The sequence below is a fragment of the Papio anubis genome, chromosome 9, assembly GCF_008728515.1.
Source record: "Papio anubis isolate 15944 chromosome 9, Panubis1.0, whole genome shotgun sequence".
NCBI classification, from domain to species: Eukaryota; Metazoa; Chordata; class Mammalia; order Primates; family Cercopithecidae; genus Papio; species Papio anubis.
In genome coordinates, this window is record NC_044984.1 from 44800483 (window position 1) to 44859072 (window position 58590).

A 58590-nucleotide genomic window follows, 5' to 3' on the forward strand; every position below is an offset into this window, starting at 1 on the left:
CAATGGGGACCACGGCAGGGTGGACAGTGGACCCTTGGGAGACAGACCCGCGGGGGTGGGCGAGGCACCCAGTCAGAGGGGGCTACCGGCCCTGAGCTTCCTGCAGGTTGCCTCGCCTGGCCCTCGAACAAGTGTCCAGCTAGGGGCTTGGGGCTGACAAGTGCCGTGGTTGGGGCGGTGTGGCCAGCAGGGGTCGCTGTGTCTGCGTGTCGGATCTTGCAGGCGCGACAGGTCTGCCGGCTCACAAACTCCCGTGCACACGCGCGCACGCACACACCCCACACAGACCGGGGCTCGCGGCCACACACTGACCTTCAGTCGTGCCTGAGGGCTGCATCTTCTGGGTGTGTGCATCTCCTTCCCTCTGCACGCTCACTCGAGTGTGCAAAGCCACATCAGCCCTCCTCCAGCATTCGCTCACAGGGCCACCGCAGGCCCACACCTATGAGCCTGGCTCCAAGGGTTCTCAGAGGCACACCTGCGCGCCGTCCAACACAAGCACACACAGGCCCTGTCACCTCTGCTGCACCTAAAGACGGAACCTGGGGAGAGTCTGGATTCTCCTGTGGGAGGCTCCTTTCCCTTTTCTCCTCCTATTCCTCTCCCCAGGGGCTACCAGTTCTCACCAGCTGGGAGGTGAACAAGGTGATATGGGGAGAGATGGAAGAGGACCCGGAGGAGAGGGGGAGAGCGGACAGAGGGGGCTGGTTGTTGAGATGGGTGGACAGGAGGAAGGACGGCTGGGAGGACCAGGTCTCTCCGCTCCTCTTGGCCTCAGCTTCCTCCTCCGTCACGTGTGGATGAGGACATCAGACCTCCTGACCTTTCCAGGTTTTGTGGGGATCGGTGAGATGAGGCACGGGAAGCCACCTTGAATTCCCTCCCCATCAGTTTGTGTTCTCCCTCCTCTTCTCTCCCGGTACCTTCCTCCTTCCCCTCCCCTTCACCCCCCTTACTTTCCCCAATCTCTGGTAGGACCTCAGTCAGAGCTGCATTGACAGGCAGCCCTAGGCAGCCAGATATGGAACCTCGGCAAAAGGTTTTTGAGCATGAGTGAGCTTAAAGCTTGGCACTAGAGCCCAGTGCTGGCTGGGTCTGGGCAGGTGCTGTCTAGGACAGGAAGCCAGGCCTGGAGCAAGCCCTGGTCAATGCCCACCTGGCCTCAGGAGGTAAAGGACCTTGTCCCAGGCCCGGCAGAGGTCAGGAGACTCAGCCCCGGGCTAGCTGGGGACAAGGGCTGCTGCTGCACTTAGCGCTTTCAGGCTCCAGGGCCCAGGGCAGGTGCTGAGGTGCCTGTCTTGGAGCGGCCTTGCAGCCCCGTCCCCACAGCTGTCTCACAGCAGGGGGCGGGGAAGTTACAATCCTAATCATTCACATTTTCTGACTCGGAGACCCTCTCCTAGGTATCAGCACATTTACTCCTAACTACACACAGGGAGGAGGGCATTATTAGCATCATCCCCATTGTATAAATGAGGATCTTGAGGTTAAGCAACTGCTTAGGGTGCAATAAACATGGCAGTGTTCGCAGTCCTTTCACTGGCCTCATCAGCAGCTCTCAGGTCAGCGTTACTGCCACTTGGCGCCCATTTAACAAGGGCAGAAACTGAGGCTAGGTCAGATGAAAGGACTGGTAAGTGCCTGTCCACCAAGCCCTCTACTGGCCCTGCTTGAGGTGAGGGAAGCAGACAAGTGCCCTTGAACTACCCTGGGACAGCCCCCAGCCAGGGAACCTTCTGTGCCAGGGAGGAACAGTGCCCACGCTGCCCCCACAGCCATGCCCTGTCATCCCCTGAACGTTTATTGAATGACTCCTCTATGCCAGCCAGGGATGGAAGTCTGCTGGAACAGTGGAGGCATTGAGGAGGCAGAGGCTACAACAGCCCCTGGCTTTGCTCAAGTCCTGCTTCTCTAAGAAGCTTGCCCTGATTCTGCTGGAGAGGGAAATCAGGGCAGGCTTCACAGAAGAACTGCACTTGAGCAAAGTCTTGAGAGACAAAAAGGAGAGGCATCCAAACTCCATAGCAAAGGGCTCGTTCTGGGGAACTATGTCTGGTCTGTTTGGAGTAAAGGGTGCAGGGTGGGCAGTGGGAGGGGAGGCTTCCTTGCATGTTAAACATGGGTATTCAGACCTGATTCTGAGGCAATGGGGAGCCATTGAAAGCTTTTGAGCAGAGGAGTAACGTGATGAGCTTTGCATTTTGGAAGGATCTCTCCAACAGTGAGTGGAAAGGAGAGTGGTGTGGAAGGGCACAGATATGTAGTGTAGTCTGAGAGCTCAGGAAGGAGGTTAATGCAGTCATCCTGGAGAGATGATAAGGGCTGCACTGGGCCAGTGGCAAGTGGGGATGGAAAGAGGTGTCAAATGTGAGAAAGAGCTACCAGGAACCTGGTACCAGGAACCTGTTTGCTGCGGGCTGGGGGAAGGGGAAGCATCAGATGATTCCTGTGTTCTGGCCTGGGCAACTGAGTGACAATGGGGTGAGGAGAAGCAGGCCGGAGGGTCCAGTGAAAGGTGAGTGGGTCTGGAGTTCAGGAGAAAGATCTGGGCCAGAGGCAGTGTTGAGAGTCGACAGTATCTGCAGGGTGTGGAAGTCACAGGTGGGAACAGGGCTGCCCAGGCACATTCATCAGGAGTGAGGGGCCATTGGCCAGGAGTAGACAAGGCCTGGGCTTAAGGATCAGCAGAAGAGGAGCCAGCCACGGAGGCAGAGATGCCCTCACACAGGTGGGAGGACAGCCAGGAGATGTGCCTCAAAGGCAGGGAAAAAGGCGTCAGGAAGGAGATGGCCGGCAGCCACAGTGGGCTGGAGAGGAAATCATGCTGGCCTTTGCCAGAGCGGTTTCAGTAGCCGGGGGCTGGGAGCTGTTGTGCAGTTGATATGTGACTGGAACCTTGACTCCAAACCATGACCTTCCACTGCTCCGCGACTACGCAGGCACATTTATAGGGAAGAAGTCAAGAGAAGGGGAAGCCTGAAAGCCACAGGTGAGACTGGGAATGGCCAAGAGAGGGTCCCAGTCACTCAAAGGGAGCCAGAAGTCCAAGGAGGGTCCCCCGACCCCAAATTGTACACCAGAGAAGGGCTGCCTCTACTTCAAGGCCACAGGGCAGCTGGCAAGGACACAGGGCGGCTGCAGGTGAGTTTGACTGGGAGGGAGGATGGGAAGAAGTCTGGCCTGGTAGCTTGGCTTTCTAGGTAGGGTGGGAGGCAAGGGTGGGTGCTCTGCTGAGAGAAAGCCAGAGTGAGCCGAGTACTTGAAGAGAGTGGGGGAGGTTTAAAGAATGGGGGGAGAGCTGTGGAAGGATTGCTGAGCAGAGCTGCGATCCCTACTGGGGCCAGAGACCATGAACTTGTCATGGCAGTAGTCCGCACGGCTGGGCGAGTTTCTCCAGCAGTGCTCAGTAGCGCGGATGGAGGGCAGAAAGGCATGGAAGAGGATGAGAACAGAGACACGCAGCAGGGACGGGGTGGAGAGGACAGGGAGCCAGGACCATGGGGTGCTGGCAAGAGCCTGCTCAGGGTGAGATGCCCAGGAGTTCCCTGGAGAGGACAGGGTGAAGTCGAGACAGCAGGGAGAACAGAAGGGAATGAGTGAGGGATGTTACTGGGACTCAGACAGGGATTGGGAGGAACAGAGCCTGTGGTCCAGAGTTGAGATGTTTCTCTGGACGATATCAGAGGGATCAGTCCCCGGTGGGGGAAGGTATGAGTATGAGGCTGAAATGGAGCAGACATAGTCATCTGCCCTGGGAAGTCAAGAAGTTTTGTTCATTCATTTATTCATTCATTCAACAAATATTTCTTGGGCATTTACTATGCCAATCTCTGTGCAAGACACTACATGCAGGGGTGAACAAAACTTGGTTCCTGCCCCGCAAAGGCCTTCCTGCCTTGCCTCACTGGGGAGACACATTCACACCATGACAGCACCCTGTGGTGACTGCAGTGTAGGAGAATGCTTAGGTGTGGTGGGAGCACGCAGAAGGGTCCCCACCCAGGAAAGGAGCAAGCGATGTCAAAGCTAAACCTTTGGGATGGGAGTTACCCGAGCAAAGGGAGTGCAAGGGATCTCCAAGAAGAGGAGAGAACTTTCTCCAAGCAGAGGCCAGCAAGGGTGTGCATTTGGTGAAACCAGAGGGTAACGGAATGGGGAGAGGTGAGGTAGAGCTGCAGGGTCCCTGAAGGCAGGCACAGAGCTTCCAAAGGGATGGGAGGCTTGGAAAGGATTTTAGCAGGGGAGCAGCATGATCAGATTTGCATTTTAGCACTTGGGCTGCAGTATGGAAAATTGATTGGAACGGAGCAAGGGAGCAGACAGAGAGACTGGTTAAAGGCTGCAGGGCAGCAGGAGTGGCAAAAAGAGGGCACAGTCAGGAGATATTTAGGATTCAAAATCAGCAGGACTTGATGCTTTTCCTGGATGGGGGAAGGAGGGAGAAAAGGGTCAAGGATGCTTCCCAGATGCCACCAGCTGAGCTGGAGAAAACAAGAGGAGAACATGGGGGTTGAGGGTGGGGGTACCAGGAGACAGGAGGATCACATCTGAAGACAGGCTGCATTTGAGGAGCCTGAGAACAACCAGGGTACATCTGTGGGCAGGTAGATATGCCAGGGATGAGGTCAGGACACCCAGCTGTGGTTAAGAGGGGAAGACTGTTATTTCAGTAGCTTGGCAGACTCTTCTTAGGGAAGAACACTTTTGTTTGAGAAAATACCTTGCTATCTGCTAGGGTTAAAAGGGGGAAGCCTAGGGCATGGGTGACCGTAGGGCCAGTGTAGCCACAAAAAAATGGTTAAGCTGCCTTGTGTGAGAAAGGAGTAAAATCTGTTTGGCTCCTGAGAGGAGGAGAGCAGAGAGGGAGGGGCTGAGAAGGGAGGGGAGCGCCGGGGAGGACAGGGAGGCAGGAGGAAGTGAGTGAAGGGCCAGTGGAAATTCCCACCGGTGGACAGCAGAGGTGCCCATGGCCTTGTGATCTGATGTGGTTTGAGTTGCTGTGGAATAAACCCCTTCTCCACCTGCCCCTCTGCAACCCCACAGGCCGCAGTGTCCACAGTGTCCTTGGTAAAGTGGACTCTATTCACATTTGCATTCTGTGAGTGCGGGTATAGGTGGGAGTGGAGGAGAGGATTTACTTTCTGGGTTTACAGGCATGGTGTGGTGTCAGCCCATTTGGAAGCAAAGCCTAGATATGGAGGGGGCCAGACGAACAGGACCTGGGAATGCACAGGACCCCCTGAAGCAGGCCGGGGATCTGAGTGATCTTGCTATATCTAAGCTGACGTTGGAACATAAACAGTCTGAAATCCCATGACCCCCGCTGCCCTGAACCTGCGACCCTCAGGCCAGACCTTGGACTGTCTACAACACGAGTCAGGCCCAACCTGCCCTGGAAATCGTCCTAGGAGGTTCCAGCTCAGTGCCCAGAGACAGCCCCCACATCCCACCCCATCAGGTAAGCGCAGGCTGGAGCAGGCATATGAGCAACACCCCTCATTCCACCCCTCTACACACGCATAACCCCATCTGCCTGCTCCCTGCCAGTCTGACCAGCCCATTCCTGGGGACAAGAGCGTGGTGGAGGAGCTGCAGGTGGGGGCCAGAGAAGCCTCCACAGAGAGCAAAAGCCAAGGTCAGCCAGAGACAGGAGACCAGAAGAGACAAAGGAGATCAGAGACCAGAGGAAGGACAAAAGGCCTCAGAGCAAAGCAAGGAACAGCCAAGGCACCAGGACATGGATGCAGTGGATCCAGGGGGATGTGGCTGGGCCAACGTGTTGGCATGCAGGCTTTGGAGAGCCATCAGCAGGGCGCTGTTTGCAGAGTTCCTGGCCACGGGGCTGTATGTGTTCTTTGGCGTGGGCTCTGTCATGCGCTGGCCCACAGCACTTCCCTCCGTGCTGCAGATTGCCATCACCTTCAACCTGGTCACCGCCATGGCTGTGCAGGTCACCTGGAAGGCCAGTGGGGCCCACGCCAACCCCGCCGTGACGCTGGCCTTCCTCGTAGGCTCCCACATCTCTCTGCCCCGTGCTGTGGCCTATGTGGCTGCCCAGCTGGTGGGGGCCACGGTGGGGGCTGCTCTGCTTTATGGAGTCATGCCGGGAGACATCCGAGAGACCCTTGGGATCAACGTGGTAGGTGCAGGGAGGGGCACCTGGAGGGCCAGGAGGTGGGAATGTGCACAGGTGGTGCAGGCGGAGGCAGGACAGAGGCGAGGGAGCAGAGGAGGAAACAAGTCAGCTGCAGGCTCCACATCCCCCCAGGCTGGGCCCCAGGACCCAGAGGACTGAGACTTTGACCTCAGTCTAGGCAGAATAGAAATGGGATAGCGGCACGAAGAACAGGTGGAGAAGGAAGAAGCCACATAAAGGAGAAGGAATAGAAGGACCAGGCATTTAAGGGTAGACACGGCCAAGGGAGTGTGGGGACTATGGGCAGAGAGAAAGCCTGAGAGAAAGCAAAATAAGCTTTCTGCATCTTCGCCTTGACTTTGGGGAGGACTTTCAAGGGGAGAGAGGACTTCATTTTTCTCCCAGACTCCACCCACGTCCTCTGCTCTCCAATTGCTCCCAAGTTCTTCCCTCCACCTCAAGGCCTGCCTCACTCCCCCCTTCCCCATTTCCTAACCATCTGTGTTCCACCTTCTTCCCTCAAATCTCCTTCCACACCTGCTGCCAGTCTGCTCTCAAGCAAGCCTCCTGAACCACTGGCCCCAACCAACCCACTGGTGGGGTGGGAGGACTGCCACTCACTTCTACAGGGAGCAAGGGTCCACAGCAGATATGGACTCCTCTGCACAGACCTCCTGAAGTCCTGAAGCTGGGCGGCAGTGAGGTGTCACCCACTTCCAGCTGAGGAGACCAGGCCCAGTGGCAGGGGTTTCTCTGCCTGTCCGTGGGCAGAGCCCACGTCTAGTCCAGAGTAACTCCCTCTGCCCAGGTCCGGAACAGTATTTCAACTGGCCAGGCGGTGGCAGTGGAGCTGCTTCTGACCCTGCAGCTGGTGCTCTGTGTCTTCGCTTCCACTGACAGCCGTCAGACATCGGGCTCCCCGGCCACCATGATTGGGATCTCTGTGGCACTGGGCCACCTCATTGGGGTAAGGAGCAGAGGGGACACTGTGCACATGCACATACCGGGTCCGTCCCTGGGGAAACTGTGGAGCCCTGAAGGCTAGACAGTGTCCCTCCCTGAGCCCCTCGTGCCTTGGAGCCAAAGTGGTACCCCCTGCACTCTAGGCCCAGGATGTGGCACTACAGAGGCTGTGGCTGCGGCTAAGGCTCTGAACCAGGACTGAGAAATGGTTCCCTCTCAGGCCTGCCTTAAACCTTCTCCCACCCTGACCCTGTACTTGCTCCCCAGATCCACTTCACTGGCTGCTCCATGAACCCGGCCCGCTCCTTCGGCCCTGCTGTCATCATTGGGAAGTTCACAGTCCACTGGGTGAGCGCCTCTGCCAGCAGCCCTGGGGAAGGGAGAGAGCCTGAGCTGGCGATAGATGGTGGGTTTCACTCGCAGCAGGTCCACACAGACGGGGTGATGGGGGCCCGAGACCTTTCTGAGCCTGAAGTGCAGCCTTCCCTAAGCTCAGAAGGCCAGGGTGAGTGTCCTGGCTGGGACTTCCATTCTTTTCAGCTTCAGTCGCCCGGGATACCCAGTAGACTGGCAAGAAATGGGCCAGGGCAGGAGCTGCAGCCTTGGCCCAGACTTTTAAGTCCTGGCTGTTTCCTTATTCATTTTCTCCAGCTGGACCAATTTTCAAACTTGGATAAAGATAAAGACAAACAGAAATAGACACACACCAGCAGAGACAGAAACAGCAATAGCCAGGACTCATGGCTAAAATGGGGGAAGCGAGAGGAAAGAGGCGGGGGTGGGTAAGGAGACTGGCCCCAGGCCCCAGCCATGGCTGCAGAGCCTGGGCTCAGCCCCAGGGAGGGCAGGGAGAGCAAGGGGCAAGGTCCCCTTACGTTGTGGGCTTGGGAAGCATGACTTGTGGTTCTCAAATTTAGCACCTTATAGACAGTTGAGGGAGACCTGGGAGATCAAGTTGGCACTAGGGAAGCAGGCAGCGGTCCCAGAGCCACCCTGTGGTCCTGATGGTTCCTGGGTGAGGTGACGACATCCTTCTCCTCAGGTCTTCTGGGTGGGGCCCCTGATGGGAGCCCTCCTGGCCTCACTAATCTACAACTTCATCCTGTTCCCCGACACCAAGACCCTGGCCCAGCGGCTGGCTATCCTCACAGGCACTGCAGAAGTGGGGACAGGGACAGGGACAGGGGCAGGGGCGGAACCCCCGAAGAAGGAATCCCAACCCAGTTCGGGAGCCGTGGAGATGGAGAGTGTGTGAAACAGCCGAGGCCTGGCTGCACCCTTGGGCTTCCTGCCTTGCAGGGCCTGCATGGAGGTTCTCCCTGGGGGTGGTGGGAGGGGGAGGCTTGACCTCTTGTCCTGACCAGGTGGGCCGGAGGGGACAAGCCCTGTCCCTGGCATTACATTTCTAGGTAGAATCTGGGAGTGAATTTGTCCCATTCCCTCTCCATAGGGCTTCCGTGCCTCTCAGTGGGACAGAACAGAGGAAGGCAGGGGACTTAGGACCGCCCTCCCCTCCTCTCACCCATTGGACCCTGTGGGAGTCCTGAACCCCCAGATGCTCGAGTCTTGGGGGAGAAAGGAATGGGAGCCCAGACAGCCACTCTGCTTAGACATTGGAGCTATAGGGACCTCAGGGAACCCCAACTTCGTACCCACCCAGGAAACCCTTGGTCCTGAGGGGACAGGCTCTTCTGGAGGAATCAGGCCCTGGGACAGCCTCTGAGCTTCTGGGGGGATTTCTCTGCCCTTGGGTGTGATTTTGGGGGCTATATTTCCTCCTTCAGACTGGGGGCTTCCTGAGGACAGAGACTGCTCTACCAATAGATCTTTATTTGTTTGTTTTGAGACAGAATCTTGATCTGTCGCCCAGGCTGGAGTACAGTGGTGTGATCTCGGCTCACTGCAACCTCTACCTCCCGGGTTCAAGGGATTCTCCTGCCTTAGCCTCCCAAGCAGCTGGGATTACAGGCGCCTGCCACCACGCCCAGCTAATTTTTTGTATTTTTAGTAGACATGGGGTTTCGCCATGTTGGCAGGCTGGTCTTGAACTCCTGACCTCAGGCAATCTGCCCACCTCGGCCTCCCGAAGTGCTGGGATTACAGGCGTGAGCCATCGCGCCTGTCTTCTCCCAATAGGTGTTTATTCCTTACTCCTTCAAATGCTCTGGAGAGGGCCCCACCCTTGAGAACAGCTGACACAGAGAACATTTTCTCAGGCTGGTAGAGGGGTGGGATAGAGGAAGGGAGGTTTGAGCCAGGCAGGCCTTTCCCAGGGAAGCCTCCTCCCAGGTGCTTGCCCCAGCTGCCACCCCACAGCCCACTCTCAGGCAGGAACAATCCTTAGAGGGAAGTGCCCATCTAGCCATTGACTCATGACCTGGGTCAAAGAAGCCATCTCCAGCCTCTCTGTCAGCATTACAGGATCCCCAAAAAGCTGTTGAATAAGCCCTAAGGGTGGTAGGAATCCAGGAGGGACCCAGGAAACTGAGATTTGAGATTCAGTGCCTCTGAAAGACTACCAAAGTCTCAATTGGTTTAATATTTAAAAGCTGCTATAGATTTATTCTGCCCACAACTTGGGGGTCCTATCTGGATCTCGGCTTCTCCAGCTGTAAAGTGGACACAATCCTCCTCCAGGCACTGCTGTGAAATCAAGAAATTGGAAAATACTTTTTGGAAGTTAAAATGCTAGAAAAACAACCCCAATAAATGATGATGATTGTTACTGTTACTGTAATTATTGGGTTTAAAGACAATTGCTGTTGGTAATGAGAGGGAGGAGAGAAAAAGACAGTAAGATGACTGAGAGGGAAGGAGGAGAGACTGGGTTTTCTCTCACATCATTGGATCTACTTAACCAAGGACCTGTCTCCTCTTCTCTGGGTCTGCTAACCTTGGGTCTTTGTGGGTGTGAGGGGCTGTGGGAGGGCCCTGGAATGAAGAGGCGAGCCAATAAAATCAGTTCTTATCTCTATGACGCCCATCACCACAGTACCCTAAGATGCAGCAGCCAAATTCATATAGAAGATGGGGGCCTGGCAGCCAGGCACGGTGGCTCACTCCTGTAATCCCAGCACTTTGGGAGGCTGGGGGGTGAGATCACGAGGTCAGGAGATCGAGACCATCCTGGCCAACATGGTGAAACCCTGTCCCTACTAAAATATAAAAAATTAGCCAGGCATGGTGGCACGTGACTGTAGTCCCAGCTACTTGGGAGGCTGAGGCAGGGGAATCACTTGAACCCGGAAGGCAGAGGTTTCAGTGAGCCGAGATCATGCCGCTGCACTCCAGCCTGGTGACAGAACAAGACTCTGTCTCACAAAAAAAAAAAAAAAAAAGATGGGTCCTGGCCTGGTGCAGTGGCTCCCACCTGTAATCCTAACACTTTGGGAGGCCAAAGTGGGAGGATTGCTTGAGGCCAGGGGTTCGAGACCAGCCTAGACAACATGGCAAAACCCTGCCTCTACAAAAAATTAAAAACAGCCAGGTGTGGCGGCTCACACCTGTAATCACCAACACGTTGGGTGGCCCAAGCAGGAGGATTGCTTAAAGCCAGGAGTTTGAGACCATCCTGGGCGGCATAGCGAAACTCCATCTCTATTATTTAAAATGAAAAATTAAACTATAATACAAACAAAAGATAGATCCTTTTTAATGATATCTCCTGAGGGACTGGGGATGGGGAAAAGGCTGCCTAAGTCTTCCAAGGGCAGCGTGACAGGCCCAGCCTGTGACCAGTGCAGTAGCTGAATCCCTGGTGCTCATGGCCCCCGTAGCTGTGCTCAGCATTCTGTAATATCAATGCAGATGCTACTCATATCTCTCCAAGCTGGGCCCCACTCATCCGTGTTCACAATCTCTCAGAGCCCAAGGCTGCCTATGTCCTTTTATGAGCAGGGAGAGCTGGGCGTCTGTATGTATGCATGTATGAGAGCGTATGTGTACACGGAGGACATGATTGACTTGCTCAAGGTCAGCCAGTTCAGGAGCACAAACACTTAAGGTCTCCCCACTCCCAGTTTAGAATCTTCCAAAACAGAGCTCCTGGGGGGCTCATACAAGCTGCAGCCCCAGGAAGGAAGGAAACAGGAACTGGAGGGTTGAAGGGGATGGGGGTGTGGAGCTCCTACTGTAGGCTCTTAAGCTCCTTGACAAATGATCACTGCTTTTTGTCCCCAGAGCCAAGCACACACTGGGTGCTCAATATAAGTTTGATAAATGAATAAGGCTGGGCAGCTGGGGAGGAGGGGAGGCAGTAATAGATCAAGAGGAGAAAATTTCAGGAGTTACAGTTCCAGATAAGCCAGTATGACAGCAGCTGAGAAGCCTATGCTTCCAGGTTTGGGCTGGGGAGAGGGTGCATCGCCAGACATTTGCTGTTCCACCCACAATTTCAGAGCAGGCTTCACAACATCTGTCCCAGAAACTTACAGGTCAAAATATGAGGGGTTGCCTGAAGAGAAAGTCGAGGGGCTATTTTCACCAACAGTTCTTCAAAGCAGTTCTCTGTCAGGACAGAGCAGGAGGAAACAAGGTTCCTGAGAAGTGGGGAATTAGGTTAGCCTCTGAAGAGCATCCAAGGTTAGATGTGGAAATAAGTAACCAAAGGTTCACTTCCCCTTCTCTGGAGCCCTTTAATAGGACAGCAGGCCATCTGTTTGAATGAGGGAAGGGCTGGCCTTTGGAGAGCTGAATCTCAGTGGCTCCAGCTGGGGGAAGCAGGCTTCATTGGCATAGCCCCTGGGCCTGGGTGGGGGCAGGGGACGTGGGGAGGACAGAGACCCAACCAGGCCAGCCCTTGGTGTGCATTCCCTTCCTCCTGTTTGTCACGGAAGTTTTTAATTAATGGTGTGTAATCTGATCTGACCCTTCTCCCTGCTGAGCACTGCCTTCAATCAGTGGAGCCATCTGCAATTGCAATTCATAATTCTCCCAAAAGGGAGGGGGACTCAGGCCGGGTGCCTTGGTGATTAATACAATTAGCCTTTTATGTTGATGATTGTCTTAGCAGGAGCAGATGATGCTGCGCTGGGAGTCTGGGCGGTCGCCTCCCGATTGGCTGGCGGGAAGCCCCTCTCCACTTCCCACCCCCACTGCTCATCTTCAACCTACTCCCTCCAGATATAAAGAGGACAGGCCTCATCTGGGGCCATACTGTGCAAGGGGGAAAAGGCCAGGAAGGGGTCAGGCTCTGAGCCACATTTGGTCTCCTAGGACTGAAGGAATAGCAGAGTCACACCATGATCTGGGCGCTTTTACATTCCAAAGAAAATAACTTTCACCTAAAGGATTGTGCAGACCAAAGTTAAAAAAAAAACAAAACTGCATAAACGTAGACTAGGGGTTAACAGAGTTTAAATATAGGCTCAGGCACTTAGCAGCTGTGTGAACTTGGGCAAGTTACTTAACGATCCTGAGCCTCACTTTCCTCATCTGGAGGATGGAGTACAGTCAAAAGGGAGCTGGAAGAACTACATGAGATATGTGTGTGTTTCGCACCATGCCTGACGTGCAGTCAGATCTCAATCAGTGGTAGCTATTTTTACCACCATCATCATCGTGGTAGATTGCATTCTGTCTTCCATAAGTTCAGCTACTTCCCCTGCAGTTTCTAATGAAGCCTGGGCTATTACTAAAGAAGGGATCACATCCTTCCCATAACCCAGGCTTAGCGTGAGCTGAGGGGGGACGAGAGGAGAGAGTGTATGTGTGTATTTGGAGGAAAGGGGGAATGACAGAAGAGGGGTCAAGAATTAAAACATCAGAATTAAACACAAGAAAGAGGCCGGGCTCTGTGGTTCACAACTGTAATCCCAGCACTTTGGGAGGCCAAGGTGGGTGGATCACTTGAGGTCAGGAGTTTGAGACCAGCCTGACCAACAAGGTGAAACCCCATCTCTACTAAAAATACAAAAATTAACCGGGCGTGGTGGCACACGCCTGTAATCCCAGCTACTTGGGAGGCTGAGGCAGGAGAATTGCCTGAACCTTGGAGGCAGAGGTTGCAGTAAGTTGAGATCATACCACTGCACTCCAGCCTGGGCGACAGAGCAAGACTCAGTCTCAAAAAAAAAAAAAAAAAAAAAAAAAAAAAAAAAAAAAAAAGAGGAGAGTGAGAAATAAGGGCCTATCATAACGGAGAAGTGGAGCACTGAAGTGATCACACTGGGAGAGTTGGGAGACTCCGGGAATGGGGGTAAGAAGTCTGGGTGGAGTGGAAAAGAGGTGAAAAGAAGCAGAGCTTTGAAGATTTGGAATTTCACATGAAAGCTAAGTAAACAAAAAGGGAGCTGACATCAGAGCTGAGAGTTAAATGGGTAACACAGACCAAAATCACTGTGATCGATAATGAGGTCAAGTGATCTGAAACAAGCAGATCTGGGTTTTGATGAGAGACTCTACCAGGTCAGGGAAGGGGATCAACTCAGTCCCTCTGGCCCCACAGTGCTGTTTTCTGTGACCCGGAGCAACACCTGGGAGTGCAGGAAACAGACCCAAGGAGAAGAGAGCTCAATGCTTATACTGAGAGGGATTTTAACCTACAGCTTAGTGCAGGCCCTCTCAATGTCAGAGAGGAAGATGGGGAGGGAAGAAGGGAGGGAAGAAGTTAAGGGCTAATCAAGATGAAGCATCCGGCCAAGCTGTGACCTCTCTGGGCAGCTGTGGCAGGGGGTCAGCTCAGCCAAGATCTGTAATCACTTCTCAGGGAGAGGCAGCTACACTACAGCGCAGTCACGTATTTAGCAAAAGCTGGGGAGGCAAAGCATGGTTAGTGAATGGGGTTTATGGGAGTGGGGAGTCCAATAGCACTAATTAATAGGCTGCAGTTAATTAGCGGAAAAGGGGGAAATGAAAAACAATGTTTCAGAGCTCTGATTAAAACCCATAAAGGGGCAGCTATTGCCAGAGCTGCAGGTGGAGGAGGCCAGAGACAGACGCAGGGACAAATAACTCCCGCTCCACCCCCATGGACAGATGAAACAAGCTCTAGCCAGGCCAGGGTGTGGCAGGCCAGGTCTCACTAACGCAGGCCTCCATAACAACTGTTTCGGTACTCACTGAGTGGTTAAATATTAAAAGCTAAGAGAGGCAGTGCCCTTATACAAAGGCTGGAATATAACAAAAGGCCGCCAAGAGTTTTGCCTAGGTTGCTGGGAGTGGTGGCTCACGCCTGTAATCCCAACACTTTGGGAGCCCGAGGCGGGCGGATCACGAGGTCAGGAGATCGAGACCATCCTGGCTAACATGGTGAAACCCCATCTCTACTAAAAATACAAAAAATTAGCCAGGCATGGTGGCAAGCGCCTGTAATCCCAGTTACTTGGGAGGCTGAGGCAGGAGACTCGTTTGAACCTGGGAGGCAGAGGTTTCGGTTAGCTGAGATCGCACCATTGCACTCCAGGCTGGGCAACAAGAGCGAAACCCCGTCTCAAAAAGAAAAAAAAAGAGTTTTGCCTAGGCCTTTCCTAGGCCTTAAAGCATGACAAAATAACGAAGGAATTCTTAACAGGACCTGTTTAGGATTAAACAAGTTCATTGGGGGTCTGAAGGAACTCCCCAAACCTCCATGATTTAGCAGGAGAGAAGGGTAATCACCCCATCACCTGAACCCATTTAGATTAAGTAAATTTACTGAGGTTCCGGAGGAAGGTCTTCAGGACTCAGATCCCAGTTGTAGATTAAAAGAAGTTATGTCTTTAGATGAATGCACACTTACAGACAGACATCTAGCTTAGAAGGTATATAAGTTGTGGAAAATTTTGTAATTTTGAGTCGGTATGGTGACAATTTCCAGGCCTTCTCCCCGTAACCGGTTACAGAAAACTCCCTTCTCTCCCAGTTCACCTGCGTCTCATTATTGGGCCACGAAAATAAGCATCCCAACCCTGGGTTTGATCCGGGAACAAGGGCCCAGCCTGTAGTGAGGGAAGAGGCCAGGATGGCAGTTAGGGGCGTTTGGTTCTGAAGCAGCAGGCTGGAGGGGCTTCTCTGTCTGGAAATACGCTCTGTCCCTCCCTAGCTGCCTGGCACAGCCCGAATCCTAGCTCTCATGTCAGGACCTTAAAGCTCTGTGAGCTCCCCCAGCACTCTGCACCACCTCTATCCTGGCACTGAACACTTGACTTCATAGTTATTCAAACATCTGCCTCTAACAGGAATATCTCCTTAAACAAAATGATATGTTTAGTCTACTTCTAATTTCAGGGCAATATATTCCTTATCTTTACTATCTGTCCTATGAGACAGGCTTCCTTTTTCCCCCAAATCATGGCCTTTCAGTTTCAAAAGAGGAAAGACCTTCCTCTGATATTCTAGACTTGATGAGTAAGATGGTCAAAGGATTGCAGCATACATTCCCAAAACCCAGCCAAAACAGAATGTCTAAAACCTCTCATCTCTCATGTGTTAAAGCAGCCTGGCATCCCCCAGGATGTACTGTCATTTTGGTCAGGTCATCACTGATTCACAGTGGCTTTCCCCTGATGGCTCTGGGGTCATGACTGGGTCCAATCTTGATGCTGCCCCACACATTGCTTGTCTGCTTCTTCATGCTATGTGTCTTGGACTGAGACTTGATTTCTCTGCTTTTCCTATACTGTAACTTCCTTTCAGACCAGGGGGAACTTCCTGTTTTAATCTCTCTTTGACCACAGCAAAGTCGCTGTTTTCTTGGCCTGCACAGCTAGTCCATCTGTCTATCTCACGTGAATAGCTAACACTTCCAACCCAAATAACATTGATTACAAGATACACTACTATATCATGAGCTACTGAGAAACACTGCATTATATTAGTAAGATGCCATTGATTGTAAGATGTCCCAATTCTCAGAGATATTAACAATATTTTCTAAACCGCATCTTTTCAATCAATGAAATGATCATTTCTTGGCTCTTTTTTTTGAGACAGCATTTCACTCTTGTTGCCGAGGCTGGAGTGCAATGGTGCAATCTTGGCTCACCGCAACCTCTGTTTCCCAGGTTCAAGTGATTCTCCTGCCTCAGCCTCCCAAGTAGCTGGGATTACAGGCACATGCCACCACGCCCGGCTGATTTTGTATTTTTGATAGAGACGGGGTTTCTCCATGTTGGTCAGGCTGGTCTTGAACTCCCGATCTCAGGTGATTCGCCTGCCTTGGCCTCCCAAAGTGCTGGGATTACAGGTGTGAGCCACTGTGCCCGGCCTAAATCTTGGCTCTTTACATCGGGTTTTAATGAAAAGAGGAATGGAAGGCTGAAGTGAGGACCATTTTAGGTGTCTTCCTCCTCCCAGGGGAATGGATACATTGCCCCCATACGCTCTCAACTCTGCACATCTGTTGCTGTACCAGCTTTTAAATACCCAGGCCACCCCTCACAGTGAATGTCTCCTCTCCCTCAGTGCCAGGGAGTCCACTGAAGAGAAGCCAGCCCCCTTTATTCACAGAGGCAAAACAAACACAAATCACACCAAGCTGGGACCACAGTTTTAAGGAGATAGAGCCTCGCACTCGAGCACCATTTATCCAACCACTTCCCACCCCACTGGGTTATTTTCCCCCGAGCCTCCAGAGCAGTGTCATGAGAAGATGCAGAGATTAGTCATTTCCTCCTAATCGGGCTAAGACAGCTCCACTAAGCTGCCGACTGCAGGCGATTCCCGTTAAAGCAAAGCAGCTGGAAAGGGCTTAGCCCTTTAATGCCAGCAGCTGTATCTTCACAGTGCGGCTGCTCAGCTGAGGGGCTGGACTCTGTCCAGAAGCACCAGGCGTTTAGCCCCATTCAATGTATATTAACCTAGGAGGAGAGAGCCAGCTCCCTGGGAGGAAGGGAGGTGGTTCCTTTAAGCACCTCCACCCCCGGGCTTTGCTTTCTAATGAGAAAGAAAAATCCCAGCCCCTTTGAATCTCTCTCTACCAAAATCTGGACAAACTATCATCTCACTGGCAAAAAGAGCTTTCTCTGTGGTGGGAGCAACTCAATTTTAAAAGCTAACCTAATAACAGATCCACTTGCTAGTTTTGACAACAAAAAGACTTTAGGTCACTAACCATGGAGACTCATTCTCCCTTGAGCGGGTTTTTTCCTTTGAGGTCTAAAGCAGTCTTCAGATCCCAGGTATGCATATGTGTGGACACAGCACACTGACCTCCCCTTCTTGGAGAGCACTGGGCCCTAGGGTTGATGAGGGAGAATGCTGCACAGCCCTCGGAAAGCCCTGGCGCAAAGCAGGCTGTGAAGAGAGATCACTCGAAGACTTCTTACTCAAAGCCAGATGGTGAGCATGAGACAGGGTGAGAGCTAATGCCACTCAGGGGGAAAGCTAGTAAGTTAATCCACTGACACGTTTCTAGAAGCAGGCTGATGGCTTTGGCTGAGACTTGCCTATCTTTGGCTTTGAGCATCAGAGCACACAGGATGCACAGGGGTGGCCTGGAAACAGACTGCCACCAGGAGCAACCTCAAGCACTCACACATCTAATCTTGCTCCTTCCACACAGAAAACAGCCCTACATCACCAAGCCCAGGTCTTCCACTCTCCCAGACAACCATTAGGAAATTCTGCCCCACATGCCTTCTCCAGCAGTCTGGGCCTCCCTGCTCTTTCTGGGTCATCTGCTGAGAATGCATAATGAGAATGCATACTACATCCACATACATACAGTCCTCAGTGCAATCTGTGGCTCTAGGTTGGGTGTGACTTAAAAAGTTCTTAGGATAATAGGGAGAACTCCTGCAATGTAAATGATCATCTCTTTCTACAGCCTGCTCATTTTATAGTTGCTCATTTTGCAGGACAAGATCCTTCCTTGCATGGAATGTGAATAACACTGGCTCCAAGCAAAGGCCATTTACTAGTACTTAAGAACCTAATAATACACTTACAGGCCCCACAATGCTCTCTGAAGTCTGAAATAGCAAGCACCAGGGCTAACCTTCAGACTAAGCTGTAACTCCTAGATTCTAACCCCAGGTAAGCTACACATTAGTTGGTAGGAGTTTGGGCCAAATCACCTCTCTGAATTTGTTAACTGGGATAGTATCACCTGTCCTGCCCCACCTCCCATTGAGTGAAGTGAGATCAAATAAGATGATAAATGAAAGCGCTCTATATATGGTAAATCACCATATTAAATTCCCTAAAGACTTTTTGGGGAATCAGTTCCTAATTCCATCTTCAGTGATGACCAGAGAAGATTTAACTGGTGCTTTATTATAAGTCTAAATATCCATTTACATGTGTTTGAGCCTAGCACACAGATGGTACCCAATTGTGTGAGATATGAGAGTAATGCTGCATAAAAAACAATGCAGCTAAATGAAGCCTGGCAAGAGTTATAGAGGGAGAAAGGTAGACAAAAGGAAAAATTCCTGCTTCCAACTAGGAGTCCCTGAAAAGTAGCCTCCTTCCCCATCCCACGCAATTGCAGAGGACAAAACTCCCACATGCTACAAGGTTATTCCTGGTGGCGTCAAGCTGTCTTCCACCTGACTTTGTGAACACAAACCATCAACAAATACAGCTCTGAGAACCAGTGTGTAATAAATTACTCAAGTTAGGGACCTCCTGGCCTGGCGCCTTCACTTATTTACAAAATATCCCCACTACAGGGGGCATATAAAAAAATTACCAAGTTCTTAGGTTAAGTGGCCATTCTCCAAACCCTGTTTACACTAAAAGCAGAATGGCTAACGTGCCCCAACTCTGCATGCTTGAAAGCTTTTTCCATCAGTGGCTGAAACCTGAGTCATCACCCAGACTATCATCAAAGCACATTGATCAAGAACCTACTGTGTGAGCTGTGCCACCCTCACTTCTCACATCTGGGTATCCACACCAGCTCTTGCCCTGCCCATGCTGAAAGCCTAAGAAAAGGTGATGCACGATTAAACCCCTTGGCCTGCCAGGCATAGCAGTGGGGCCTCTAAATGCTTTTCCAACAGGAAATCATGTGTAATGTACGTGTGTGTGTATGTATCTATGTATTATTCCATTCTCACACTGCTAATAAATACATACCCAAGACTGGGTAATTTATAAAGGAAAGAGGTTTAATTGACTCACAGTTCAGCAGGGCTGGGGAGGCCTCAGGAAACTTACAATCATGGCAGAAGGGGAAGCAAACATGTCCTTTTTCAGATGGCAGCAGCAAGAAGTGCAGAGCAAAAGGGGGGAAAGCTCCTTATAAAACCATCAGATCTTGTGAGAACTTGCTATCAAGAGAACACCACGAGGGTAACTGTCCCCATGATTCAATTACCTCCCACTGGGTCCCTGCCACGACATGTGGGGATTATGGGAACTACAATTCAAGATGAGATTTGGGTGGTGACACAAACCACATCAATCTATCTGAAGCTAAATAGGTGTGCAGGTAGACCCTACCATAACAAAACAAAAACAGCAAGCCTGATACCTTTGCTCCCTGTACTCACTCGGCTCTCTTTGTCATTTTGTGCTGCCTAATAATTTAAGCATGCAAGAACTGGCTGGGCACAGTGGCTCATGCCTGTAATCCCAGCACTTTGTTGGGAGGCTGCAGCACGAGGATCACTTAAGTCCAGGAATTTGAGACTAACCTGGGCAACATAGTGAGACCTCATCTCTATAAAAAAACTAAAAATTAGCTGGGCATGGTGGGGCATGCCTGTTGTCCCAGCTACTTGGGAGGCATAAAATAAATAATAAAATAAAAAGAACACAAGACCACTTTCAATGCCACCGGTTCAATTCATAACCAAAAATGACTACTTTTTTCCCCTAGTAAATCAATTGTGCACCCTAAACGTCCTCTGAACAAAACTCACATTTCTTCTTCTATCTCTGCAAGCAATGAATTCACCTTCTTAAGGAAGGCTAAGTTGTTAAACACCCAGTAATAAACTCAAATTGTTGCGGCTGAATCCAACCATGTAATGCTTGCCCAGTTAGATAAACATCAAATTCGGGAGTCTTGCATAGATCAGGGAGAATAGAGGTAATGTCACAATTTAAAGATGCTGTTTATTAGCAAGTGTGACAGTAAAATTAAACTGCATTAAAAGAGAGGTACATCAGAAAGGGTTAGGAGTAAGACATGGAGTGATGCCTACTCCAAAGCACTGGACCCCCTTCCACAGCCCTCACACTGAGGAGGTATAATTTAATTAAGAAGACCCTGGAAAGTCAGACTGTTCCGCAGGAAGTACTGTTAAAGAAGTTGAAGGTGGGTATATATTTCCCTTTGCTATCATCAGAATTATTTTCATGGCTAAGGTCTCTTGGCCTAGCCCAAAAACTGAGCAAATGGTTGCCAACATTTGACACACAGGACCATTTCCTTTTTCGTTAATGGACCATTGGTTCCTGCATAGGGTAGCCTTGCCTTCACTAATGTTACACAATCCATTTACTTCCTCTACATTAGTGACTTGAAATGCACCTTGGGGAGATACTACAGAACAGCAAATATGGAACCAGGCCAACGCTAGGATTGCAAAGACATAAGAAAAGAGGTAGCATCTAGGGCAGAGTTTTAAAAAATAAGGCCTAGCTGGCATGTGTGAAAGGGGGTATGGGACCCATCCTCTGTCAATTTGCTGAGGCAGATGGGCCCTGCCGTGAAGCTGCCCCCTCCTGGGAAAAAAGCCAGTAGGTTGCCTCCTCTCTCCACAGTTACATATTAAGCCTGCAACTGTTTACGTTCAATCTCAGATACATTCTGTTCACCAGCTTCAGAGTTCCAAGTGCAGGTGCCCTCAGTTAATCATTCCAGCTCACTCCAGAGTCACTTCCAGCAGTGAAGGATGTTCTAGGCAGTCAGCCAGCCAGAGGCAATTTTTTTTTTATCTGCACCATTCTGGTCCCTAAAGACTTGTTTAAAAAGTTGTTGTTATTTTTTAAGTACAGTCACACACTACATTACGTTTTGATTAACAATGCATCCCATATACAACAGTGGTCACATAAGATTATAATAACCATAGTTTTACTGTACCCTTTCTGTTTAGATACATAAATACTTACCATGTGTTACAACTGCCTACAGTGTTCAGAACAGTCACATGCTGTATAGGTTTGTAGCCTAGGAGCAATAGGCTCTACCATATAGCCTAGGTGTGTAGTAGGTCACACCATCCAGGTTTGTGTAAGGACACTCAGGTTCACACAACAATGAAATCACCTAATGAAGCACCTCTCAATGTATCCCCGTCATTATGCAACTCATGACTGTGGTTTCTTTAAACAACACAACAGGCACAGGACAACTCTACAACTCCAGTTTGGACAAAGAAAGACTGATGAGAAATGAAGAAACAAACTCCCGGTGGTGGTAAGACTGGGGTGGGTCCAGAGAGTGGGAAATGGGGATGAACAACAGAGTCAAGACACGTTGAAGGATGTAATTTTTTCTTTTTTTTTTGAGACAGGGTCTCACACTCTGTCACCCAGGCTGGAGTGCAGTGGCACGATCTCAGCTCACTGCAACCTCCGCCTCCCAGGCTCAATTTTCCCACATCAGCTTCCTGAGTAGCTGGGATCACGGGTGTGTGCCACCACGCCCGGCTAATTTTGTATTTTTTGTAGAGACAGGGTTTGGCCATATCTCAAACTCTTGACCTCAGGTGATCCACCCATCTTGGCCTCCCAAAGTGCTGGGATTATAGGCATGAGTCACCATGCCCAGCCCCAGAAATGATTTTCTAAAAGGCATTGAAAATTACCTTCCAAGACAAGAAAACCAGCCTCATGTTCATTTTGAAAAAGCTATTTACTTTTTTTCCAAATATTATCCGAAATAGGTGTTTTACAGGTAAAGGTCAATATGAAGTCAAACATTCTATAGAAAAAAATCATTTTTACAGACATTAAGAATAATTTTAACAGAAGAAAAAGCTCACATTTATCTAGATGTGGCTATGTTCCATGGGAAAATTTCAGCATCCAAAGTGCAAAGAAAAAAATGACTGTGGCTTTTCTTACCACATAAAATATTGACAATCTTCCCTTATAGCCTACTCTTTATTGTTAGTTGGGATGCCAAAGGACATATTGACCTTTAGAAGTTGGGCTCCACTGGACAAGGTTGGGGGTATGGGTGTCAAGCATCAGAATGAATTCAATTTTATAAGAAAAACTGGCTTTGACCCCAAATGAACTCAAAGTTCAGCCAGTGGCACATTAGAGATAAATACAAGTTGTACTTTCACATTTACAAGGTTGTGCCACTCAACAATATTAAAGATCTAATCATCCAAATTAAAGCTATGCATATTCCCATCACTCGTTCTGTCCTCAATGTATCCCATTTTTATGAAAGCTCCATATTATAGCTCCATTCATAATGGGGAATGAGAACTTCCGGTTCTTAGGAGGCATCCTAAATCCTCTGGTCTAATCCTTTATTTGCCCTGCCCTCCCACTTCCCACCCTGAGACAAGCCAATCTTATCAGATAAGTAAGGTTTCTGTCATTGTCTCATGGAAATCAGTTCTAAACGAAACTAGAGAAAGATCGTTCATTCTATGAGCAGCATTTGGCTTTAAGCCAAAGGAACAATAACCCCCTTCCCCAAAAAGAATCATAACCAATTCCATACTAACCCTTCTACCCCTGGAAAGATGTCTCATCTAAAAGCTCCCAACAACGACCAGCACAAAGTGCTGATATTATGTGACTTGAGGAGAAGGAAGGGAAGGTATACATAGTTTTAATAAAACGATCATGCACAATTAAACTTGAGTAAAAGCCTGGAGAATGCTAAAAGTAGTAATGAGTACAGGAGGCTGCAGAGCAGAGTACAGGTGTGTCCTTTCTTATAGTCAGTCAATGTTGGGAAGTAACAGGCAGATGTGACTTCACTTGAGCATTGGAGAAGCAAAAAAGTTGCCTTGTCGTCCTAGGTTAGTGGCAGACTTGCTTTTGCTCCCAAATCTACAAAAGAGAATGAACTGGACAAGTATTCTATAAAAAATGGTTGAATAAACAACTATAATATTACTTGATATGACCCACTATAAGTAGGAAACCCTAGACAACTATTTTGCAAGATACTCTTAGTCACCTACAATGAGGGCGGGGAAATAGTAAAGACTTTCAGAACCTTTTTAAAGAAGGAATCCTTATAGCTCCACGTTCCCTTTTATAAAGTCTAGTCGCTAGCTAAAATCTAATGCAATTTTTCTTTCAATAAGCTTCAATATAATAAGAAGTGTAAGAAAGCAAGTGTTTTTTATTTCCTAGGAAGGCCAATTCTGCATACCTGGGAGTGTTCTTGGTGAGGGTGGAACGGACTCTCTGTGACAGGGAACTAGATGAAGGAGTCTTGAGAAGCTGATGTTCAGGAGTGGTCACAGGTCCCAGTAAACTCACTTCAAAGTTCAGATATATTTTTAAGAAAGGTGGGAAAAAAGAAGGTATCTTTTTAGATGGCTAGTTTTAAGCTGATTACCCTCTGAAGCACTTAAGAGCTAAGGTTAGACATCTAGCAAAGTCCCAGAAATCATTTTTGTCATCATTCTGTAACACACTAGTGTATCTTTTGAACTCAATGAATAGCTGACACTTCCTGATTTAGGCCATTCTCTAACTCCACACTTCACAAATCTAACATCTAAACATCTGACTTTTAGCTATACTAGAAGAAACAATATGCTTCCTTAGAAGGAACTTGCAATAATGAAAGAATGGGTCTCCAATGACAGTGAGACTGGAGTGAAACCAGCCTATTCATATCAAATTGTTGGTTAGCAATAGAAATTGGAAAAGCCTATAAGAAATTTAAGAAATCAAGTTGGTAACACATATCAAGATTTGTAAAAATGTTTAAGCCATTTAATTCAGTGATTCCCACTCTTGGGAATTTATCATTAAGGGAAAAGAGGATACATACATATAATATTGACTATAGCATTACTTGTAATTATGAAAAATTATAAAATAATGTTAATACCTACTAGAACATTTAAGCAAATAAGATTATATATGAGAAAAAGTTCTCACAACATGCTAAGTGAAATAAGAATGGGTTATATTTAAACTATTATTATATCTTTTTTTTTTGGAGACAGAGTCTCACTGTTACCAGGCTGGAGTGCAGTGGCGCGATCTGAGCTCACTGCAAATTCCGCCTCCTGGGTTCCAGCGATTCTCGTGCCTCAGCAGCCCAGGTAGCTGGGATTACAGGCACGTGCCACCACACCCAGCTAATTTTTGTATTTTTAGTAGAGATGGGGTTTCACCATGTTGGCCAGGATGGTCTCAATCCCTTGACCTTGTGATCCGCCTGCCTCGGCTTCCCAAAGTGCTGGGACTACAGGTGTGAGTCAACATGCCCAGCCTATTATATCTATATTTAAAAAACATACATCCATATGGATAAAGAAAGGAGAACATGGAAAAGCAAAAAAAAATTACAATGGTAGAATTATACAAATTTTCCTTTAATGTTAGAATTTTCAAACAGCTCTAGCAAAGGCAGGAAGAGGGCACATGACTAAAACTAAAGAGGGAGCCAAGTCCCTGAAGAAGCACATCTTGGGCCTTACCTTTAATATCTGGTGTCTGTGGTGTTGAAAAGGCATTTGAGTTTTCAATGACATGTAGGGGGTCAATGTTCTCTTGCTCTACCATCATGAACTGACTCCAATACTCCAGGGGCAAGGAAAGCAGGCGCTCAACCACCTAAAAGCCAGCAGATCTGTTAGCAAACTTCCAAAGCCCAGGGCTTCTCGACTTTCTTTTATGTTATCACATTACACAAGTTCTCTCTCACACACACACACACACACACACACACACACACCCTGCACCTGCCTACCTTGGGTTGACGCTTGATGTCCTGTAACATTGTTACTGGGTCTGGATTGGGCACAGCATGGGCCACTATTGTAGGGCCAAAGACTTTAGCGAGATTGGCAACATCCATTTTAGTATGTGGACTCTGAGCCACTCTAAGCAAAAGAATATTAAATTAGAAGTCTTGCTCCTTGCTTAAATGCAGACCAAAATATAAATTCTATAAGAAAACAATTCATCCCTTATACTCCCAAACACTCAACTCACATTATCTTCCCCTTGGAAAAAAATTCCCTAACTCCCAGAACAAGTTTCTGCGGTACTCACCTCTGCAAGTGAATCATGAGGAAAGCTAATGTGTCCCTGTTGGCCTGGGGCAGTTCACCAACAGCCTGGTACATGGCAGCTATGCTGTTGTCTTCATCTGTGATTTCTGTAATTGAAAAGAAAGCACCAAGAGGCCTAGACTTCTTTTCCTTGACAGCGGGCTTCCAAGTTATCGACCACAAAGTCTCATCTATACAGTAAGCTTCTGAAACTCCTGATTAGTTCATGACTACATCAGACTCTGGTTTCATTAACAAGCAGGATACTGGCCAACAGCTCAATATTAGAAGTCAGAACTTTTAAAAAATCGGCCTTTGAAGTTAGGGAAAGCAGTTGGCAACAGATGTGCTAGGAAGACAGGCATACAATTGCAGTGACTACAATTACCAAGAAAGTATTCATTCATAAAACATATTTAAGGGCCTAGGATGTGCCAGGTACAAGTGCCAAGGATAAAGGAGAAGTAAATAAAGCCCTTACCTTATGTAACCTACATACTATTGGTGGAGTCAGTCAAAAAGCAAATACCTATCAGGTAGAGTCATACATAAATGAAGAAACAAGGCAGGCAAGAAGCTAGAAAGAAATGAGAGCCGTTAATCTAGATAAGGTTGTCAGAAAAGGTGTTTCTGGGGACAAGGTATATGAAGAGAAATATGAAAGAAATAAAGGAGCAAACCATACAGTATCTAATGTAAGAGCATTCAGGCTGAGACAACAAATGTGAAGGCTTTACAGTAGGGAGTAAGATTGGTATAGTCTAAGAACTGAAAAAGCTCCAGCCTAACTGGAGAGGAAGGAAAGAAAGGAAGAGCACTGTGCATAATAACGTAATGAGAAAGGAAGAGGACAGGCAAAGGTGACACGCATACAGTTACCCATCCATCAAACTACTTGAGCACCTACTATGTTTCAGGCACTGTACTAGGCAGGAGCTAATAAAAAGAGTAAGGTGGCCAGGAGTGGTGGCTCATGCCTGTAATCCCAGCACTTTGGGAGGCCGAGGTGGGTGGATCACCTGAGGTCAGGAGTTTGAAACCAGCCTGGCTAACATGGTGAAGTCCCGTTTCCACTAAAAATACAAAAAATTACCTGGGCGTGGTGGTGTGTGCCTGTAATCTCAGCTACTCAGGAGGTTGAGGCAGGAGAATCTCTTGAACCCAGGAGGCGGAGGTTACAGTGAACTGAGATAGTACCACTGCACTCCAGCCAGGGCAGCAGAGACACCGTCTTAAACAAACAAACAAACAAACAAACAAAAAAGAGGCCCGGCACGGTAGCTCACGCCTGTAATCGCAGCACTTTGGGAGGCTGAGGCGGGCGAATCACAGGGTCAGGAGATCGAGACCATCCTGGCTAACAGGGTGAAACCCCGTCTCTACTAAAAATACAAAAAATTAGCCGGGCGTGACGTCACACGCCTGTAATCCCAGCTACTCAGGAGGCTGAGGCAGGAGAATCGCTTGAACCTGGGAGACAGAGGTTGCAGTGAGCCTAGATCACACCACTGACTTCAGCCTGAGCGACAGAGTGAGACTCTGTCTAAAAAAATAAAAAACAAATAAAAAAATAAAAAGAGTAAGAAAACTACTGCCGTGGAGGAATTCATATTCAAATGTTACATCTGCCCTTACCTGCTGCTTCCATAAAGGCTTTGTTTAGGCGAAAGGTCAGAAGAGGTTCTTTGAGGTTTCGAAGAAAGTCTTTTAGAAGGCTACAGACAGCATGGATATCATCCACTTTGCTGAGGAGGGGTACAGTTTTCACTCTGAGGAATTTCTCTTTCAGCTCTTTTACTGTGCGGTCACAGCCGGAGATCCTATACAGGCCTGTCTATTATCAAAATGACATTTTTATTTAAAAACCTCCTAATTAACACAAATAACAAATTCACCATCTCCTACGGTTGACTCTTACCTCAGTCAGACCTCTTTGCTCAATCTCATTTACACAATGCACAACAATGGAGGGGATCATTGGAGAAGTCTGGGACACAAAGTCTGCCAGCATTCCCTGGAAAAAAAGAGTTTTAAATTATTATTTACACCATGTAGACCAACAGATGAAGACGACATGTGAAGAACCACCTCCAATCTTATTCTCAGACTGGGACATCATGTCTACTTTTAAATTCCTATTCCCAAAGCATATATTAAAACAGAGACTATCAATTATTTTTCCTACCTCCATGCCAGGACTGATTTATTATCATATATACCACACTTTTTTTTTTCTCTTTCATATATACCACACTCTTATGTGAACAAGGAATAAGACCACCAGCTATAACTACCTCCTTCTCATCCACTCAAGGACAGCAGAAAAAAGCAATAATGAAGTTACAGGTATAGCCTTTAATATAAAATAATTTATTACTCTAAACGGATTTTTTTTTCTAAGAGAAGAAATCTGGAATAAGAGAAAAATAATTTTTTATACTTTCATTATCCTCAGTAAAAAAAATTACTTAACACATCTTATCACAGTTGATCATGACACAAACCTACCTGTAGGGGAGAACTCCATGGTTCTATATTAGAGTACAGAACATGTGTAAAAAAAAATGTACAGGTGGCCAGATGCGGTAGCTCACACCTGTAATCCCAGCACTGTAGGAGGCCGAGGTGGGCAGATCACCTGAGGTCAGGAGTTCGAGACCAGCCTGACCAACATGGAGAAACCCTGTCTCTACTAAAAATACAAAATCAGCCAGGCGTGGTGGCACATGCCTGTAATCCCAGGGAGACTGAGGCAGGAGAATCGCTTGAACCCAGGAGGTGGAGGTTGCGGTGAGCTGAGATTGCGCCATTGCACTCCAGCCTGGGCAACAAGAGCAAAACATCCTCTCAAAAAAAAAAAAAAAAAAAAAAACAACAACAACCACCAAAAAAAGTACAGGCATGGATAAGAACTTGTAGGATTAGGGGAAAATAACATTTGATTTGCTGAAGAGTAGGTAGGAAGGTAGTCATTTTGATTCTTGCTAATGTTGCTTACATAATAAAATTTTTTTTTTTTCGAGATAGGGTCTTGCTCTATTCCCTAGGCTGGAGTGCAGTGGTGTAATCATGGCTCACTGCAGTTTCAACCTCCCCACCTTAAGCAATAGTCCAACCTATCTCCCTGAGGAGCTATAAACACAGGCATACACCACTAATCTGGCTAACTTATTTATTTATTCTTTGTAGAGATGGAATCTTGCTTTGTTGTCCAGGCTGGTCTCAAACTCTTAGGCTCAAGTGATTTTCCTGCCTCAGCCTCCCAAAGTGCTGAGATTACAGGCATGAGCTACCATGCTCAGCAATAAATAATTTCTTTTTTTTTTTTTTTTTTTTTGAGACGGAGTCTCGCTCTGTTGCCCGGGCTGGAGTGCAATGGCCGGATCTCAGCTCACTGCAAGCTCCGCCTCCCGGGTTCACGCCATTCTCCTGCCTCAGCCTCCCGAGTAGCTGGGACTACAGGCGCCCGCCACCTCGCCCGGCTAGTTTTTTGTATTTTTTAGTAGAGACGGGGTTTCACCATGTTAGCCAGGATGGTCTCGATCTCCTGACCTCGTGATCCGCCCGTCTCAGCCTCCCAAAGTGCTGGGATTACAGGCTTGAGCTACCGCGCCTGGCAATAAATAATTTCTTAATGGATTTAATCAGTTTGGATTAAACTGGTTAAATATTTGGAAATAAGCAACTTAATCTTGATACCCTATTATGAAGTATGTCTAACATAAAAGCAAGAATAAAAAGATAATTTTATCACAGATAAAATTATATGATAGCTGAGATTTGCTTCCAAGTAATTCATTGGACAGAGTTAGGAAGAGGCAACGACAGTATTGATAAATCAAGAACAGACATAAAGGCTGGGTGCCGTGGCTCACACTTAGAATCCCAACACTTTAAGAGGCCAAGGCAGGCAGATCACTTGAAGTCAGGAGTTCAAGACCAGCCTGGCCAACATGGCAAAACCCCATCTCTACTAAAAATACGAAAAAATTAGTTGAGCATGGTAGCACACGCCTGCAGTCCCAGCAACTTGGGAGGCTGAGGCATGAGAATCACTTGAGCCCAGGAGACAGAGGCTGCAGTGAGTCAAAGTTGCAATACCACACTCCAGCCTGGGCAACATGGAAACTCTGTCTCAAAAAAAAGAGACATTAAAAAAAGAATGGACATGGCCGGGCACGGTGGCTCATGCCTGTAGTCCCAGCACTTTGAGAGGCTGAGGTGGGCGGATCACTTGAAGTCAGGAGCTTGAGACCAGCCTGGCCAACATGGTGAAACCCCGTCTCTACTAAAAATACAACCAAAAAAAATTAGCCGGGCATGGTGGTGGTACATGTCTGTAATTCCAGCTACTTGGGAGGCTGAGGCAAGAGAATCACTTGAGCCCAAGGGGGCAGAGGTTGCAGTGAGCTGAGATCGTGCCAGTGCACTCCAGCCTAGGCAGCAGAGGAGAAAAAAAAAAAAGAGAGAATGGACACAAGTTAGTAGTCATGGAAGTTAAATGATAAGAACCAGGGGTTAGTTACACTAATCTCTTTAGTTTGATATATGTCTGAAATTTTCCAAAATGGGATGAAGGGGAGGAAGGAAGGGAGAAGAGGAGGAAAGGAGAAGCAGGGAAGAGGAAAAAGGGGAGGGCAAAGAAGTTTGGTTTAGAAAGGTATTAGACAGACAAACCCAAATAGGACTCTTCAAGTAAATATCTTACAATTCTATTCATTGTTTGTGGAAAGAAATATATTTGAGATCATTAATTTTAGAACAAAAACTGATACTAAGCCTTTGAAAGGCGAATAAAGAGGCCGTAAAACAATGACGGCTCATATAAGTCATACCTCTCCAATCTTGACAGGTGTTCCTATCAGGGTAGGAATGCAGGGAAGGGGACAGCGGTCCCGACATTCTGGATGAGAGACCACACGACAGTCTCGGCACTTCAGAGATAATTTGCCAAATTTTATTCGCTTTCCACATGGAACACAGGATTCAGGTTTAATAACCTGGGATAAAACAGAGCAGAAGAAACAGAGTGATATGAATTAGAAAATTATCATCATAATCAACTTTTTTTTTTTTTTTTTTTTTTTTTGAGACTGAGTCTCACTCTGTCAACCAGGCTGGAGTGCAGTTGTGCAATCTCAGCTCACTGCAACCTCCGCCTCCCGGGTTCAAGCGATTCTCCTGCCTCAGCCATTCAAGTAACTGGGATTACAGGTGCCCACCACTACGCCCAGCTAATCTTTTGTATTTTTAGTAGAGACGGGGTTTCACCATGTTGGCCAGGCTGGTCTTGAACTCCTGACCTTGTGATTCACCCACCTCGGCCTCCCAAAGTGCTAGGATTACAGGCGTGAGCCACTGGGCCTGGCCTTTTTCTGTCTTTTTTTGAGACAGAGTTTCACTCTTGTTGCCCAGGCTGGAGTGCAATGGTGTGATGGAGATTGGCTCACTGCAACCTCCACCTCCCGGGTTCAAGCGATTCTCCTGCCTTAGCCTCCCAAGCAGCTGGGATTACAGGCATGCACCACCACGCCCGGTTAATTTTTATATTGTTAGTAGAGACAGGGTTTCTCCACGTTGGTCAGGCTGGTCTCGAACTTCCGACCTCAGGTGATCCACCTGCCTCAGTCTCCCTAAGTGCTGGGATTACAGACATGAGCCACTGCTCCCAGCCATAATCAACTAACATTTATTGAGCACTTAGTATGTGCCAAAAAATTTTCTAAGCCCTTTACACATATTTACATATGTAATTCTCACAGTAATCCCATAAGATAGGTTTTGTTTTCTTCATTTTAAGATGAGGAAACAGAAGCAAAAAGAGTTTAAGTAACTCGTTTAAGGTCATCCAGCTGGAAGGCAGCAGTGTGAGGTAGTGGAAAGAACTTGTTTACAAAGAGCAGAAAACCTGGATGTTGGATGTTGGCAAGGCATGGTAGCTCATGCCTGTAATCCCAGCACTTTGGGAGGCTAAAGCGGGAGGATCACCTGAGGTCAGGAGTTCGAGACCAGCCTGGCCAACGTGGTGAAATCCCATCTCTACTAAAAGTACAAAAATTTGGCCAGGCATGGTGGCGGGCGCCTGTAATCCCAGCTACTTGGGAGGCTGAGGCAGGAGGATCATTTTAACCCAGGAGGCAGAGGTTGCAGTGAGCCGAAATCACGCCACTACACTCCAGCCTGGGCAACAGAGTGATACTCCGTCTCAAATGAAAAAAAAGAAAAAAAGAAAACCTGGATGTTAAATGTGTCACTTACTATCATGTGGCTCAAAAATGTCAACTCCTCTGAGCCTCAGTTAATTTGCTTGGATTTTCATAAGGAAATCAAATGGTACAAAAGCAAAACATTTTGAAAATCTTAGGTGATATATTCAAGAAAAAATGTAAACATGTGTCACTAAAAAGTACTAACAATCGGCCAGGCACGGTAGCTCATGCCTGTAATCCCAGCACTTGGGGAGCTGAGGCAGGGGGAGCACTTGAGCCCAGGAGTTCGAGACCAGCCTGGGCAACATAGCAAGACCAGGTCTCTACAAAAAATTTAAAAATTAGCCGGGCATGGTGGCACACATCTGTATCCCAACTACTCAGGAGCTGAGGCGGGAGGATTGCTTGAGACTGGGAGGTTAAGGCTACAGTGAGCTATGATCACACCACTGCACTCCAGCCTGGGTGACAGAGTAAGACTCTGTCTCAAAAAAAAAAAAAAAAAAGCACTAACAATTGCTTCAGAAAAGGTTGGTCTCTTTAATTTAGTATTACTCACAGAATGGAAAGAAACTTACCTCTGTAACCAATAGTTACTTCTGGAGAGTAAAATTGGAATGAGGAAGGAAATTTGACATTTAACTTTATAACACTAAAGTATTTAACTTTATTCCTGGTATTTATTACTTTCACAATTAAAAAATTAAAACATACCTAAAACAAAACGAACAATCACAGACTTACCGTCTTAGAAACAAAGTCATGCAGGCGCATCCCTCCATTACTCTGTGGCGTGCCCACACTGTCTGTCTCAGTTCTTGGCTCCAGCTGCCTGCTGTTCAGGGTGGAGTCACTGTTCCAAGGTTGTAAAGTACCTAGAAAACAAGCAACTTTTAAGCTTTGTTTCTTAAGTATTTTGCTGCTTCTAAATTTTAGCTCCAATTTTAATTGGGAGATAAACAGTAATCTGTCATCATAGCCAAAAGTGAGTACTAATGGCTATGTAAAAAAATAGTTTCAAGAAAAACTAAAGTTATGCAAGTGGGCTAGCAATTCAAAGGTAAAGCATGATACAAGCAGTTATCTGGTCCTCGGTATGCAGCAGTAAGAAACTACCCAATACATCCAATCCCTGCCTCAGGAGGGTTCTAAGAAACCAACTCTCCAAAATTTTACTAGCTGTTTTACACAGGCCAGTTTAGTCACAAATTCAATGGACCTGTTTTCCTTCGGCTCCTGGTCCAATATGGCACAGTCTCAATAGTGGACACAGCTTCGATGGGCCCACCATCATTGGGAACAGTCACTGTAGTTTTTGCAACTATGGATTCATTCCCCTGCAACAAAAGTAGTAATGAGAGAAAGACAAACAAAGCATCTAACTCACCTTCTACTATAGGGTATTTTGGAGCAGGTTAAAAATTCCTTAGTCTTAGCCAAGACTTAAGACCCCAGTCTGAAACTCTTTTTTTTTTTCACTCTATCGCCCAGGCTGGTGCACAGTGGCACAATCTCGGCTCACTGCAACCTCCACCTCCCAGGTTCAAGGGATTCTCCTGCCTCAGCCTCCTGAGTAGCTGTGATTACAAGTGTGTGCCACCACACCTGACTGATTTTTTTTTTTTTTTTTTGAGACGGAGTCTCGCTCTATCACCCAGGCTGGAGAACAGTGGCCCAATATCAGCTCACTGCAAGTTCCACCTCCCAGGTTCATGCCATTCTCCTGCCTCAGCCTCCCGAGTAGCTGGGACTACAGGCGTCCGCCACCACGCCCAGTTAATTTTTTGTAGTTTTAGTAGAGACGGGGTTTCACCATGTTAGCCAGGATGGTCTCGATCTCCTGACCTCGTGATCCACCCACCTCGGCCTCCTAAAGTGCTGGGATTACAGGCGTGAGCCACCGTGCCTGGCCGACTGATTTTTGTATTTTTAGTAGAGACGGGGTTTCGCCATGTTGACCAGGCTGGTCTCGAACTCCTGACCTCAGGTGATCATCCACCTGCCTAGGCCTCCCAAAGTGCAGGGATTACAGGTGTGAGCCACCACGCCCGACCTGAAACATTCTTATGTTGAAATCTCATGTTTGGCTGGGTGCAGTGGCTCATGCCTGTAATCCCAGCATTTTGGGAGGCCGAGGTGGGGAACATCACGTGAGCCCAGCAGTTCGAGACCATCCTGGGCAGCAAGGAGAGACTCTCCCTCTACTTTAAAAAGTAAAAATAAAGAAATCTCATACTTAAGAAGATAAACATAGGTGATGGGGGCATATATTCAAGCAACTAAGACTCACTCTGACAGTTATTTACTTAATCAGAGTAATTCCATTCACATGGATAAGGATTCTACTGCATAGAAAAACTTTAACCAAAGCCAGGCGCGGAGGCTCACGCCTGTAATCCCAGCACTTTGGGAGGCTGAGGCGGGCGGATCACCTTAGGTCAGGAGCTCAAGCCCAGCCTGACCAATATGATGAAACCCCCTGTCTACTAAAAACACAAAAATTAGCCAGGCGTGGTGGCATGCGCCTGTTATCCCAGCTACCTGGGAGGCTGAGACAAGAGAATCACTTGAACTGGGAGGCGGAGGTTACAGTGAGCCAAGATCACGCCATTGCACTCCAGCCTGGGCAACAAGAACAAAACTCTCTCAAAAAAAACAAACAAAAACTGTAACCAAACATCATCTCTCTCAAAACAATGCTGCAATGCTGACTCAGAGGAGTTTTAATGCTTGGGGCCTGTAATCTCTGTTATCTTGGCCTGACTATTCTTACCTGGTCTACTGTGGAGCCAATGGAACGAGTTTTCTTTACAGGTCCAGGGGGACCATCAACAAACTGTCGGCTACTAGAGCGCTAAAAAGGAGACAAAGACCCGTAACTTTAGTGCCAAGCAGAACTGAAGCACAGAAGATAAAATTATTCCGTCAGACAATCTGGATACAGGTCCTAGGGATTAGGGCTACAGTAAATAACAAACAATGTGCTCGCTCTCTCTCTCTTTGCCTATTTCCACATGAAGAATAAGCTGTTCCAAAAGAATATGTTGTACAAAAATGCTCTCAGTGCCCTAGAAAAAATGAGCAAGCTGTGGAGAAATTTAGATGACACTACCAGAAAAAGTACAGCTGTAATCCTAACTAAGGACATGAAGTCTTGGAAACACATTAAGTACCCTAAACAAGCATACACAGATAGATCTCTATATATCCCATTATACATGCATTTCATCTGAAGCTTATATTAGAGCACAAAAGTTCTGTGTAAAAATTCATATGACAATTCAAAACAAACTTAAGTTTATCCTTTTCCACTGTATGAATGAATTGAAATGCAGCCTAAACAGTGAAATGGACAAGATCCTGTCCTAAGTTACTACTTCAAAGAGTACCAATACTGGTTGGGAGCAGTGGCTCACGCCTGTAATCCCAGCACTTTGGGAGGTCAAGGCAGGTGGATCACCTGAGGTCAGGAGTTCGAGACCAGCCTGGCCAACACGGTGAAACCCCATTTCTACTAAAAATACAAAAATTAGCTGGGCGTGGTGGCGGGCACCTGCAATCCTAGCTGCTTGGGAGGCCAAGGCAGGAGAATTGCTGGAACCCAGGAGGCGGAGGTTGCAGTCAGCCGAGATTGCGCCATTGCACTTCAGCCTGCGCAACAAGAGCAAAACTCCATCTCAAAAAAAAGAGAATAGCAATACTGTCTCCACAGCATGAATTCATTTGTACTATGTGCTTAACAATGGCTAGGGCAACATGTCAGGAATGCAGTATTATGGCAAAATTTGCAAAAATAACTCTATTAATACTATGTTTACAAAAAAGACTAAACAAACCATACATACCCTCTTTTCTCTCTTCTTCAGTTTGAAAGTCTTCACCAAAGAAGAGTCCCAATCCTGTTGACAATTACACTGTATTAATTTCTTTTTTTGGTTAGGCCTTCCCTAAACCCTGTACAAATAAATTTACAGAGAACTTTAAAGGCTTCGTCAGTCAGGCTACCTAATGTACAATTCGGGGAGAGTTAAAGAAGGGAAGGTCTCAAGTGTTTGAGCTATAGAGCTATAGTAAGTTAATGTGCTTTCTTTCAAAAATTGAAGCTATTATTATAAAATCAGGAATCAATACCACAGAGGCAAGAAAAGGTTAAAGAATCAACTTCTGCCGTGATTATTTCCGGTGGCTGATCCTTTATTTCTGATTATTTTTGTAATTAGTTTTAAAACTTACAGAATGTTAGGCACTATACTGATCGTGTTAGATGTGATTCTTGCCCCCAAGGAACTGCCATTGTCTAATCAGATACTCTGCATAACGTGGCCACTTAAAAAGTTCTACAGTTTAGGAACTTGGGCCCGAAAACATGTTCACCACTAAAGAACTATTTGTCTTTTATTGTGGTCACATTTCAATTCACCTATTTTAACTATTTGCATTCATTTTAGTAGTTACCTGTGATTTCCTTACTCCTGATTATCCCTGAAAACAGTATCTAGAAATAGTGGTATACAGCAAATAATAGCTTAGCTAAATAAATTTAACTTCCCCAATTCATGGTCCAGTAATGTAGTTACTGGTTGTTTGATTCAGCTTCAGTTACAACAAATATCATATCATACGTAGGTCTAGCTCAAAAATCAACTGATAATATGATCTAGTTTTATTATATATTCGAGACCTCCACTATATCATTCCCTATTTGAAAAAGACGATGCCGGCCGGGCACGGTGGCTCAAGCCTGTAATCCCAGCACTTTGGGAGGCCGAGACGGGCGGATCACAAGGTCAGGAGATCGAGACCATCCTGGCTAACATGGTGAAACCCCGTCTCTACTAAAAAATACAAAAAAATAGCCGGGCGAAGTGGCGGGCGCCTGTAGTCCCAGCTACTCGGGAGGCTGAGGCAGGAGAATGGCGTGAACCCGGGAGGCGGAGCTTGCAGTGAGCTGAGATCCGGCCACTGCACTCCAGCCTGGGCGACAGAGCGAGACTCCGTCTCAAAAAAAAAAAAAAAAAAAAAAAAAAGAAAAAGACGATGCCTAATATTTTTATCTATAAAATGGCCATATTTTCCCTGGTCAAATACTGAATTTGAACAGAAAACTCCTAGCCACGTAATAAGTAGTTGTCACTTGTTTTGCTATATCAGAAAACCAGTCACCAAAAACATCCTGATTTGCTTTGTTTGCTAGTTTTCAGCTAGCAACAGAAAAGATGTACAAATCAATGAACTATATTAAAGACTGTATCAGGAGATGACCTTTTATGCAGAAGCATCACTATAAATAAAAAGAAGTGTGCCGCCCCATAAAAGCAGGGCAACAAATAGTTTAACATGTTAACCATTGTTGATGAAAGCATTATATAGTGCCTAGAAACTCTAATCACACTTTTCTGGGTGAAATCCCAAAACCTTGGTTTCCTTCTAATTGTGAAGTACGACTATGCTTTCCCCAAGAACCAAACTAATTCAGAAATAAGGCACAAATCTATTTAAGAGCGGCAAATAAACGCTGCCGACATACAGTCTTGCTAATATTTTCATTACTAGCTGGGCTTTAATACGTCAAAATATAATCAATTAGTACAAGTGGCACACAGAGATCTATTAAATGAACTCAACTCATGCCAAATTCTGAATTCTATATTCTCACTTCAGAAACTAATACAAAAGCCAGTCTCTTATAGCTCATGTGGATTTACATTTTAAATTGCTAGCTCAGAATCTGTAACACATCAGCTAATAAAATAGTAATATAAGATGTTCAGAAGAGAGGACAGGAGAGATATTTCTGGGGAAGCAGAGGTAAGAAAAGTAGGTAATTCTCAGAGATCAAATGTTTATTACCAGTGATTCATCAGTCTTGTCAAAGCTGATATCTGATAAAATGGAACCAGATTCATCAATGGTTGATAGTCTAGATCAGTGAAACAATACAATGTTAGACATAGTAGACCGTGGAATGTAAAATTCACCAACATTCAGAACAAGTCCTACTGGTCAGGTAGTTAATTTCATAGCAAAATCTTCACTATAGAGACAACTACAATCTCAAACCCTGTGGTAGGCTACTTTGTATGGTTTCCACGGAGGAGTGTGTGTGCATGAGTACAGGTGCAGCACAGTTGCTTTTTCAGCAAAGACCTTATAACAGCAGTTGAAAGTTAGTCAGGGTTATGGGTGCTATTCTCTATTGAGTTTGTATTACAGGTTACTCAAAATTCACAAAATCAAGGGAATGAAGTTTAATTAGATCCCAACTATGCTAGTTTCTACAAACGAGAGTATTACCCAGCACTGACTTTTTAAGAAATTAAGCCTGTACGTCTTCTTAGTTATAAAGATTCCCCATAAAACAACCAGGCAACAAAACAAATAGCTGACCTTTCCCTACGTATTGTACTGGGGATGTTAAATTCAAAGCCTGGTTGAGACTATTTTAAACAGTGGTGCAGTGGAACCAAAATTATTGTCTCGTCTTGGCTCATAGAGGCCTTTCTAAACCAGAAGAGCTATAAGAGCTCTCTGGAGAGTAAACACTGAAAGTATTGCTGAACTGCCACTTTCACCTTTGGGTTTCTTAGCAATGCGCAGGATTAGTTATTGATGCACAATTTAGCACCAATATCAAAATTTTATCCATGGCAAAACAACATCCTTAGGAAAGATTTAAAAATAAAATAAAATAAATAGGGACGTCCCTGTGCCTTTATTCCCCACCTACTCTTCCCCTCAAAATCTTTTTCTGCCTTTTTAAGCACACATTCTAGAAGCAGTATATTTAAGAATTCAGATAACAAGAATATCTGACAGCTGTGTTGCTTGTGATCGGATAACAACAGATGCAGTTCCTCCACCTTTTGTTCCCAGCATTGCTGCTGGATGGTTGGCCTCTGTTGAGAAAAGCCAGAGCTGATTTTTGCTCCTCGCTTAGTTGAATGCTGCCAGATGTGTCACACATGAGCATCTCTCGAATCAGCTGAATCTGTCGTTCCTACAGACCAAAGCAGAGTAAAGCATCATAACTAGCCAGGGGAGAAAGCTTCACCTCAAATTTATGGGACGGGCAGACCAGAAGACATTAAAATACAGCATTATGCAAATAGGCCTTTAGGAAGGCTGCTACACCAATAGCATATTAATTCACATCAAACCCAGATTGTGTCTCTGATTTCTGACTGGCAAAATGAACTACATCTAGAATAGCGAAGTTTCTGCTAGAAGACTTTTGGATTAACCTGGTAATCCAAGAGAAGAATAATGCAAAATGAGAGTCCCAAAATAGATTTCACATAGCAAAAACACTTTAGTGTCATTTTATCAGAACAAATATTGGCTTCTACGGATCAAAGCAGCCACCCACCTCTCTAAGTAGTGGAGCAAAATGCATTAAAATGGATACAAAGCTATAAAGCACTGGAACCAGACAATTTGAGTTTACTGAGGCATCTAACACTGTATACCAAGATGGATTAGTCCCTCCCAGTAAAGGCTTTCTTTTGCACTATGACCCATCCTGACACATAAAAATGGTAGTGTTCTGTGTCAGTCACATTGCTCAACTGGTTGAATACATCTAACCTTTTACTCTGAATTAGAGAGCGGTGATGAAAAGAGTCACAGTTGTTTTGCCTGTATGAATGACAAAGTACCAGCTACTCATATAAGGATGGATATTCCGGGTAGCACTTAAAATAAACAATGAAGGATGGCTAATATCTTGTGACAGATCAAGTATGTTAGGATCTCCCTCCCTTCCTTTTCCTCTGATTCTTTAAGTTCTCATTTGAAATCTGTCTGTTAAGTAATAGTTTCAAGTCTAAATGACAAAAACATTTAAATTTCAAATTACGAAGAACAAGATTCCTAGTCTGCAATTTCAGCTCTATTCATGGGCAAGCTGTTAAAGAACAGGTCACTTTCAGTTCTTTAATGTGGAAGAAGAAACTAGGTATATTTGGCAAGTGGAAACTGTCAGACAATGCTTTCCCCCTCCCGCATCATCACTGTTCTAGCATGGAAAACAATACACACCAGTTTTTCGCAGTCAGCCTCAGCTCTCTGTCTCCGTTTGATCTCTACGTCCACCTGATTACGTGCATGCTTCAGCTTAACGTCCAGAGCACTTCGCTCAGTCTCTGCTTTCATCAAAAGATCCTTGTATTTCCCCAGCTCATGGTCAGTCCTCTGCCACTTTTTACGGAAATCCTCAAAGTCCTTCGCCAACTGGATAAATTCTGAGGAAAGGGGGAATCTTTAATAATTCAAGCACCAAACAGTATAATTGCTCTAATAAATGAGTCCTACGGTTAGCTTTATTTGAAATTCATAATTAAGGAACTAGCTGAACTATGGGCAAATCCAGCTGAAAATAACCGGGTGCAGATCTTGGATATATTTATCACTCTGATGAGAACTTTGTGGGTAGCAATTCCTATTTCGATAGGCCACTTACTTTTGGCTTAGCCAGTGGCATCTGCTATGGAATATGTAACTCATTAGTCACCTGGCTCCAGATGTAACACTAACACTGAAAGCTCCTGAACAGAAGGCAATCAAAGGGGGATACCTTTGAGGCAGCTGTCACGCACCAGGACAGTTATAGCTATAAAACAAAAACAGCTTCCTTTACAGTCACGCATTGCTGCACCAGAGAGATGTTAAACAGCAGATTCAAATGTAACTGCTGTAATATGCTCCAGTAGATGTAGATTAATATTACAGATGTCTAGACCTACAATTCCATTTGGCTATATAATTATACAAATATTGATTTGAAAGTAAAAAGCCAATTTGCTTTTGCTGTTTAACACTGCCCTGAAGGGTATGTAAACATTCCAGTTGAAAAAAAAAAAAAAGAGGAAGAGAAGAACATACTAGCTTTCGGAACATCCCTGATAGCACAATGTGAAGTCTCTTCAAATGTCTGCAAAGAGAGCATCACTTCCAAGGCAGCATCTCAAAGGAAGAAGATAACCCTGGTGGCATTCATTCTTATCTCCTGCTATTGGCAAAGCTGTTCTTCTGCAATGTATTTGCAAAAGTGCCTTACAATTTTCTAGTTAACCTCCATCTATCTCTAAGGATCACTCTCCACCAATATCAAGGAAGAAGATCTCAAGGTGTACATCTGCTGCTGGTCAAACTAACCCAGTTTACAGCTGAAACTAGGCCAAATTCACACACAGTTAGCAGATTCTTAGGTAGTAAGGGCACTTTTCCCATATGAATTTAACCTAAGAGCACAGAAACAATACATAGTCCTTTTTAAACAATTTTAATAATTTGATCAAATATCGAACTTACAAATTAGGATACCAATTTGTTCCAGAGAAACCAAGTCATTAAGAAAACTTTAGTTTTTAGCAAACAACAAATTTCAGCAAAATAGGTTATTATGACCTAGTTATCTTAAACAATGCAAATATCAACAATAAAAAAAAAGTATGGCTGGGCACGGTGACTCACACCTGTAATCCCAGCACTTTGGGAGGCTGAGGCAGACGGATCACGAGATCAGGAGATCAAGACCATCCTGGCTAACATGGTGAAACCCCGTCTCTACTAAAAATACAAAAAAATTAGCCGGGCATGGTGGCGGGCGCCTGTAGTCCCAGCTACTCGGGAAGCTGAGGCAGGAGAATGGCGTGAACCTGGGAGGCGGAGCTTGAAGAGAGCTGAGATCCGGCCACTGCACTCCAGCCTGGGCAACAGAGACTCCTTCTCAAAAATAAATAAATAAAGTATTACAATTCAAATAGTTTTAAGAAATAATATGTTGGGTTAGTCTGGAACATGCTACTTTTTTGTGGGTTTTTTTTTTTTAAAGAAAAAACCTATCTGTTTGCAAACTAAATACTGTACACATACACACTCAAAATATTTACCAAACTGAAAAACAATTTTGAAAATAAAAAGATTTTCATCTGACCTAATTTTGCTGGTTTGTTTGTTCTTTAGGATACTCCTTTTACTAAATTACTGTTTCAGCTTAGTTTAAGTCAGACCCAAAGCAGAACATTTACATACCTGATTAATATACTACTTTTTGTGTGTGCAAGTGAGAAATGTGGGAAAAAAAAAAAAAGACATTACTTTCTTTTTTTTTTTGAGACAGTTTCACTCTTGTTGCCCAGGCAGAAGTGCAATGGCACAATCTTGGATCACTGCAATCTCCGCCTCCTGGGTTCAAGCAATTCTCCTGCCTCAGCCTCATGAGTGACTGGGATTACAGGTGTGGGCCACCATGCCCAGCTGATTTTTGTATTTTTAGTAGAGACGGGGTTTCACTATGTTGGCCAGGCTGGTCTCAAACTCCTAACCTCAGGTGATCCACCGGCCTTGGCCTCCAAAAGTGCTAGGATTACAGGCGTGAGGCACTGTGCCCGGCATACTTTTTACTTGAGACAGTCTTCCTCTGTCACCCAGACTGGAGTGCAGTAGCACAATCTCAGCTCATTGCAACCTCCGCCTCCCAGGTTCAAGCAACTCTCCTGCCTCAGCCTCTTGAGTAACTGGGACTACAGGCGTACGCCACCACGCCCAGCTAATTTTTGTATTTTAACTAGAGATGGGGTTTTACCATGTTGGCTAGGCTGGTCTCAAACTCCTGACCTCAAGTGATTCACCCGCCTCAGCCTCCCAAAGTGCTAGGATTATACGCATAAGCCACCACGCCCGGCCGAAAGACACGACTTTTATGTACAATTCTACTATGAGCAAAGTTTGCTAGGATCGGGTCAGAAGGCATTTTGGACTATAGATCAGAAACAATTTTGATGTTGAAGACCAATAATCATGGCACTGTTTTGGTCAGTTGGTGAATCACAATTCAGCTTGGTACTTGCCTTTCATGAAGTGCACATTAAAAGATTTATAAAATTCAGGTCGGGCATGGTGGCTCTCGCCTGTAATCCCAGCACTTTGGGAAGCTGAGGCGGGCAGATCACTTGAGGCCAGTAGTTCAAGACCAGTCTGGCCAACATGGTGAAACCCTGTCTCTACTTAAACACAAAAATTAGCTGGGCTTAGTGGTATGCGCCTGTAATCCCAACTACTCCAGGAGGCAAAGGTCGCAGTGAGCTGAGATTGTGCCACTGCACTCCAGCCTGGGCAGCAGAGTGAGATGCTGTCTCAAAAAAAAAGACTTATAAAATCCAAATTACAGTACCTCCTTTAAAAAGTTATATACACTCTAAACTATGAAGTGTACCTATGAAACAGGAGGAAAGAGAAGGGAAATTTCCAAATTGAGGGTTATCTTTGATTTATTTAAAATTTAAAAATCAGGATTTGGTTCATAGCTCAGCAAGCAGATTTAAGTGGGTCCAGAAATCTTGATTTTTTTTTTCCGTTTACTCCCTGAGGCCTTTGAACAGGCTCTTCCATTTGTCTTCCCCACTACCCTCTCTAAGTTTCTTAAAGACAAAGACCCTATGTCTCCTTTGCTCTTTTATCTCCAGTGTTGTAACCTGCCTAACACACAGTAGACACTTGAAATATCTGTTGAACAAATGAATGAATGAAAAGCCGCTGTTCAAATTAAATTTACCAGCATCCAAGACCACCTTACCAGTTTAAACAAACTTACCTCCCACCACTATGCAATACCCACCTAGCTAAACCGGTCTGCCCCTGCCCACAGAACAGAGGCCTTCTCACTTGTAACCAAGCTATGTACTTCAAATGGAATGCCCTACCTACTCTTCTTAACATACCCATTTACCAAGTCCCATCTGGTCTGTGAATCTTTTCCTAATCAGTTTGCAACACATTAAATTTTTCTAGATTACCCAAAAGCATGTATTTTGATACTTGTACTATCTTCTGTTTCATGAGAAAAAAAATCCTGTCTCTGAAACTAAAATACCATAATCTTCTTGAAGACAGGCAATATATCATATATACTTCAGTATTTGATACTGTGCATAGTGTAGTACAAACCTAGTATGTCACTGGCACACAATAAGCACCTGATAAATGTTAAATTATACTTATTCCTAATTTATACACCAATGACATTTTTTTAAAAAGCTCAGGCAGCTTATGACAAATTAAAAATAGAACATAAAAAACTGTGTGGACTGGAGAAAACAAGACAACAAAATATACTATTAAAGTCATCTTTTTTAAAATATTAACTTTCATTCTGATCTTCCCGTAACTTGGACTTAGCTCTCTCTTTTTTTTTTTTTTTTTAAAGAGACGGCATCTCACTCTGTTGCCCAGGCTGTAGTGCAATGACATGATCTTGGCTGACTGCAACCTCTATCTCCCGGGTTCAAGTGATTCTCATCCCTCAGTCTCCCAAGTAACAGGGATTACAGGTAAACACTACCATGCCTGGCTAACTTTTTGTATTTTTAGTAGAGAAGGGGTTTCACCACGTTGGTCAGACTGGTCTTGAACTCCTGACCAAGTGATCCACCCGCCTTGGCCTCCCAAAGTGCTGGGAATTACAGGTGTGAGCCGCTTTGCCGGGCTCAGACTTAAGCTTTTTAAAAAACAATACATGCCGAGCATGGTGGCTCTCACTTGTAATCCCAGCACTTTGGGAGGCCAGGGCAGGTGGATCACCTGAGGTCGGGAGTTGGAGACCAGCCTGACCGACATGGAGAAACCCCATCTCTACTAAAAATACAAAATTAGCCAGGCGTGGTGGCACATGCCTAATTCAGCTACTCGGGAGGCTGAGGCAGGAGAATCACTTGAACCCAGGAGGCGGAGGTTGCGGTGAGCCGAGATTGCACCACTGCACTCCAGCCTGGGCAACAAAGAGTGAAAAACTCTGTCTCAAAAAAAAAAAAAAAAAAATCAATACAAAAAAGAGAAAGAGGAATGAAGTTAATGATGAAAGGCAAGAGTAAGGAGTCAAGGGATACTTAGGCACGCGGGGAATTCCTAATGATCTAAGGAGAGTATAGGCCAGGCACAGTGGCTCACGACTGTAATCCTAGCACTTTGCGGGGCCAAGGCAGGTGGATCACTTGAGGTCAGGAGTTCAAGACCAGCCTGGCCAACATGGTGAAACATTGCTACTAAAAATACAAAAACTAGCCGGCTTGGTGGCATGCACCTGTAATCCCAGCTACTTGGGAGGCTGAGGCAGGAGGATCACTTGAACCCAGGAGACGGAGGTTGTAGTGAGCTGAGATCGCACCACTGCACCCCAGCCTGGGCGACAGAATGAGACTGTCTCAAAAAAAAAAAAAAAAAAAGAAAAAGAAAAAGAGGACAGACACTGGGGTGGATGCACGAAGTTGATTCTAGTGTCTAAAAAACACAGGGCTACTTTAGTTCCTCAAAAGCCAACATTTGCCAGGCGCACTGGCTCACACCTATAATCCCAGCACTTTGGGAGGCTAAGGTAGGAGGATCACCTGAGCCCAGGAGTTCAAGACCAGCCTGGAAAACATGGCAAGACCTTGTCTCTACAAAAAATAGAATTAAAACAAAAGTAGTGCTTACAGTAGTTTGGGAGAAAAAGTAAATAATAAAAATTCAAAATAAAATAATAAAAATAAATATAAAAATTAGCCTGTGTGGGCCAGGCATGGTGGCTCACGCCTGTAATCCTAGCACTTCGGGAGGACGAGGCGGGCAGATCATGAGGTCAGGAGATCGAGACCATCCTGGTTAATAGGGTGAAACCCCGTCTCTACTAAAAATACAAAAAATTAGCCGGGCGTGGTGGCAGGCGCCTATAGTCCCAGTCACGCAGGAGAATGGCATGAACCCGTGAGGCGGAGCTTGCAGTGAGCCAAGATTGTGCCACTGCACTCCAGCCTGGGCAACAGAGTGAGTTTCCATCTCAAAAAAAAAAAAAAATTAGCCAGTGTGGTAGCACAAGCCTATAGTCCCAGCTACTCAGGAGGCTGAGGTAGGAGGATTGCTTGAGCCCAGGAGTTCAACGCTGCAGTAAGCTATGATTGCACCACTGTACTCCAGCCTGGGCAACAGAGCAAGACCTTGTCTCCAAAAAACAAAAACTAGGCCGGGCACGGTGGTTCACGCCTGTAATCCCAGCACTTTGGGAGCCAAGGTGGGTGGATCACCTGAGGTCAGGAGTTCAATACCAGCCTGGCCAACGTGATGAAACCCTTTCTCTACTAAAAATACAAAAATTAGCCAGGTATGGTGGCAGACACCTGTAACCCCAGCTACTCAGGAGGCTGAAGCAGGAAAATTGCTTGAACCTGGGAGGCAGAAGTTGTAGTGAGCCGAGATCCTGCCACTGCACTCCAACCTGGGCAACAGAGTGAGACACTGTTTCAAAAATAAATAAATAAATGAGGGCTGGGCGCGGTGGCTCATGCCTGTAATCCCAGCACTTTGGGAAGCCAAGGCAGACGGATCACCTGAGGTCAGCAGTTCGAGACCAGCCTGACCAACATGGAGAAACCCCGTCTCTACCAAAAATACAAAATTAGCCAGGCGTGGTGGCGCATGCCTGTAATCCCAGCTACTTGGGAGACTGAGGCAGGAGAATCTTTTGAACCCAGGAGGCGGAGGTTGCGGTGAGCCGAGATCGCACCATTGCACTCCAGCCTGGGCAATAAGAGTGAAACTCTTGTTTCAAAAAATAAAAATAAAAAATAAAAAAAGCCAACATTCCAAATTAGAGATTTGGAGAAGGAGGTAAAATGTACCTCTATTTTATAAGAGAAATAAATGGGAAGGTAAAAATTTGCTTATATAATAAAATCAGGATTTCTTTAAAAATAAACATTTTGGGGAGGAGATTTCTGGCATAATCATTTCCCAAAGTATTTCACAACATCTCAATTTATGCTCAAATCCTCATAGCACTCTCACAAAGAAAATAGAGATGTTTAAATTCCTATTTTATAGGTGGAGAAACAGACACAGAAATAACAGGTAAAAGCCAACACTAGTTATCAACACTCTAAACCACAGAGTCTTCCCTCTGCCCCCATATTTTATCAGTTGCCCCCTTCTATAGGTCTTATTATCACAATCTCTTCTACCCATTTCTCCCTGCTTCCATCGTCACAACTACCATTCCAGTTAGGGCTGTTATTGCCTCTTTCCTGAGCTATGACAACCATGTCATTCCTAGTCAGTCTCCCAGCATCCACCTCTAATGCAGCCTACACCTCTGCCAGGGTAATCTTCCCAAAGCACAGTTCTGATTATGTCACTCCCCCTTACTCCTATTTCCCTCAAGTCCCACACCTTCTTGCCTCCGCTCAGGCTGTCGCCTGATCTAAAATACCCCCTTTCATCTCTGCCTGTTGGGATTCTACCCTATAGCTAAAGCTCAGCTCAAACCCTTTCCCCCATAACACCATTTAGTCATCCCTTTCCCTCAATTCAAAAATGCTAAAAGCCCTGATAGGTTCTCACAAAATATTTGCTGAATGAACCTGAGTATTAAGATCTCTTATTCCACACTCTAGTCCCCACCACACTCTAAAGTAATCCATCTTCTGAGATGATGTGACCTCAAAGAGAAGCCTAATTAGTATGCCATTGTGGTTACTGAGCTGGTACCAGATGATAGGGTCATGCAGCAGCTATTAGAGACAGAAAATAGAACATTGTTTTGAAAGGCCTGTAAGTGGATAAGAGCTATTAAAAACATCAATCAATTCAAAGAAAATATTGAATGGCATAAGCAAGATACCACAGTAAGTACTATAGAAATAAAAAAAAGTTCAAGACACAGTTCTTACATTACTTTAACACCAGTAAGGCTGACTCGAGAACAACATTTACTAAATTAGGTATTAATGAAAGTCTGAAATAGGAGAGGATGGTAATACAAAGAGAAGCTGGTATAGAATAATTCCCTTAGATCACATGTCAGTACCATCAGCCCCATTTTTCTTTCTTGCTAATTTATTTCCCAGACGGTTCCTCTATTAGCACCTCCTTTTTCTCCCCAGTTTGCCACCCCATCTCAATCCTTTATTCTTTCCCCCGGGGAGATGGAGTCTCACTCTGTCACCCAGGCTTGAGTGCAGTGGCACAATCATAGTTCACTGTAGCCTCAAACTCCTGGGCTCAAGCAATCCTTCAGCCTCCTGAGTATCTGGGACCATAGGCGTGTGTCACCACACCCAGCTAATTCTTTTGTTTTTGAAATAGGGTCTCGCTCTGTCCTAGGTTGGAGTACACGAGTGTGATCTCAGCTCACTGCAACCTCCGCCTTCCCAGCGATCCTCCCACCTCAGCCTCCGAGGTAGCTGGGATCACAGGAGCATGCCACCACACCAGCTTTTTCTTTTTCTTTTTCTTTTTTTTTCTGTAGAGATGGGTTTTTGTGGTCAGGCGCTCAAACCTGTAATCCCAGCACTTCGGGAGGAGGCTGTGGTGGGTGGATCATTTGAGGTCAGGAGTTCAAGACCAGCCTGGCCAACATGACAAAACCCCATCTCTACTAAAAATACAAAAATTAGCTGAGTGTGGTGGCGGACGCTTACAATCCCAGCTACCTGGGAGGCTGAGGCAGGACAATTGCTTGAGCCCAGAAGGTGGAAGTTGCAGTGAGCCGAGATCACGCCACTGCACTCCAACCTGGGTGACAGAGTGATATTTCATCTCAAAAAAAAAATAAAACCAGAGATGGGGTTTTGCCATGTTGCCCAGGATGGTCTCAAACTCCTGGACTCAATCGATCCACTCGTCTCAGCCCTACAAAGTGCTAAGATTATAGGCATGAGCCACTATGCCCGACCGCTAATGTTTTCAGAGACAGTCTTGCTATGTTGCCCAAGCTGGTCTCAAACTCCTGGCATCAAGTGATTCTCCTGCCTCAGCCTCCTGAGTAGCTGGGATTACAGGTGCAAGCCACCAAACTTGGCTCTCAATCATTAATTACTCAGCATCAAATATATGAATTAGGTGAAAGCAGATACCTAGTATCTCCTTCAAAAAGAAATTGTGGACTGGGCCTGGTGGCTCATACCTATAATCCCAGCACTTTGGGAGGCAGAAGTGAGAGGATTGCTTGAGGCCAAGAGGTGGACACCAGCCTGGGTAAAATAGGGAGACCTTATCTCTATAAAAAATTTTGAAAAAGTAGCAGGGCATGGTGGTGCAACCTGGGAGACAGAGTGACATTCTTTAAAAAAAAAAAAGAAAAAAGAAAGAAGAAATTATGACTTTTTCCCACTTCAACTGAAAATGCTTTTATAGAACACAAAGAAAATCCAGGATAAAAAGTATAGCCAACTGCTACTCTAAAGAAAAAAGCAATATCCTAGTAAATTTTTCCCAGTTCATGGCACAGAAAATAGTGCCAACTATTCAGCAGAAAAAGAATCTTGATAATAAAAAAGTGGCCAGGCACAGTGGCTGACACCTGTAATCCCAGCACTTTGGGAGGCCGAGGCAGGCGGATCACCTGAGGTCAGGGGTTTGAGAATAGCCTGGTTAACATGCAAAACCCTGTCTCTACTAAAAATACAAAAAATTAGCCGGGCTTGGTGGCATGTGCCTGTAATCCCTGCTACTCGAGAGGCTGAGACAGGGAATCGCTTGAACCTGGGGAGCAGAGGTTGCAGTGAGCCGCGATGTCGCCACTGCGCTCCAGCCTGGGTGACAGAGAGAGACTCCATCTCAAAAAAATAAATAAAGATAATAAAAAAGCCTGGCTAAAACCTATTAAGAGCAGCTACAGAAAAGAATTTTAGTGACCATTTAGAATGAGTGCCTGTTAGGCTTTGACCACGTAAGTGACCACTGCTTTATTTTTAGGTAACCCAAATGAAAAACAACTTTAAGACTGGAAAATACTTCAGCTTTGTAAAAATCCCAAATTTGAAATCTGTTTTTCCTTTTGGACAGGCCAGCTCAGAATGACTTACGGAGTTCATTTCCTTCACTGAGAATCTCTGCCCGGCGCACAAGCTGCTCAAACAGATTCCGCATATTCAGCATCATAGTATCCATCTTTCTGCCAAGAAATCAAATATACATTAGGGGTCCTGCCTTCTCACCCACGACAGAAGATTCTATAGCAATCCAGCCATCAGTGACCAACATCTGGACTCTTCCATTTATAACTACCATTATAAGAATCTCAAGCTAACAACAGATGTTTTGTGTGATTCTTATTATAAAAACAAACTTGGAATATTTAAGACTCATCTTAAAATTAGAAAACCATTTCAGACCTTTGAATATAACAGCCCCTCCAATCACTTTGTAGCAGAAAACAAATAGGAAAAAGCATGTCAGTTGATTACTAAGTGACTGACCAACAACAAAATGTGGTTCTTCAAGTCAAGCCTATTGATTAATATAATACTTTTGCCAGTTTATTCCTTGTGGGCCTTGAAGACCTACAATGTGACTTAAAATATCTATTTTTAATTTCATTTTTAGCTAATGCCCCGGTTGCAACTGCCTTTTAAAATGCAGGACATGGTCAGCACATTTCCTACCAACAGCACAGATGACGTCACACGAATGATTAAGTGGGAAAATCGCCAGCTCAGCAGCACAAGAATTATTTCTGTAATGCAGGGCTCTCTGCTGGGCTGCGTGGAGGAACTATGTCTAACAAATTTATACTAAGTAGAGGCAAAGGATTATGTTGTACCACATTCTGGCATCAGAGAGACAATACACCACCTTCATAGTTCGAAGGGCAAAGCAAAAATCATTTGCTACTGTGTTCTGTATAGTGAATTTCAGGCTTCGTATTTCCCCCCAAAGGCCTACTGATACTACAGAAAAAACAGTGTCATTACAGGCAGTTATATTCCAAATAGACTTTAACTGGGAACACTTTGAGGAAATAAGATCTTCACTTAACAGTCAAGAAAGAAACACATTAACTGGATGTTATGAAAACTATCAAGGAAATGAAATAAAAAGTCAAATTTCATTAGAAATGTAATGTCCTCAGAAATACCATTAAAGGATTCTTATGTTTCTCTTAACCAATGCTTCAACATTCTAGTCCAGGTCCTTATTTCCTAAATAAAATTTTAAGAACTCTTATGAAGGGTTAGTGATTTTGCAATGTTTATAAGATTGTACCACAAGCTATGAGAGCAAGAAAAAATATATTAAAAAGCACAAAGGACAAAGAATATATGAACATAGGCTGGGCACGGTGGCTCACACCTATAATCCCAGCACTTTGGGAGGCCAAGGTGGGTGGATCACTTGAGGTCAGGAGTTCGAGACCAGCCTGGGCCAACATGGCGAAACCCTGTCTCTAGTAAAAACACAAAAATTAGCTGGGCACAGTGATGCGTGCCTATAATCCCAGCTACTTGGGAGGCTGAGGCAGGAGGATTGCTTGAACCTGGGAGGCAGAGGTTGCAATGAGCTGAGATGGTGCCACTGCACTCCAGCCTGGGTGCCAGAGCAAAAAAAAAAAAAAGAATATATAAACATAAGATATTTTCTATTAAGTGCTGCAGAATTATTCATTTATATTCATATGATAATTGCTATAATAGAAAAAAAGTTTTCAGTTCCAAGCCTGGATGCAATATATACCTGAATCAGGGCCGGAAACCAAGATTTTCAAATGGCAAGTATCTGTTCCAAGCTACATAATCACAGCAAGCTGCTAAGCAACCAGACCAACAAATGTATTACAAAGATCTTTCTCTAAACTAAGAACAAAACTAAAAGGATAGCATTAAAACCGGCAGGAAGAGCTGTGGAATTCATAGAAACTCCATGGATTTAACAATATAACGAAATAAGCAACATACCCCAAGTGCTACAGGACAGAAATGGGCAGGACATTGGGTAGTCAATTCAAATGTTGATTTCCTTTGGCTCTCATGAGGTAAAAATGGAAGACTCTAATCAGTAGTTTTAATATAAGGTATTGCTTTCTATCATCTCGGCACTCACTCACATATTGTGAGACTATAAGACAGTGAGCTCCGTACCACAGCAAAACTTCTAATCTGTCCAAGAATTCAAAAAGGAAAATTTCATGGTGCTAGGATGTTGAAAACTGGTTGTTTAAAAAAAAGCTTTTTTTGCCGGGCGCGGTGGCTCTAGCCTGTAATCCCAGCACTTTGGGAGGCTGAGACGGGCGGATCACGAGGTCAGGAGATCGAGACCATCCTGGCTAACACAGTGAAACCCCGTCTCTACTAAAAATACAAAAAACTAGCCGGGCGAGGTGGCGGGCGCCTGTAGTCCCAGCTACTCGGGAGGCTGAGGCAGGAGAATGGCCTAAACCCGGGAGGCAGAGCTTGCAGTGAGCTGAGATCTGGCCACTGCACTCCAGCCCCAGCGGCAGAGCAAGACTCTGTCTCAAAAAAAGGGTGGTTAAGTCTTAAATTACAATATAACCTGTTCTTTTGTTCTTTTTTTTTTTTTTTTTTTTTAAATTTTTTGAGACAGAGTCTGTCCTCCAGGCCAGAGTACACTGGCGCCACCTCAGCTCACTGCAACCTCTGCCTCCCGGGTTCAAGTGATTCTCTGGCCTCAGCCTCCTTACATTGTTCTACCCTTCCTGTTTATGTACATCAACTATCCTACTCACTGACCTACCCTATCCCACACCCTACTGACTTCCAATTTTGATTTCCCTATTTTTATCATTCTCTCAGTCGCTCAGTTCCAAACTTCAGAATCACCTCTGGTTCCTCCCTTTCCCACAGCATAATCACTAAACCTTGTGTACTCTTCTCTCATGTATCTACCATACCTACCCCCTCATCACTTGCAGCTTGTCACCACTCACTTCAATTGTGTTCCCTGCCTCCAGTCTTTCCCTCACTGCTTCAGGCAGTTGCCACTCAGATACAAACTCTTGGCACTTGAATTAAACTTTACCATATGATTCTGTCCTGTGTCCCAAGTAGACTGTAAATTTGAGGGGAAAATCCTTACATGTAGCACTTCTATATTACACACACAAGCATGTAGTATTTAATACGATGCTCACAAAAAAAATTGATATATGTTAATTCAGAGAGGAAACACACACAGATATCTGTGATGCTATGGTCAAAAGAATTTCCATTCTCCCTCAACATCAACGTGTAATATAGCTTAAAGCAAAAAGAAGAGTTAAAACAGGGAGAGGGAGCAGAAGTCCTGGGACAAGCTGGGTGTGGTGGTGTGTGCCTGTAGTCCCAGCTACTCAGGAGGCTGAGGCAGGAGGATCACTTGAGTCTAGGAGTTTGAGACCACCCTGATCATCACAAGACTCCCTTCTCTTAAAATAAATAAATAAATAAATAAATAAATAAAAGTCCTGGGACAAACCTTTAGCTCTTCTATCTACCAGTAGTATAATCTTCAGTAAATCACTTAAATTCCAAGACTTATCTATGAAGTAGATAACACTTGCTCTATTTACCTCACAGAATATTATAAAAATTTTTAAATGTATAAGTTGAGAATCTTACTACCAAAATATAAGGTATCTTTTAGTTGGTATGAAGTGAGTTTCTTTTGTTTAGGTTTGGTTTTGGTCTGATAGTTGTTACTTCCATCCTAAAACAGTGATTCTCAAATCTAGGTGTTTTTCCCCCTAGGCTGTCTCCAAATAAGGATATCACTAAATTCAGAATTTTAGACCACTTTTTAAAATAGTGCTATACAATTAGAAAGAAAAGTATCCAGTATTTACTAGGTGCTTTGAAATGATTCGGGCACTAAACTAGACACTTCACATATACTTTTTCTTTAAGTGAATTTGACTTCTTTTTGAGATGGAGTCATGCTCCGTCACCCAGGCTGGACTGCAATGGTGCCACCTTGGTTCACTGCAACTTCCGTTTTCAGGGTTCAAGCGATTCTCCTGCCTCAGCCTCCTGAGTAGCTGGGATTAGAGGTGCCTACCACCATGCCCGGCTAATTTTTTTTGTATTTTTAGTAGAGACTGAGTTTCACCATGTTGGCCAGGCTGGTCTCGAACTCCTGACCTCTAGCAATCTGCTTGCCTCTGCCTCCTAAAGTGCTGGGATTACAGGCGTGAGCCACCATGCCTGGCCTCACTAACTTAATTATCTCCATTTTACAGACAATGGGCAACTAAGGCCAGAGACCTTAAATTGACTAATAAATGTCGAGCTCTTATTGAAACCCAGGTCTGAGTCCAAAATCCATATTATCTCCAACCCAACATATAGAAGAGATGATATGTTACAAAAATACCAATTAGACCATATATGTTGCAGACCTACTCAGAGACCTCCCCCAAATCATGTCATACAAACAGCAACACATATAAAACATAAATTATAGCTGGAATCCAGACCAAGAAGAATCAAGGAAACAGCAAAATTCGACCAGGTCTGGGCTTTTAGATGAGAATACCTCATCAAGCTATTCTAGATGAGGTTTGCTGTTTCTGAAGAGTTATTTTTTCCTCTAACATAGATTTACTTAGGGTAATCCAAAAATTGCACTAGCAGAATATAATCCTCTTCTCTTTATATGCTAGGGGACCATATATTTTTATTAACATTCTACAGAAGTGACTCTCAGGAATTATTTATAGATGACAAAAATATCTTTCTATATCAGTACTAACTCTGGTATCTCAGCCAAATTGTAACTCAAAAAGCTAAAATTTACTCACCCTATTCAACGTCAATTGAAAATAGTTGTAATTTTCCTGCTGGGTCACATTTTCACCCTCATGAATACTTGTTTATTTCCCCCCATGTATTATTTAGTCCATAGCTAGGAGATACACTAATGTGAAAGGAAACAAAAACAAAGTCATATTGTAGTACATTGCTTTTGCAGCTGTAAAACAGCTGTCACTTTCCACAACAGAGACTGCTGCCTTTCGGGAAAGCTGAAACTATCCCTGTGTGCAGCAAGAAAATCAGTTTGTGGAGCACTTTAAACCAAAAGGTGTTAGAGAATCTCAGCTGTTATTGATGGGGAGCCCCAGAGGTGGAGAAGTCACTATGTTACAGATTCCCAATCTGTAAGTATCCCTAAGGGGGCAATTTGGCAACACCATCAAAGAGTCTCAGCTGGATGTGATTGCTTTGAGCCCCCAATTTAATTTCAATCACCCAGCCAAGAGACAGATATCGTCCTTCAGAATAACAGACTATTACAGATCTTACTGCAGGGTATCCTGGGAAAAGTCTCTATCCTCTTCTTCCTCCTCCTTCAAACAACATTATTAAGAGACCTATATATCAGGTTTTTTAGATGCATCAAGGGTGTTAAATACTTTAAGACAAAGCAATGAAAGGCTGCTGGAGTTTTTCAGGAAAGTGTTTTAATGAAAAACTTTCCCACAAACATTGCTAAATCTGGAGATTTCCAAGAAATCAACAATATAGATTCCTTGCTGTCAAGGAAAACCATTCTCAAAGATAATCTCAGTACTTTAAGATCCTGTCACAGGAACATATTTGAGGACAATGTGAAGACAATTCTTTTCCTGAAATGTCCAGCTTCTGCTTCACTGTATCAAAAGTCTCTAATACAACTGGCGGGCAGAAGGATTATCTTGAAACCAAATGTTCTTTATAAGCAAATCACTTGCAGAGAGTAAACAAAATGTTCTCAATCCAGCATGAATGAAGACTAAGGGAAGATTTGAATTGTGATTTTTCAGAAAATTACTATCAGTTCAGCATACTAAATACCTCTTTTTTTCCCTGTGAATTCTTCCTATTCTGGTCTTCCATCCTTCAAGGTCTAGAATAAGTCTCACCAATTCACTGAAGCCTTCCCTAACCATTTCAGTCCAAAATGATTTCCTTTATTATCTATAACATTCATTTAGCAGATACAAAAATACTGTTTATTATTAATCTTCTATGTTCAAAAAAATTAACAGTAAAACAGGCCAGGTGCAGTGGCTCACACTTGTAATCGCAGCACTTTGGGAGGCCAAGGCAGGTGGTTCACCTGAGGTTGGGAGTTCAAGACCGGCCTGACCAACATGGAGAAACCCCATCTCTACTAAAAATACAAAATCAGCCGGGTGTGGTGGTGCATGCCTGTAATCCCAGCTACTCGGGAGGCTGAGGCAGGAGAATCGCTTGAACCCGGGAGGTGGAGGTTGCGGTGACCCAAGATCACATCATTGCACTCCAGCCTGGGAAACAAGAGGGAAACTCTGTCTACCAAAAAAAAAAAAATTAATAGCAAAACAAAAATCTCACTACCCTAAACAACTATATATACCACCTGATTTAATCTTTGTCCATTATATACTCATATTTCATGGTGTTACAATCATACATTACATATAATTTTGTGTTTTGCTTTTTATCATGTTTCCATTAAGTTCTAAAGAGTTGATGAACAACTGTTTAACTATTCTCTTCTTTGGACGTTTAGGTCATTTCCAGTTTTTCACTTACCTCTGCCTGGAATCTCTTGCATGGTCATTCTCTCACCTCAAATATCTTTACTCAAATGCCACTTTCTCAGTGAGGTCTTTCCAATCATCCTATTGTAAATGGCAGCCTTTCTCTAACATTACCCTGCTTTACTTTGTTCCAAAGCACTTCTCTCCATCTAACATATTTACATATTTATTCAGTTTATTGTCTGTTTCCCCTCTAGCTTAAGTTCCAAGAAAGCAGAGATTTGTGTGTTTTCTTCCCTGATGCCTAGAACAGTACCCGACATTTGGTAAATGACTAATAAATATTTGGGGAATAAATGAATTGAGCATTCCTATGGACAATATTTTTCTTCAGGTGACTGTGTTCCTTAGAATAGATTTCCAAGACTAGGATTGCTATATTAGGGTGTAAAAACCATTATATGGCTGTTAATAGTGCCAAAATGTTTTCTAAAAGGGATGTACTAATGTACAGTACTCTCAACAGTGTATATATAGGCTTACTAGACTCACCAGTTATCTAAAGTTCTATTACCCCCAAATTAACTGCACATTCTTTAAGACCAAATAAGACTGTGTTCTACTTACACTTTGCACTTAAGAAATACCTATTGAATGAAAGTAAGCAGACCGGGTACGGTGGCTGACACCTCTAATCCCAGCACTTTGGCAGGCCAAGGCAGGCTGATCACATGAGGCCAGGAGTTCAAGACCAGCCTGGCCAACATGGTGAAACCGTATCTCCATTAGAAACAAAAAATTAGCCGGGCATGGTGGTGCACACCTGCAATTCCAGCTACTCCGGAGGCTGAGGCAGGAGAATCACTTGAACCCGGGAGGCAGAGTTTGCAGTAAGCCAAGATCGTACCACTGCACTTCAGCCTGGGCCACAGAGCAAGACTCAGTCTCAAAAAAGAAAAAAGAAAGCAAGCTAGTACAACCTTTATGGAAAACAGTATGGAGATTTCTCAAAGAACTAAAAATAGAATTATCATTCGATCCAGCAATCCCACTAATGGGTATAAGGGTAAGAAATCAGTATATCAAAAAGACTCCTGCACTCATATGTTTATCGCAGCAGAATTTACAATAGCAAAGACACAGTATCAACCTAAGTGTTCATCAACGGAGGACTGGATAAAGAAAATGTGATATATAAATAGACAGACATACACCACAGAATACTACTCAGCCATAAAAAAGAATGAAATCACATCTTTTGCAGCAACATGGATAGAACTGGAGGCCATTCTCCTCAGTGAAATAACTCAGAATGTCAAATACCGCATGTTCTCACTTATAAGTGGAAGCTAATCAATGGGTACACAGACATACAGAGTGGAATAATACACACTGGAGACTACAAAAGATGGGAAGGTGGAAGCGGGAGCTGAGGGTTGAAAAACTACGTATTGGGTACAATGTTCACTATTTGAGTGATGGGGACACTAAGAATCCAGACCTCACCACGACGCAATATATGCATGTAAGAAATCTGCACCTGTACCCCCTAAATATACAAATTTTTTTTTAAATCCCCTCCAAAAAATAAATACCTATTGAATGATTAAGCTACAGGAAAGGTGCCTTCTCTGAACACCTACAATAACTCGGAAAGCTTATTTACCCGACACATTCGAGAGAAAGATAATGCTTAAAAAAAAGAAAAGAAAAGAAAAGAAAAAGGCTTATCTCCCCACCTACCCCCACTTTTCCTACACACACCTTTCGGCCTACGAATGAAATCCTGTGAAGAGAAATATACGTGAAAGTGCACAAGTAAGGCCTCGTTGTCACTGAGGCTAAGAATTAGGATGAGAAGGACAAGATGTCATTGCCTCGGCCTGCATCCCTAGACACACGCGACCCACTGAGGAGAGGGGCTCCACTGCAGGCCGCCCGGGTCTCTCCAACACCAGGGCGCTTCCCTTCGAAAAAGATGGGGTGTCATTCCAACCACTCTTAAACTCGTATTTGACTGAGAGACTCTTCTTCGGGATGGCTCCTGCCCCGCTCCAGCCATCACCTCAAAAAGACGCCCCCGGCTTTCCACAAAACCCGGCGCCAAGACAGAAGCCCCCTACCCTCCCAGGCTGCGTCCATTCGGCCTGCCCCGACCCCCGCCCCAGAAAAGCCCGAGTGGACAGGCTGTGGCTGCCGGCCTGTCCCGCTGTCCCGGACCCCCGCGGCGTCCACGGCTCACCACACGAACGCTCTGCTTCCTACCACAATCCAGCGCCAGACGCACTTGGTCTGGCACCCCGACTACTCACTTCAGTCAGCCTGGCCCCACCTGGGCTGCCCTTCACTTCGCTCCGCGCCTCACCCAACGGCAGAGCAGCGCCGCACCGCGCCGCGCCGCCAGCTCCCGTTTGAAATCCTTCACCAACCAATCACAGAGAAATTTATTCCTCCCGCGCCGTCCCTCTACGGTGTGACGTACGCGTCAGGGACACGCAGAGGTGACGGGAACGGGAATGGGCATGCGCATTCTGACAAAGCGAAGCCAAAGATGGCCATTTTGACTAATGTCAACGGTTTGGTTTTTTTTTGCGGTGCCCTTTCCTGAAGTCATTCAGGATGCCATATTGCCTAAGGGCAAGTGGTACTTCTTAAGTGCAAATTATTCTTGGTCTCACTGTCTGCGGGACTAGGGCCCTTGGAAAAGATTAATTGAACAATGTTAAGTCTCAGTAGAATCGGAAGAATACCAGGAGTTAGAACAGCAGTTATTTTCAAGCACATTCACTGAGCTATATTATCCCTTCCATTGATGTATCCATTCAGACTTTTATTTGACACATATTAAGTGAGCCCACATCATCACAGGCACTCCACTGGTAATCGGAAAAATAAAGATGGTATGGTCTCTGCTGTCCAGTAGCTACGAATGGAGGCGATAGCTCGAGGAAACAA

At 45.3% G+C, this 58590-nt stretch overlaps 2 protein-coding genes across 8 annotated transcripts; one reads left to right on the forward strand and one right to left on the reverse strand.

Moving 5' to 3' along the window:
- Positions 1-2194: 2194 nt before the first annotated feature.
- AQP6 (aquaporin 6) lies at positions 2195-9824 on the forward strand. 2 transcript variants are annotated; one of them, XM_021922314.2, is made up of 5 exons: positions 2195-3141; positions 5154-6139; positions 6945-7103; positions 7367-7505; positions 8142-9002. In XM_021922314.2, exons 2-5 carry the CDS (start codon positions 5483-5485, stop codon positions 8444-8446), a joined length of 1260 nt encoding a protein of 419 aa, XP_021778006.2. In that variant the 5' UTR covers positions 2195-3141; positions 5154-5482; the 3' UTR covers positions 8447-9002. The 2 variants fall into 2 exon arrangements, with proteins under 2 accessions (XP_021778006.2, XP_003906403.2); XM_003906354.4 differs by having other exon boundaries at positions 2200-3141; positions 7367-7447; positions 8142-9824.
- An 11987-nt stretch (positions 9825-21811) lies between these two features.
- Positions 21812-58117, reverse strand: RACGAP1 (Rac GTPase activating protein 1). Of its 6 annotated transcripts, none has more exons than XM_021922316.2 (17): positions 57948-58117; positions 49226-49310; positions 39429-39631; positions 38252-38388; positions 37242-37311; positions 35237-35290; positions 34165-34245; positions 32611-32728; positions 32136-32266; positions 30018-30182; positions 27101-27196; positions 26818-27016; positions 25184-25289; positions 24879-25011; positions 24607-24742; positions 23322-23430; positions 21812-22993 (listed from the first exon to the last, which is right to left on the reverse strand). In XM_021922316.2, exons 2-17 carry the CDS (start codon positions 49308-49310, stop codon positions 22918-22920), a joined length of 1899 nt encoding a protein of 632 aa, XP_021778008.1. In that variant the 5' UTR covers positions 57948-58117; the 3' UTR covers positions 21812-22917. The 6 variants fall into 6 exon arrangements, with proteins under 6 accessions (XP_021778008.1, XP_009178968.1, XP_009178967.1 ...); XM_009180704.3 differs by having other exon boundaries at positions 57878-58117; XM_009180703.3 differs by having other exon boundaries at positions 49226-49314; positions 57878-58117.
- Between the last annotated feature and the right edge of the window lie 473 nt (positions 58118-58590).

What these genes read in the sequence shown, in the direction of transcription:
- AQP6 (XM_021922314.2), top strand. Translation starts at nt 5,483, where the DNA reads ATGAGCAACACCCCTCATTCCACCCCTCTACACACGCATAACCCCATC. An exon ending in AGACCCTTGGGATCAACGTG is followed by an intron (nt 6,140 to 6,944) that starts GTAGGTGCAGGG and finishes CCCTCTGCCCAG; the next exon opens with GTCCGGAACAGTATTTCAAC. An exon ending in GCCTGAGCTGGCGATAGATG is followed by an intron (nt 7,506 to 8,141) that starts GTGGGTTTCACT and finishes CCTTCTCCTCAG; the next exon opens with GTCTTCTGGGTGGGGCCCCT.
- RACGAP1 (XM_021922316.2), bottom strand. Translation starts at nt 49,310, where the DNA reads ATGGATACTATGATGCTGAATATGCGGAATCTGTTTGAGCAGCTTGTG. An exon ending in ACAAGACTGATGAATCACTG is followed by an intron (nt 35,291 to 37,241) that starts GTAATAAACATT and finishes AATTGTCAACAG; the next exon opens with GATTGGGACTCTTCTTTGGT. An exon ending in CACCTGTCAAGATTGGAGAG is followed by an intron (nt 27,197 to 30,017) that starts GTATGACTTATA and finishes CTTTTTTTCCAG; the next exon opens with GGAATGCTGGCAGACTTTGT.